Below are 72,089 nucleotides of genomic sequence, written 5' to 3' on the forward strand. Positions count from 1 at the left end.
GTAACTTTGTTGTGTTAAAATTACTATAACCTTTTTGGTTATGTTATGAACATAACCATCTCACTTAAATCAAACACACGCAAAGATACTCTATTATGACCCATTCTCAGACATGCACAGTAACTACGGAACAAATGATTTTAATAATGTAAAAGTAATCTTAAAAATGTGTTCAGGCTAGTTGATTTTAATTGTGTACCAGGAACATACAAAAAATTGTGTTCAAATGAGAACCACTTACTGCCCTGTCTGAACATGTGCAGGAAGAAACCGCCATTTTGTCCTTTCCTGGTTAGGATTTACACTTTTCCAAGGCCATTTTCAGCGCTGCAATTACCCACCCACTTTTCAGTACGTATGGAATTTACTGTTATTGGTGGTGAAGCTTGTGTCAGAAAGTTAAATAAGTTTCTGTTATAAGGATTTTTTAAACACATATTGTTTGTTTGTACAAGGTTATAGCCATAGATATCAAGACACAGCCAACACTTGGTTACTACTCAAATTTTTTGAGTTATGACTAGGGGTGTGAAGAGATCTCGTGGCACGAGATCTCGTCACACCCCTAGTTATGACAAATCTGCAGTTTTCCCAGAATGCCTTTGGGCGCTAAACCTTTATGCACTTAGTTTGCTGCTGCTGTCTTGGCCAGGACACACTTGTAAAAGAGATTTTTAATCTCAAAGAGGTTTTCTCCTGGTTAAATAAAAGTTAAATGAAATAATTAAATAAAACGCACCATGAGTGAAGTTGCTGTCTCAATTAAACACGTCCCGCCTATAGGGGGTAAAGTTACTGTTGTTAGTGTCAATGAATGTTGAGTGGTACATTTACATTGGTGAAACTTCACCTGCTGGTTCAGTGGATGACTATCAGTCATTGCTACGAATTGCACAAGTAAGTCCACCTTAGGTGAAATGGTTAAATAAAAAACCTTCATCAGTGAGTACTATTTGATGTTTTAAGGTAAGCAGTTACCTACGATATATCATCTTGTTTTACAGTGTACTTAATTTCAGCAAATAAACCTCTAATTTGGAATTACCTACTTAAAAATAATAAGTTGAGTCAACTTAAAAACATAAGTGGAATCTAGACAAATTCCTTTTGCGCAACTGCTAAAATTAATAAAATTAAGTAGGATCAACAAAACATTTTTTTTCAGTGCACCGTACAGCCCTGCGACTTAAATTGTATTAATTTAACTTTGTGATGTAACCAGTACAACTAAGGTGTTGCATTAACACAAACCTACCACATTAATAATGTTCATTTGTGTTAAGTGGCTTAAAATCAATCATATTAAGTTAACTTAATGTAGTGTCAGTAAATCCAACATAATGTTGTTGTGGTTACACAATGTAGTAATATCATGTAGTTTCAAAGTAAGATAAATAAGTTAGATTTACTTAATATGTGAGGTTCACGTTAATAGTGTTTTGCGTTTCCATTTTAAACAACACAGTTTCGTTCTGGTTGACAAAACCTGGTTAAGTAAAATCAACATTTCATTTCTTAGAGTGTACTTCTCTTGAGAACAGCAAAAGTGATGATTAAAAAAGCCAAATTTCTTTAGGGCTGTAGTCAACCAAAGAAAAACTTGGTCGATCAAAATCGCACCCAGGCACCAACCAATCGATTGGTCGTTCAAGTAGAAAAAAAAAAAAAAATTTATTAGTTAATTAATTTAAAAAAAAACAGCACCATGTCATTTATGAGCAGAAAGCAGAAAGCATGCAGGGCAGAGCAGAGACACCCAGGAGTGCCACTTCAATACAAACAGCCTGTAATTTTGTGATGAGTTGATGTGTTGTTTCTAAGCATTAGTGCTGTAAAATATCAGAAAACATCCCACTCTGCTAGCTCTGTGTGCTTCTCTACCTGTAATTCCTAGAGCTGCATTGCTCCTCGTCCCCTGCAGCACGTCTCTCTACCAGCCAGCTGCACACTATGTATCTGCCCCCTGACCAGCATCTTGGGGGAGGTGACTAACCGACCAGAGTGATCTTGGTTGGACGAAAGCTTTTCAGCCAAACAACTGACCAATCGAATTGAAGCTGTCAGCCCTAAATTTCTTATTAGAGTACTCAATTAATGAACAGAAGAATTGATAGAGTACTGGATTACAAACAAATTGATTACTGCAGCCCTAGTTGTGATAACCTGCTTTGTATCACTAATAAACATCATGATACATAGCAGGGCTTGGTTTCGAGTGAAATTCAGTTTTCTGTTCTAGTATTGCTACACAATGCAAAGGGTTTAGTAATTGTCATACTACAGGAGGCAAAGACCAGGAGAGGCAAGATGTTTCAATCTGGGCCTTGACACTAGCACACATGTTAGATTACACAGCATCAGTGACTGAACATTTCATTTTATTCTAAACACCTAAGCCCTTTTGTACAAGAGCAAGCCTTTCAGACAATTAAATATTTCTTCTCCACACTATTTAGGGCAGGATATGTAATAATGAGCATTCATTCATTTTGTAGGAGAGAACATGCCATCATGATACTCTGATTTCTGGCCAGCTCAAAAAATCTATTATTAGGCAACACTGATCCTTGGTGGCTAGAAAAGGTACTGCACTAACTTACTTTCAGATTTAAAGAAGCTTCACTGAGGCTGAATAAAACAAAAAACAAAAGTCTGGATGAACTATCGCAGTGAGTTCAATATTTCTGGCATGACATTGTACAAAGAAGTTTGAATAAATTATATTACTGCAAATTGCAATTCTTTTCCTCATTATTGTGATTGCAATTTAACCTGCAATTTTTCCTAAATTTCTCATCTAATAAATCATTTTATACAATACCCAACACAATTTTAGATAGATTGCACATAAAATGTTCTTTCCTTTAGGCCAGGGATGAAATAAGATGATACAGGAAATTGTGAATGACATAGTTTTATAAATCTACTTCATTCAAATTTGCAAAATGGCTGATTTGTTTTACTTGCAGCCTTTAAGCAAACATCATCACAACTAGGGCAAAATAATTTTGAAAAAAATATCTAAGTGTGATTTTTTTTTCAACTTATATTTCAAATGCAATGAGTTGTTGTATTGAAGGTATTTATCACTTTGCTTAATTTTTATCTTTTATTAGAAAAATATACAAAAAATGAGGAAAGAAAGATTTTTATAAAATATTCTAGAAAAAAAAGCGATGCTTGGATGTTTGCATGATCTGTAGACATTACATCTCTGCTGCATAAAATTGTGTTAAACTGGTATTTTGACACACATTTCAGGTTTTAAAAAGTATTGCAGCATCTGTTATTTAAAAATTGCAATTTAATTGAAAATTAATTGGTGAACCTGATAAAGAAGTCTAAAAAAAAAATTCTTAAAATTATGAACGGACCATGCAATAATCTCGATAATCATTGGTTAAAACAATGCCATGATGTGGGTATTACATTTCACACCATCTCTTTTTCAACAGCTTTTGCTCGCATCAGGATGATGATTAATTGAAGGAATGGAAAGAAACAAACTATATTTATACAAATATACTTTTTGAGTATTTCAAAAACTAACTTTACTTTAAATTGTGTATATTTCAGTGTAAGTATTGTACTTCATTACACTTCAAAACACCTCAAGAAGTACTGAGTAAAAAAAAAAAAAACACTCAAAGCCAAAACAAGGAGGTCCAGTTTTTCTGCCAATAACAAGAACAGGGCCAGTAGTTTGACTTTGACAACACACAACAGTTAGTATCACATAGAGAGAGAAATATTATGCATTTCATCCAAAATAGCCACTTTCACTTTATGTTAAGTCACAACTTATAATAATGAACGACCTGGTTGGAGATTTGTGTTCTCTTGCACATTAAGGAAAGATCATATTTCACTGTAAATGTTGGCTATCAAAAGTAGCAGCTCAGTACTTTGAGTAAAATTTAGATTACTTACTTTTTATTTGTACTTGAGTAAATGTATTGACTACTACTTTCACTTCTACTTAAGTACATTTTAACAAACAAAGTAACTACTTTTACTTGAGTACAATAGTCTGGTGCTTTTCCCACCTCTTGATAACTGTCATGTAGTTTGAGCATAATTTGGTCAATAATAGACGAGGTGTTTTTTTCCTCTACAGTACAGAGAGAATCGGCACAGGTGTGCTCAATAATGGCAGGAGTGATTTCAGGAGCTTAAAAGCCTATAATTCATGCTAACTCTGTGTTTTTCTTGCTGTGACAAGTTTAGCTGTCTGCTACATCTGTTGTGAACTGTCGTTTATAAAGAAAACTGACTTTAGCCTGTCTGTAATAACATGTTTTTACACATTAACAGTTAGTATTGGCCTATCAAACGTTTTCAGCGTTTTAACTCGTCATTAAAACCACTAACTAGTACTTTAATGACGTGGGCAAGTCTCTGCAGTTACAGAGCTAACATTAGCTTGAGCCTCCTTTCTCTAAAACGTACTTTATGAGCCAGACAGTAGAACAGCACTCACCTGTCTGGAATACACCTGCGTGTCGCTAAGGGACCATTATTCCTGGAAGAATACGTTAAATATCTTTCGTTAACAGACTGAACTCTTAAAATACAGTGGTCGGTCAAAAGCCTTTCTGGACGAAGTTTTTGAAGTACACGAGCGCAAGCGGGAATAGTAAGTAGGAGTCAAGATGGAGGAAGGAGCGAGGAGTGTCCCCTGGAAATCAAACGAAATTAATTTAATGTTTAAAGGTAGTCTATTTGGGGATTTTAACAGAAACATATCGAGAATTTTTGCAGGAAATTGTTTTATTTTCCTGTAAATGTGTGGATATATTTTTTTTCATATTTTGGATGTGTCTGTTTACATATATGTCTTTTAGCTGAAATTTTATTTTTATGAACACGTAATGTATAGCCTTAATATTTTTTAAAAACTTGAAAAAGTTCTGACAAATTTCTCTCCAATTCTTCAATTTTCCATTTTAGCAACATAACCAGAGATACTGTGATCAACATGGAAACTTCAACCTCCCTCTCTGAGCAAATATGTCCTTAACGTCATATTTAGGTTGACTTCAACTTCAACTTTATTGTCCCCCAGGGGGAATTTGCTATGCAGCCAGGCAAAAATCATTAAACATGATAAACACAAACTCGGACACAACACTGAAATGCAGGAACTAAAAAGAACATTAAAGGACAACTAAAGACAAAACAATCATTAAGGCATCTTCAGAAATCTTTAGGGTAAATAAAGTGTTCATAGATCATCTTTATAATGTAGTTGTGTAGGATTTGGTCAATGGTTGTCTGAATCCCCTGCCAAAGGGTAGAAGCTCAAATTCAGCATGAAGAGGATGTTGTACGATGTCCTGAACCTTAGATTTTACAAGTCTGTTTTGACAAATTAGGAGTGGGAAGTACAAATATTTGTGTTCAAATGTAGGGGGTAAAAGTAAAAAGAGGTCAAAAAAATAGATATTTGAGTAAAATACAAGTGCCTAAAAATCGATTTAAGTAATGAAGTTTTTGCACTCTTTTACTTCCCACCTCTGATAAAAATGGACATATAGTCAATAAGTTCACCATACAACTTTATTTCATGTCACTTGTGTTATAGTGATAAAAAAATAATTGCATTAATTTTGAATGATGGATGGTGCAACTGGAAACAGGAAAAAATAGTTTAACTTATGATGTCATCAGTGGAGCAAGATTGCCACCTAGTGCTATGTTGCATAACCCCTTATTCTTATAACTAACCCTTATTCTGTTTTAAAGGATACTAATAGCTTTGAGTTATATGGTTGTCCAATAACTGTAGTGATTGTAGTATTACTTCTCAGATTAGATGATGCAGAGTATAGTACGAACAGTGGAGATGTTGTGCCTCAGTTGTCTGATGCTGATGCTGATGTGCTTTAGTTATTTTGCTTTTCCCAAGTAAGAGATTTGTGTTATTTTATTACTATAGCCTACTTTTATTTTACACATAAGGTTGTTCAGTTGAGGAACCAATCTATATCAACAATGTTTTATAAAAGCATGACTGAATCAAGTCAATTAGATATGACGCTTTAATGTTCTGCTCATTCCTGACATTTGTTTTCTGTTGTGCATAATGATATAATTTATACCTTCGGTGCTTGAAGTAGTTAGTCAATTTGAGTTTAGCAGAACAGCATTTCAGGTTTTTTCCTACTGTTAAATAAAGTTACTGAAAAGTAAAGTTACTGGTGAAAAGTTTCTGAGCATAGAGCTAGCACTTCAGTTGAATTTAGTCTTGTCCTGTCTTAAGCCTTATCGTGCTTTTTAACCAATTAGTTAATTAGTCTATTTCTGTCTTTAGTTTGGTATCAGGCTTATTTTCATCAGTGTTAAACTGCCTTTCTCAAATGCAAACTTTTAATTTTTTGCAGTTTTTAGACTTGTTGAGTTCCTCTGTAGCATAAACATCTAACAACTCTAATATTGTATTTCCTATTCTCCTTGCTATGGCTGGGAAAGTAATTGCAAATTACATTAAAATATGGCCTGCTACAATTTCAAAAAAATGCACAGAAAGGGAGCAGTTTGGTGCTGGGAGGAGGGAGGGGAAAGGGATGGAGTTTTTCCAGATGAGGCGGCAGTGAGAGTGACTCCCCTTGCCAGAGAGTGACATAGAGTTCCGCAGCACTGCTGCCTCAGAGCGATCTTTTGAGGTGGCGGATTCTTCCCCTCCAGAGTCCCTTGAAGCAGGCTGTGATGGAGCGGGTGGTCCTGTGCATAGATATGGATACGCACTACCTGTTTGGCGTGTTACCAAAGCTGTAGCTCTCAGAGACAAGGAAGTGCAGGTGCAGGAGAGCATGGTAGTGGCCTCTGAATGGTAAAGTCAGTTAGAGGCGGTAACACTCTACCTTTTATATAGAGATTGTGACGCAGAGGCCTACCGATAGTAGGTTTCTAGGTCAAATAAGCACTGACTTCTCAGAAAAGATTTTTCAAGGCAGATGTCCGTTTGAGCTAATTAAAAGTCATAAAATGCAGATTTTTATCAGTTTGGTGCAAATGTCAGAAATAACACAAGCATTTATGTGTTTTATCATGGTTCAGTCAGATACTTCAGTGAACAGCTAAAAAAATGTAAAATTGTTCCCTACTTCTTTAACTTGAAAGGTGTCAAAATACCCATTCAATTCATCAATGTTTGCAGCAGCAGAGATTTTATGCACATTATGCAAACATTCAAGTGTTTTTTCTTTAGAATGGTTTACAAAAATCCTCCTTTTCTTGCTCTATGTATATTTTTCTTAATCAAAAAAGTGACATAAAAATGATGATCCCTTTAATAAAGCAATGGGTAAAAAGTTTGCAATATGAGCAAAAATAATTTCAGTTTGTTATTTTTTAATTGTTCTGCCCTAGTTCAGTCGATCTGATATTGATGAAACTTAGTGTTAGCTAATAGAAGTCATACCTCCACCCAGCCGCCTCCTTTAGCTGCACCCTCATATTGAGATTCATGCTACTTTGGATAACTGTTTCTGAAGTAATTTCATTGTTTTCATTATACATTCTCATAAATGTATCTATCCATATGGGGGTTCCTTGTTGGAAAGTCAAAGCATGCAGCTTGACTAACCCAAGGAGCTTCTTCTGAGCAGAGTCTTCTCTGTCAAGTAAAACTGTCTATCCATTTTGCAATAAAATGGTTAAATGTATGATGAGTTCATGACTGGGTGTAGGTTAAAATATAGTATGATTTTTTTGTTGTAATTTGTTGAAAAACTACACAAGATGAGGAACCTAATAATATCACGAATAAAATCGCAATTGCAATATTGGGGAAGAAAATCGCTATTAGATTATTTTGGTGAATTGTTCAGCCCTACTCCTTGCATTTAAGATGACTTTAATTGGCCATTATGATTGATTTTTACAAGTTACCTTTGTAAGCATAAAATAATCAGGATATCTCAGAGCCTTCATTAGACCCAATGCAGCGAGCCCCTGACTGTGATCCAATCAGCAATGATCCACTCCGTCATAGAGACCTGCAAGACATCACACCGAGCTCGTCCCTCCTGACGAGCTGAAGCAAGCTTTCACCACAAAACCACATCATCTACAGTAATCTGATCCATTTTTACTAAAGAATAGGAATTCTGCTAAAACATGACTACTCTGGGAAAATTACTTCAAATCTTCTTGGGATTTTTGAAAACTTTCGTGGAGTCTTTGACAAATTGTGTTGGGTATTTTCATCAATGATTTTCAGAATATTTTCAGAAATTTCTCACTGCTTTTTCAAAAATATTTTGTATCATTAATGTGAATCTGAAGTGCCTCTTCTGAAGTCGGTGTCTCTTCATATAAGTTAGTGCCTCAAGGTCTAAGGTGCAGATCCAAAGTAGGCAGGTAAACATGATCTAGCCAGATATGACTCAAGAATGAGTTGATGAATTCTGTAACATATGGCAGCTATTCCTGGACTACTATGATGACGTATATAATTAAAGAAATGTAACTTAGTGTCTACTGACACAATCCTTGGGTGGTGCAATGTCTTTTGATGTTATTGGAAATCTGTTCAATACTGCTACCAGGTGGCAGGAGAGTTTTAAATCTTTTGGCTTCAGCTCCAGGCAGCCGTTGTTCTTTCCATCTATACTGTCTGTGGAGCTCCAGCAGGGGAAAGTCAAGTTATCCTCATAGAAATAAAAAGGTTTGACAGATTCAGTACCCACAGTTAAATCATGAAATTCATAACCAAAGTAATAACAGCATTGATTTAAAAAGATAAAAATCCATAGATGTTAAACACCAGTTCAGACTGACTGTTACACAACTGTAGATGCATGGCTTTGGGTATAGTGTGCTTTAAGACAGTAAGCCTAGTTTATGTGTATTGCTCATTATATAACAAGTTATTTTTGTCTAAAATGTCCTCAACCTCTCCTGACTTCTTACAAAGATTCCATGAAAATAAAATCCAGATTTGTCCCTTTAATGATTTTGGGCTAATAGTCCACCCTTGCAGCAGTAGCTTGACTTTTATGTGCATGGAGCTAGTATAAACACACAAACAAACATTTATAGACAGACTGAAAGGAAAAGATGACAGAGTAATTTCATTTTTTATTTGCATTAAAACAAAGGGATGCTTTCTTTCAAACACTTGCATTGCCATTCATCATATCTCCTCCCACACTGTCATCCATTCACTTCCTTTACTATGGTGTGTGTTTAGCTTGTGTGGTCGCGTGCAGCCTAACGAAGTGTTGCATAACCTCCTGGCAGCTTAGCTGTGTTGGCTGCATCTCTAACACAGCAGGTATATGGGTGGATCGTTGAAGATCCTGCTATAGAAACATGCACCCGGATTCAATGCAAACAGTTTCTCGTTTCTGACACGTTTACAATCGCTGGTATTTCAGTGTGAGCTCAGTGGATGTTGACGCAGCTTTATCCGGAAGGGGTGTATGCACAGATAGACATCACGGGCTGCTTCTGCGTCTGCCGTCCGTGCCCCGCCCTCACTGACTCCCAGCAGCATCACCGGCAGCTGCTGTCACAAACCGGAGAACAGATTCACCGCTTAACGATCCTGACGGGAGGCGTCGTGTTTTTGGCTTTGACTGTACTCATTTGTAAGTAGCCTACAGACCCATTATTACATGCGAGCCCTTGGGTGACATAGTCCAGCCTGCTGGTTATAGCGCGTTGTTATTTTTTGCTCGTGCTGATAGAGGCTCGTCATTTATGTGAATAATACATCTCTGTTTCACTCCGAGGTTGTTTGAGGTTTTCCAAGGGCATCGGTGAGCGGCACGGTGCGGCAGCGATGAGCACATCTGACGGCTACACCGAGCAAGTGGGAGGGAACCTGTTCGTGCTGCTGTAGTCATTGAGTTCTCAGAGTTACATCCCGGGTTCAAGCTCTGTGCCTCAGCTCCTCGCTCGGTTCAGCGCCTGGCTTTAGGCTGCAACGTCATGAGTTGATCGCGTCTGACAGATGTTGCTGTGTTGCAGTTGCACAGGCGTACATATTCCTCTTGATCTCGCTGTTTCGGGTTTGATTCAGTGAAAAGCAGCTTTATGTCATAAATGTTCAGTCCTCGCTTTGTGCTCGCGCTGATCGCAACCTTCTTTTAGTCTTCGGGTTTCCATAAAATGATACCTGGATCTGCCGCATCAATGCTACCGTCTGCAGAAGCTGCGAAATTGTACCAGACAAATTACGTCCGCAACTCCCGTGTCATCGGACTCCTGTGGGCCATCTTCACTATCCTGTTCGGTATCGTGAACGTGACCATCTTCTCTCAGCCCTATTGGATTGGAGATGGTGTGGATACGCCACAGGCCGGCTACTTCGGCCTCTTCCACTACTGCGTCGGAGACGGACACTCCAGAGAGCTGGCCTGCCAGGGCAGCTTCACCGAGTTCTCCGCTATCCCCTCCGGTGCGTTCAAGGCCGCCTCCTTCTTCATTGGAATGTCCATGATGCTGGTTGTCACCTGCATCGGCTGCTTCAGTCTCTTCTTCCTCCTCAGCACATCCACCGTTTACAAGATCTGTGGCTGGATGCAAGCTGCATCAGGTAAGAACCTTTGAATAGCCTATCTGCTAAAGTTGAGGGGCATGCAGGCAGGGACTTTGACAAGAGATGAGAGGATATTGTCACTTTGACTGTAAAATGTAGAGGGAGCAGACTAACCATAGTCCTTAACCAATCAGTTAGACTTTTCCAAGGTTTTTTCACTCGAAAGGCATTCGATTTTATTTCCTCGGTATGGTACATTTTGCAGTCCCTTAATCCACTAAACAGGAAATGGTTCTGACTTTTAATAAGGAGCTGAATAGTTCATTCTCCCTGGGTGCAGCAAAAGTGTAGATAAGTGCCCTGTAGCTGTCAGCCAACACTGCTGAGCAGGCGCTGCTGTCCATGGTGCTGAAGTGATGCTGAGGAGATGATGGACGTAACTACCTAATTAACTGTCAGTATTTAGCAGCAAGCTACAGGTGTAGTCACTTCAGGTAAAAACTGAAGACCTGTACTTACCTGATACTTTCAGTCAGCAGAAACCCTGAGTTATGGGACGATTCCTCATGAGACTTAAGCAGATGCATTTTTAGTTCCATTCTGCTACTAAAAAGCCCTTTTTTTCACTAGGTTATGGTGTTGTGCCTTCAAATCCCATCCCATTTTTTATAACATAACGACAACAATAATCACTCAATCTCAGTGTCATACTAATCTATCACCATGCTTTTTCAAAAAAATAAAAACCATTTTTTTCCAATACAGCATGCTTGTGGAGGCAGCTTAGATCTCTAAAAATCATGTTTATTGTTTAAGTTTATTTTTTTGTAGAAATAATGCCCAGTGTACAGCATGCTTTCTAAAGTGTAGTGTTCTTTTTGTCAACTAAAACTATGACTGTAAGTGTTAGCTGGCTACCTTCTTTCTATGAGGAAGATGAGACCAAGACTAGTTAAAAATAGAACTTTGGTAACAAAAACTCTGATGAAAGTTTAGTTTAGTTTTTGTAACACAACTTTTCTGTAGCTCTTTTGCCTCTCAGCTGCAAAGAAAGCAGGGATCCCAGGTTTTATAGGGTGTGTGGGAAACACAGGTATGATTTGGCACCAGAGTCAGGCAAAGAGAATCATCTCTGACTAAACTACATGGTGAGGAATTTTTATTAACAAAAACTAGACTAAAATGTTTTTGAGTTATTGTCAATTATAAACAGACTAAAAATTGGTTAAAAATGACTAAAATGTGTCTAAAACTAAACATTTTTCTCTAATGACTAAGGTTAGAATTAAAAATAGCATAATACAATTCATAACTAGCATTGCCATGAGACAGTAATCTCAACTCGAGTTACTCATCATGTAAATTGCACGTTTTATTGTCCTTTTCAGCACACTTAGGTTAAGTCACTGCAGTGTCTCTCTGCATAAATAAATACATCACTGTGTCTTTGAATGTCTCATTTCACTTGAAAAATCTCGCACACAGCCCAGTTGAAAAGTCAGATCTCATCTGCATACTGTGCAATCAGACATTTCACTCATTTCCGTTTAAATCCATACCAAGTTCCCTTTTCTGTGGTCAAGTTCATGTCATAGTTTTAAATCTACCTGAAGTTTTTTCTTCTCTTTTAAAATAAGAGCAGGCCTAGTCCAGACAGGAAGCCAGTTATCCTTAGTTTGATATAAAGAGAGAAAAGAGGCATTCCAAGCATAAAAAATGTAAAAAATTAGGAAGGAAATATCTAAAAAGCCTTTATTATTATTGTAATGTCACTTAAAAAGTCATCATGTTCAAACCATGTAGGTCAACATCAGGGCTAACAGATATTCTAAAAGGTTGAAATATGTTTGCCTTTTGAAAGATTGGGCAATTATAATAAAGGCTTTGAAGTATTTCCTGCCTTTTTTTTTTTTTTTTACATTTTTCATGCTTGGAGTGCCTGGTTTCTTGTCATTATTTTGACCCCATACCCTTAGTCTAAGACTGTTCAAAAGTCTAACATGAAACACAAATCACAAATGCAAATAGGTGACTTCCAAAATGCAAAGAGGGGGAAAGAGAGAGAGAGAGATTAATTGTGATTTACCATAGAAATTCTGAGAATAATCTTTAAAAAAAAATCATCTGACAGCACTAGTTATATTTAAATTTTGATGTTCTATTTGGTGAAAGATGATGAACAAATTATTTTTAAAAAATATGCGCCCATTCACATGGCAATGTTGGTGTTACAATGTGTACAATGTGTGCCTTTAAGATGCAGCCAAATATGATACAAACTGTGCTTCCTGTCACCAGGTGTGTGTTATCGTCTGGTAGCTTTAGGACTGTTGAGGTTGTTTCAAATGCTGTGGAGGTCAATGGTCCAGCTGCTGGCAGCAATTTGTCACTGTTACTGTGGGCAAATGTCATCTAGTGTGCATGGAGGCCTTCATCATCTGAAAGGAGTCCGAGCGTTGCCAAACATCAGTCCGCTCAGCTGCACCACTGGCCATAGCAGCCGGCATCGTGTTTGCAACCAGGGCAAACGAGGGAGTTGGGTTGGGGGGGTATTTTGGAACAACTCCAGCCCACTGTGTTATGTTGGGCTACATTAATGCAACAGGCCTGTCTAATGAGGAGACCGCCGGGGCTTTGTGCTTCTGCAGTTAAGAGATGAAAGAGAAAAGCCAAGAGGAGAGACCCTGACCACAGAGAGCTGGCACAGGGAGGCCTAATGAGTGAGCTTTGGCTGCTTAGCACCGTCAAACTTCATCATGCTTAGCTGAAGGTTAAACTCATGCTGCGTTCACTTACTAGCCCTACAGAGGACAGGTGGCCCACTGGCATCTGTAATGGGCCCCTTACTGTCAGCTGATGTTTGGATAAGAAGGAACAAACCATCAATACACCTAGATAAACTGCACGCCACACACTATGGGTCTTTTTTTTCCCCCTTCTTGAAACCTTTCTGCTGCATAAATGTATGGTGGCACGGCGGGTCAGCCTGAGCTTGTTGTCACCCATCCCTGCTGTAAGGACATGAATGACACAATCAGTATTCAAAGCACTGCTCTCTGCCTCAGCAGACTTCGTCCAGTCTTTGTTTTCTCATTGTAAAGCTTTATTTTATGGCTTTTTGTCTCTGTGCAGATTTGCATGGTGTAGAAAAAATAGTAGATCACATTGGCCTATTCATGCATGCTAACTCAATATCAAGGTCATACTATATGTGTTGGCTGCTTATACATTACTTAAGTGATATACTGTGTGCCACTCTGGCTGCTGCTAGCTTTCACAATTCCCCTTGGGCTGAGGTCAGAAGGTTGCGAATAAACACCTAACAACACGTCACAAATTCACGCTGCTGCATGGAGCACCTCATGACAGGAAGCATGCACACATCTCCTGCCATCTTCCAGGAATAGCTTCCAGTTTTCCTGTGAAGCTCAGGTAAAAGGACTGAATGTCTGATGAGAGAGCATAAACTACCGGGACACATTAGATCTCTGGAAACGTCTACCTCAGCCAAACAAAGTGGAGCGCAGAGTGCCTCCACGCTGCCCTAGATGGACTTGTATCCTTCTTTCACTTTCCTCACTGGAGCTATTTCTGTATGCGCATCTGCTCAAGTCCACGCCAGCCAGATGTACTTTAAGTGTGTGTTTTTTCCGCTGAACTGGGCACAGCGAGAAACATGATGCACAAGCCTCCTATACCTTAGTCCTTTCTGCTGCTTTCACACATCTCAGCCCCTTTCACTTCCTCGGTTTGACCTCCAGCTCCTTCTCGCCTCCCTTTTTTTCTCTTCATTAATGTGTTCTGGCGAGTACATTATGTGCTGTCCATTTCTTTCTCCATCTTTATGTCCTGTAACTGCAGTTCTTCAGGGGTCTGCATGCCAATTAACTAAGAAGTCTGTGAGGTCAGAGATAATTACTGCAACGTTTTACACCCCAGTCTTCATATTCAGTTATGTCAGCCACAGCCTTTTTTAAAATATTATATTTCCCTCTCACTAAACATATGAGTCATACCTGTGAATAAGCAGGACATGAGCTTTGTAAAGTCAGCAGAACAAATATGCCTGTCTGAGGGTGGCCTATTTGGGAAGAAACATACTGGAATGTGTTCAAAGGGGCTGCATTTATGTAGGGACTTGATTTCTGTTTTTTTCCCATCTTTTGTTTATTTTTAATTTGGTGTGCTCTGTTGGTTAGGGCTTGTTTTTTTTCCCCTGGAATAATTAGGAAAGATAAGATTTGCTTTAAAATTCATGGGAAGGCAAAATTACAGCATTGCACTCTGAAACATCCTCCCCTTCCTCTTTGATGTCTTTGGTAGTTGATACCTCAGGGATGAATGTTTCACAATGTGCACAAGCTTGTGCCTTCTGCAGAGTTTGCATGACTTCGTCCAATTTGTCTAATGAGCTACTGTTGGCAAGAGAGAGCATGATCCAAAACTGACCATAGTGTCTGTTCTTTTGCCATTTTGACAGCTTTATAACAAACACAAGCTTTGTAACTAACAAAAATCTCTTTTTCAATGCATGAGGTTATCCTGCTTTATATATTTATAACGACTTTCATGGTGTTGGTCAAGATGCTATCAAACATCAGCAATGTTAGGAAAGAATCATTTACAATGGCTCAATTCCACTCAGCTGCTTCAGCTACCAGGTGCTGCTAACATCAAACGTAACAGCCAATGTTGATATTTTTTATAAAATCCTGGCTTATACCACAGGGACTTGTAAAAATATCTGTTAGAAAAAGTGCTAATGCTGTTGCGATGTGTGAGACAATCTCAGGGACTACTTTTTAAAATATGACTACATTTAAAGACATTTTAGTTCCTAAGATTAGCTTGATTTAGGTGCACTCAAAACCAGCCTTGTCCAATAGGGTTCCTTCATCCATCCATTCATTTTCTGTATTGCTTATCTCATTTTGGGGTCCCAGGGGGCTGGAGCCTATCCCAGCTGTTGTTGGGTGAAAGGGCTGGTTTAACTGTGTTTATTCAGGCCACCTTTTAGCAGCTTTTCCTGGGGATGCACAACATTGGATTTTTGCTGTTAACCAATATGCAGATACACTATAAGGACAAAAGTATTTGGCCACACCTTTTAATAATTGAATTCTGGAGTTTTAATCAGACCTGTTGCCACAAATGTATGAAATAAAGCACCTAATCATGCAGTCTCCGTTTGCATACATTTGTGATACAAAATAGATTTTTCTGAAGAGCTCAGTGATGGATGCCACCTTTGCTATAAGACAGTTCATTACATTTTATCCCCGCTGAATATTCCACAGTCAACTGTGAGTGATATCACTAGAAACTGGAAGTGTTTAGGAACAACAGCAACTTTGCCACAAAGCAGAAGACCATGTAAAATGTAGAGCAAGGTCAATGACTGCAAAGGTGCACGGTGCATAGAAGTAGCCGATGCATTGCTGATTCCATCACTGACGAGTTCTGAACTTCCTCTGGCATTAATGTAAACACAAAAACTGAGTTTCTAAGGATGAGCAGCTGCATGCTAGCCTCACATCAGCAAGCACATTTGGGTACTGGAATAGAGACTGTGAACCAGGCCTTCTCATCCAACCTCAGAGCCTTAGTGTAAGACCATATAAAAATTGAAAATGAAACAAAAATATTTTAAAAGTGCAAAATAATGGAATCTTATAATGTGACAAAGAGTGAGAGATTAGAGATAGAGAACGGCGGAGAGTATTTATAACAATTCTTAGAGTTTCTATAATTAATTGTATGTGTTTGTTGGTGTGTCTGTGTGAATGAGGATACTGCTGCTGAAAATACAACCTAGACACACTGGATGAAGATCAAACAAGAGGGATCAACACTTCAAAACTTCTCAACATTAAAACTTTATTGCCTGACAGCAGAGAGACAGGCAGCTGGAAAATAAGAGGGAAACAGAGATGACAATAAAGAGAAGCAACACTCGGGAAATAACATATTAGAGACAGGTGAAGGTGTGAAGACAGACGGTGGAGAGAAAACAAACAGAGCTCAGAGAAGACACACTGATCCCATGGGGTCACCTCTGTCTTTCCCTCCATGTATCATTATCAGTGTTTCTATCTCTCACTCTCATGGTCCATTAGCTCCATTGAGAGGCTTGTTCTGAGGGGGGCATTAAAGTCCAGCTGAATGCAGAGGTGGAAAGCTCTATGTGCAAGCAGCCATCATCACAAAGCTGTATGCTTTTCACTGCAGCAGACACAGACCCGTGTGTTCTAGCCCTCTACAGTCAATGCTGCAAATGAGCACTTTAGTTTGGGCACCTAGCAGACCTTTAAAAGCAGATTAGTGCTTGACCAAGGCTAAATCTGCTGCTTAGGTTACTCTGTTTGTTTCTCTGAGTGCGGCAGGCTTTGCATAGAAACATTAAATTACTTCGCTCCAAAAATAAAGACTTACTGAGTTTAGTCACAAAGCCATTATGCAAACTTGCATACTTAGAAATCAAATGACATAGACGTCTGTTTCAGTAATAATAATAATAATAATAATAATAATAATAATACATAACTAGAAAAACACTTGGAGAGTGCAGACCATGCAGACTGCCATTAGCCCTATCTCCCAATAGTAAAGAATCCTTTAAAAAATTCCTGTATCCAGACGGTGATCTGGATCACTCCCAAAGTCTAATCAGTTCTTTCTTATGCCATTTCTGACATTTCCTGAAAATGTAATCAAAATCTGTCTATATCCAGTATCCACCCAATACTGGATAATTTAAGGTAGTTGATAAGTGAAAATGTATATATAATGTGAGGCCTTTTACCACAGAGAGCCTTCTGACAGTATTTGATTAACAGTGAATAGATTAATTGCTTACAGCCTGTGAGAACAGTAAATGCATTTAATTAGTAATTGGTGCAGTAAATAGATCAATTAGTGCAAATGTGCATATGTGGTGAGGCTTTAACCACAGTCAGCTTTATTACAGTATATGAGATACAGTAAAGCAGTAAGAGACAGTGCAGGATAATTCACATTGAGCAGGGCTGAGATGCTTTTTAAATGAGAGTTTTATGACACTCTGTGACAGTTGAGTGGTCATCAGGATGACTCTGTGACAGTTGAGTGGTCATCAGGATGACTCTGACTGTTGAGTGGTCATCAGGATGACTCTGTGACTGTTCAGTGGTCATAAGTATGACTCTGCCACTGTTGAGTGGTCATCAAAGTAACTGTGACTGTTGAGTGGTCATCGGGGTAACTCTGTGACTGTTGAGTGGGCATCAGAGTAACTCTTTTACTGTTGAGTGGTCATCAGAGTAACTCTGTGACAGTTGAGTGGTCATCAAAGTAACTCTGTGACTGGAGAGTAGTCATCAAGGTTACTCTTTTTGATGCTTTTTAGCCCTATCAATCATAAGCATTAAGACTGTACCTTTTTAAAGCATGTTATATCAAAGAGTATCAGAGTATTAAAACTTTAGACAGCACAGCTGTGACCATCCCTACACAGAGCTTTATCGGTTTATTTAACCATGAGCATCTTTCTCACACTGCCAATCCTAAAAAAACAATATGTTGTTGCAAAATTAACATATAAATTAACACTGCTAAAGCATTGACTTTAATTTGATTAAGCACTGTAAAGCTTTGTTCATAATTGCCTCAATCTGGACACTATAAACAAAGAAAAACTTTCCCCAAGTGAGCTATACATTACAGCTTTTAACTCACTTGGTGTTTCCTCTTACTTGTGCAGTGTTTTCCATTTATCCTCAATTGACCCTCTGCATCATAACTGCTAGCTGTATTGAGGTTGAGTAAAAACATCCTGACTGCCTCAGTCACCTAGCTAGATTGTGTTTACTCCAAAGCATACATTAATGCTTTTTTGTTTGACTGTAATATGTTTGGAAAGACCAAGTTAATGCATTGAATTTGTTTATTCACATTATCAGAGGATTAAGGACTATGCCTAATGATCAACCCACCATCTATTCAGAAAATACCTTTGAGCTGTCAAGATTCTACTTCCTGTCTTTGAATATAAGGCAGCCTGAAATCCAAACTGCAGTCCCTGACAGGACCTTAATCTTACCTTGGACATATTTGTTATTTGACAGCAGTCTGTGCCAGTTTTAAGCCTGCCAGTTATCATCATCATGTTAGAAACAGTCTGATGTATCCAGTCAGTCATGTTTGCTGCAGCTATACGTGCAAAGCGAGGAGTAATGTCTCTCTGCAGCACATCAAGTCAGATCCCCAGTGGGGCAGATTTGTATAACCCAGATAGAGAAACAACAAGGATGAGGGCTGTCTGCTGTTATTACAGGAAGATGCATCAGTGCTATTAAGTCTAGAACTAACACCGACAAAGAAGATAATATTTTCTCTACTTTCCTGTGTCTATTGAAAATGAGGTTAGTATTCATGAAAGCAACATGACAATTTGAAAGATTTCAGTGGCAGAGTTCTTACAGATTTTTTTCATCAAATCTTTAAATTGGCTCTGGTCTTTGCCTGATATCCACACAGGTCCTCTGTTCATCAGATATGTGACCATATGAAAATTTCCCATCAAGATTATAATGGCCAAAATTATCATGGTTATCTAGAGAAGGGATTTTGCACTAGAATCCACATTTAAGCATTCGCATGTCCATATATAATAATTAGACAGGCTCAAAATCACTGCCAGGAAGTGCTCATTCATACAGAAGGACTATCTGGTATAATACTTTTGACTGCATGGGCAGGGGGTTACTCGGTGAACGACCTCACTCATGTTACAAAAGTGTTCCACATCGAACACAACCACAGCAATCAGTCAGTAATGAGCAAATGAATCCCAGCAGTGATTCACTGTACAACAAACAACATCTAAACATTGAAACCCATCTTAACACTCTGCCCAAGGGCATGGATTTGAAAATTCTGCCTACATATCCTCATATTTGACATGTCATTGGGCTGAGCTTAGATCAGCCGACTCCTCAGAGCTGGACTTACACTGAATGGTCAAATAACTCTAAAATTGAGACCAGTTCAGCCAGGATGGAGTTAACTTCACACTTTGGAATTTAAAATCAATTCTGAAATGTTTAACACTGAGATATCAACATTCCATTTTTTATGGTGTCATCTGTTCAGACTTATCCCTGGAAAATATGTCCACATTGCACCACAGGGAAGGTAGATAATGCATGGGTACTGTTGTATTTTGTGTTTTAAAATACAGAATGGAACAGAATGAAGATAGCAAGATCAGGTTTTGTTATGAACCTAGGAAGTTCTTGTTCTTGTTTGGTAAAAAAAATCATCATGTCTTGTGTTTTTAACAGATATAAATTGATGTTTTTCATTTATGTAAAGCGAGAAACTTGAACTTTTATTGTTTATAACACAGATTCAATGAATTAAAATTCAATTTGCTCTGATTTATTTTTCAGCCACAATGAGTATATAAGAACTCCAGTGTTTGAATACTCCTACTCATCCCTTTATAATACAGTATCATTTTTATGTGCCTAAATTTTTTCAACAAAAGGGCACCACCAGGCTCAGCTGGTAGAGTCTGTGCTGGTAAACAGAGGCTAGAGGCCTCATTGGTTGTTGTTTTGATTCCCTGGCACTGTTTGGTGCATGTTCCCCCCACTCTCTCTCCCCATATTTCCTGCATCCCTTTATCTGTCCTATCCAAATAAAGGTCCAAAAAAATAATTGTTACAAAAAATGTTAAATACTGATATGTCAAACTGAAATCATTTTACCGTTTTTATCTTTAAAAAACACTTTAAAAATGCTGCACAGAGCACTACTGTTACCATAGATATTAGAATATTAACTTGTAAAAATTAAACGTGAAAAATCAAATGTGCATTTAAAGATACTTATAATGTGTTGATACTTTTCAATACCACACGCCTTATACAGTACAATGTCTGTTTTTTGAGGTTTGAAAGTACATTTGTGAAAGAAATAACATAAAAGTTTTATACAGTCAAAACTGCAGTGAGCAAAGAGGAGGCGACCAGCGTCGATGTTCAAGTACAGAGGGAGAAAGAGTTCCACTGGTTACATACAAAGCACTGATTCAGAGAAAACAGAGATGTTATTTTCTGAATATTTCACAGCTGTTACACTAAAAATTAGCTTTGCAAACAGACACAAACAATCAGAATGGTGCAGGATTTTGTATGATCGCTGCTGAAGTAGCACTCCTTCAATCCAGTTATGTCTTTTGGTCCCTTAAAGGTTTTCTTTCCACCATGACCTTTTGCTTACTTTCAGTTCATCTCTGTAAACAAGCATATATTGCAGGCTGTCTTCCCAGTAATTGCAGTGATAGAAAATTACGATATATCCGTGACTGAAAACAGTTTAAATGATAAGTTAAACTTGCTCGGCATTACTATCTGTGGGGGATTTTACTGTGGTCATCACCATTTTCATCCCTGCTCTTGGTATGAAAGTTGTGCTGATGTAGTAAAGGAAATGGATGGGAGCTGGTCCAGGATCATTGCAGGGCTGATCTGTATTCTCACTGGGTCTTTTTAGGACAGAAATACACCTGATTTTGCTGACCTACAGCTTTTAGTGTGTCAGAGAAAGTGGATACAATAATACTTGTACATTGACTGCCCAGATGGGGATAATCTCCAGGGTACAGACTCCAGACTTAGTTAATCAGTGTCACTTTTTCACAGGTTTCCTGTCAGCTAAACAGATGATCTAATTTCAAATCAACCCCTTTACTATCCTGTGTTTTTGTAATTAAGAGATTTATCTAAAGCTACTTTAACCAATTGATTAAGGAACAATCCACCAGCTCATAGCTCATTGGACTGTAGGAAAGCAAAGCACATCATCACACATATTAAATCGCAAAACATGGGATTTGCATGCATTGTCATCGTGCTTTTTCTGTAATTAAATTCTGTGGTCAGGTCATATGAGTAGCTGCATGCTGTTGCTTCCTGTTTGTCAATTTAATGCCTATGTGTGCACACAGGAGAGTAAGTTTAATCTAAGAATCCTTTAATCATGCTTTTTGGACTTCAAACAAACAAATCAATGCTCATTAATTAGCCCACACCTTGTAAGTTTGGGTGTAGCTCTGTGGAATACAAATTCTTAATACCAGCCAAGTCATCATCATGACTCCTCTGTGTTTTGTGTGCCTGTAGCTCCTTCAGGACTGTAGATTTACCAAAATTAATCCCTGTGATCTCAGAAGTGGCCCAGCTCAGTCCAGCACTCAGACGATGGAGGCCGCTGATTTATTCCGTGGAGAGTGGAGAGGGAGGCACAGCAAGAACACTGCGACCCATGAGAACTTTAGAGGAGGCAGTACTGACATCAGTGCACATGTTAGTGTATGATGAGGCGGGAATCATAAAGTAAGTCATGAAACGATACAAATACAATACAAATAGCATATGATACTACACAATACCATACTAGTACCATACCAAAGGGTTGGGGGTGGCCAAAAATATCTCCACCTGCAACAGAAAGGAAAAGTCTGGGATCCACTGCAGTATGACTTGATGTGATACCGTACAATATGGTTTGATAAGATATGACATAATACAAGATAATATGATATGATATGGTGGGAAACCTTATGATATGACACCATGCCATACCATACAGTATGCTACAATACAGTTTGGTATAATATGATACAATAGAAAATTGTACAGTACGATAAAAACCATATACCATTTACTGTACGTATACAATGACAGACCACTTTATTAGGTACACCTGTTCAATCGCTTGTTAACAAATAGCCATTCAGCCAATCACATAGCAGAAACTGAATGCATTTAGGCATGTAGACGTGGTCAAGATGATTTGCTGAAGTTCAAACTGAGCATCAGAATGGGAAAGAAAGGGGATTTAAGTGACTTTAAATGTTGCATGGTTGTTCCTGTCAGATGGGCTGGTCTGAGTATTTCAGAAACTGCTGATCTACTGGGATTTTCACACGCAACCATCTCTAGGGTTTACAGAGAATGGTCTGAAATAGGGAAAATATCCAGTGAGTGGCAGGTGTGTGGATGAAAATGCCTTGTTGATGTCAGAGGTCAGAGGAGAGTGGGCGGAGGCAACAGTAACTCAAATAACCACTTGTTACAACCAAGGTATGCAGAATACCATCTCTGAATGCACAACAAGATGGGCTACAGCAGCAGAAGACCACACTGTGTGCGACTCCTGTCAGCTAAGAACAGGAAACTGAGGCAACAATTCGCACAGCCTCACCAAAATTGGATAATTGGTACTGACATGGTACTGACACTAACACATCCGACACCTACCAGACCAAATTACAACACGCACCAGCACCACATAAAAAGTATCGATTTAGCACTGGTATTAGAAAAAAACAAATGATACCCAATCCTAATTTGGAGTGATATGATACAATAAAAAAATTATATGATACCATACACCATATGGGCCACGATAATATAATCTAGCCCTTCCAGAAACACAGATTCTCCCCTTCAGTACATCTATTAGTCTCTCTATTATATAGAGATGTTCTCCTTTTCACACTTATGTAATCTGCTTTTACATATGCATTATAACATATACAATATATAAATATTTTCTTCTTACACACATACAGTATTCTCTTTCTCACAAACATATTCGCTCCTTTTCACATACACACACTCATCTTCTTAAACACATACATTCTTCTATCCCACATATATTCTTCTATCAAAAGTAGTATGCTGTTATGCAGAATTTGCTAATCTGAATCAAGCATTTAACAGAAAGAGTGCCGCACCAAAGGCACAAGTTTTAAAGCAGTCATTTTAAAAACAAGGAACTTTCTTAGTGTCAACTTTTGATCTGTTGTATTTGTACTGTATTTGATTACATTTAGGGTTCGCTGTTTTTAATTTACCTTAAAACAATGTCCCAGCTTTTCAAGGAATGCAGTGCATGAATTGAAAGATATAAATGAAAGTTTGTGAGAGGACAATACATCTGTGTGGCCAGAGAATAAATGTTTTGGAGTTTGTATGAGCTTGTACAGGCCCTCAACAATACAAAGTGCTCTTAAAGTGACTTGTCCACTGCAGTTTGGTGGCAGTTTCTCCTCCAGTACTGCTTCTCTTCACTTCTTTTCATTGCTGTTTGAAATGATCCCCCTGTCTTCTTCTCTTTTTATCCCTCGGCCAACTTTGTCTTTGGCCAATTACTTCCATTTACAGTTCCCTAATTAATGTCATAAGCCCACTGTGAGGAGTTTATTAAAAAGGGGTATTTTTATGTTAACTAAGAAATGTAAATATTTTGGGTAGTACTTGATTATATGCCTTGAAAATTAACATAAAACATAAAAGTGCAAATCATGAATTTCTGTCTGCTAAAGTAAGCGCAACAGAGTTCGTTTTACCCTGAAGCAGCACTGCAAGAAAATGGTTGGCTTGAGGGAGAATTTATGAGATCTGTATTTTATTTTCATGAATATTTAATTTTTCCTATTTTCCTGGAGAATCTTGTAACTACAGAATCATAAGCTGGTGTTCTGCAGCAGCCCCCCTCAGTCGGTCCCGGGTGTAAAACTCCTAATATAACTGTTGACAGAGGGACAACAGTCCTGCCTAAGCTGTGGCTGTTTGCCTCCATCATCCCCGGACGGGTAGCCCAGTCAGTATTTTCTCAGAGAATTCAAAGGGCTCTTTTGATCCCCATTGCCCTTGCCAATCTTTATCCTCTGTGGAGGTACAGGCTGCATCTAAACCTGTTACATAAGCCCCCCACCCCACCCTGACTCCCTCCTGTTCGGCTCACTGCGGTTTACGCTGCACTCCTCCCTCCATTTCTCTCCTTTTACCCTCTACCTCTGCAGACACACCCCTGCTGTAACCTAAGGTGTTTCTTTTATAATAGAGGAACATGCATCACTCTTTTGACAGCCTTACTTGAGCATTGACACTCAAGGATTTCACACACTGTCTCTGCTACTTCAAGTCCTTCTTCATCAGAAGTATTCACAGCCTGCTCTACTGGTTATTATAAACTTCAGTTTTTTAAAAACATTGGAACTTTTTCACTGAATGGTCTGTAGAGACATTAAGGGTGAGAGCATATATATACAACGTCTGAATGTGATACTGGCAAAAGTGCACAAGATTTAAGAGATCTTTCAAAGATCACAAATCTCTGTAGATAAATAGATAGATAGATAGATAGATAGATAGATAGATAGATAGATAGATAGATAGATAGATTGATAGATTGATTGATTGATTGATTTAAACTGTCCTCTGCAAGCTAACCCAACTGACAAAACAATCATTAGCATGCTATTTAAGGCAACTTAAACCTAACTAAATTTGTGGTTACTACAAGCGTTTGAAAAATGGTTTTCAAGGGGTTTTAGGTAAGCTAAATGGTCAAAGTTTAGTTGGTACTGGAAGCCAGTAGCACTGGCTGCCACTGGTATAGCAATTAGCTTGGATGTAGCTTTAGTATGGCAGCAGTAATATATCAGAACTGGACCACATTTTTAATGTTTTCACCCCTCTGCTGACCTGCTTCATAATGAGTTTGCAATCATTATGGGGTGGAGGGAGGAGTAGTGTGAGCTACTCTAGCAATTAGCTTATGTCGCTGCAGAAAAGCACCACATTTCTTTCTGAAAACAAGTGCAAAGAGCTACACCAGAAGCTTCCGTTTGCAGAGAAGATGTTTTGGCATGTCTCCCAATAGGCTTCTGCATGAATTTTAGCCACTGATAACCTCTGTGTTCAAACACTACGGCAGTGCTGGCCTGTATAGCTCAGGTTAGTACTGGAACTTGGCATGCCCGACTACCTCAGTTTGTCTTGTCGCTCTCATTGGCCTGTCATGAATGTGACAGACAGAACATTCGTCTAATCACCCTCTGAGAATTTTCTGAAAAGTCCTGCCCTACTCAAGTGCTTCATATGGGAGGTTTCCCAGATGAATGTGAAGCTATATTTTAAATGCATGTTTAAAAGGTGCAAATTCTTGCTGTCAAGTCTTTGAAAGTAGGTGTAACAAAGTCCAGCTGTTTTTTTTTTTTTTTTTTTTTTTTTTTTGATAGACTAAGCTGAACTTTTGGTACCTGTGTGTGGGAGACAATACCTTCGTTTCACTCTCTCCTGTTAGAGAAGGGTCTGTATTCAGCCTTGGATCATACATCAGACTTGTTCTGAAGCTGTTGTCAAAATGATATTTCTGAGGATCCCTTTCTAGTGGAGATTTTCCCCCATAAAAGTCAGCGTGTTCCCAGTTCACCTACAGGTGAACTATGACGTGGTATGCACTGGTAGGAGGATTATTTGCAGCAATGCAAGATGGACTTACAAACAATGGTTATTTAAAGACTTGTTTGGGCACAGAACAAAAATGATGTGATGAAACAAACCATTTCTTGCTGATTTTAATCCTTTGGATGGAGTTAGGAGGTAAGCTTTGGGCATTATGTGCTCAATGTGCAGAAAATTGCTGAAGATGTTGACAGAGCAGGAGACAGAGATGCCTGGAAGCTTCCTGCTCTCCTCAAGCCATCACCAACTTTTGCCAGCAACTGAAGCAGAAATAGATTTGGACTGTAGACAGCTCATCTCAGGATGTTCCTCATTTTTGAGGGGAGATAGTTGGAATCAGTTTTTAAAGTTTGTCTTGCTCCACTTTCCCCTGAATTTTTTGACGCTCTGGAAATATTTTTCAGAGACAAGACTTAAATGTGTGTCCAGCATGCACCCTTCTGCTTAAGCTGTGTGAAACTGTGCCACTTTACTCCTATGCATTTCTCATAGTTATACTCTGATAGCCCTATAAACTGACACATATAACATATTAAGATAAATTTAACACTGTTCCTGCATTGGCTTTTTCAACCCCAGAAACCATGAATCAGACTAAAGTGGTGACATATTTTCACTCCATTTTGTCCCACTAAATAGATCACACTTTTTAATTGCCCCATTTATTGGAATGCAATTATGGCACATCATTGTTACACTCTCCAGGCTGTCGTTTGGTACTCTTTTGCTCATCTTTGTAGCCAGAAAGAAGTATTAATTTCCCTATTAATTGTCCAGCATGAATGCCCCAACTTCATTAGAGTCTGGACTGGCTGTGGGAAAGATAAGATTAATTAGTCTCATTCTGCTCCCTGATTATTTTAATTCATCCAGATGACTGGAGTAGCTCTGTAGGTGAAGCAGAACAGATTTCCAGCAGTGCTGAGTGATTAGAAATATATGAGGAACATCTATATAATTATAAAGTCCTGCACAGATTTCTGAAAGAGAACTTAAGTCGCAATGTGAGCCCGTAGATACAGCTGCGAAATGCAAATGGAGGAACACCAGAATAACTTAGGAGCCTGCAGAGAGCAAAGCCTGCAGAGTTGAGGATCAAACCATGATGACAGGCTCCCTTGGTAGCAGAGCGAGATGAAAGGGTTTAGACTTTCACTGTCTCAAATTAGGAACTGAAATCCATTTGGATTGTGGCAGATAATCATGTGCAATCCTGGAAAATACAAGCCTGGCATCGCCTGACCTATTTAATGATGCAAACTATTCCATAAACTAGATAGCTAATTTTTGGATTCCATAAAGTTATCAAAGGGTGAAGACGAAAGACGCTACAAAAAAATCAATAAAACATGTGACTCATAGGTAGGCCTCTAGACTACATAGCTGTTTCTTACATCCAACTCATATTGCTTCAGTTCAACACAATATACAAGCATTTGGCAATGATTTACTGGCCAACACGCCACAATTTGTACATAACTTAGCATGTAACCAAGCTATGTTTATGCTTTTGGTTCACTGAACAGTTGACATTAGCATGTAAATTTAAACACAAAATCACATGTCATGTCATCAGTAATTGATTTAAAATAAACTTTAGGGATGTACCAGTGTCAAAATCTCACATTATGACAAAACCTTGGAAACAAGTCCACAGTATGGAATTTATTGCAGTAAAACAAAGGAAGATTTTGAAAAAAGATACATCAGCATAACAAAAATTGCCATTTTAATATATATATATATATATATATGTGCAAAAACTTCTATAGGTGTGTATTAGGCCTAAAATATATTCTTATACTTTGGCTCCAGTGTTTAATAAACTTAAACCTTCATTGTCTGCCCCTGAAAACAGCTGTAGGTCAATGATGATATTCTCTGATATACCTTGTGATGTGTTGAGCCCTCGCACAGCTGTGTGGAAGTGGGATTGTAAACACTTCTGTAAGAGTCTTTTGGTCTGGCCAGATTCTGGTCCTCACATCTTTACTAGGACTGTCAAAGTTAATGCGTTAATATCGTGTTAACTTAAATTACTTTCAAAGCCACTATTTTTTTTTTTTGTTGCACAATTAATGCATGCGCATTCTGTGTGACCCTTGACCCATCCCATAGTTTGCCAGACCAGGAAGTGGCACCATCGTGATGCAGTTCAAGCGAGTAGAAATGGATAATGGACAGAGACTTTTGAAGACTTATTCAGATCATACCAGATAAGATAGAAGTTATTTGCTCTTACTGTCGACATGAACTGAGTTACCAGGAGTTTGTAGAGTCTGAAATAGCCCATACCACTCGCTGGCTGAGCACACCGCCATGCAGAGAGCCGCACCCTTAGCCACGCTGAATTGTTTACAACGGAGATGCTCAGACAACACTGCAAGCAGGGATGGACTCGCTGTCTGGCATACCGGGCATTTCCCAGTGGGTCGACTCACTTTTGGGCTGGTATGATTTATTCATTTCCATTATGTACTGGCTCCATAGTGGCATTGCCCTTGTATATTGACTGTTGACAAGTCTGATCACCTCTCCTAAAGGTCTGTTTACCCCCTCTCCCATCCCCACTCAGCTCCTGCTTGAAAGTGAAAGTATTCGGAGAAAACAAACTGAACACACTAAAATGATCGACTGGGACTGTAAATAAATGCCAAACTAAAACAGTCAATCAAGATGCTTCAGAATAGTTGGCTGAACTCTCGGCTCTTGACCAAAATTACACCGACTCACCAAACAATCAATTGGACATTCCGGTTACAAAGAGAAAAAGAGAAAACCTCCTTTAATCTCAAAATCACTTTAAGCCAAAATTTCAGCAAGGCTTGGTCTCAGAGGTTGTCAAAATCCAATTTACATAAACTGACCAAAATCATGATAAATCACCTATTGAACTATTTATATTAAGTGATTATGGTAAGAAAAACATTTTTCTAGGGTTTCGATCAATGAAACTTACAGGCGATGTCGATGATGTGCCATAATTTTTCCGTGGGACTTTGGGGGGGCTCAGCTCTTTTCAGATACAAGTAAAGGGAAGGGGAAGGAAAATAAGATGGAAACCACTGGTCTAAATGATCTTTAATATCAGCATAGCAGGCTTTATGAAGCATTGTGATTTTTTTATCCTAATTATGTTGCACTAAAATAACAGCTGACTCGGAGACAATCAGCGTGCATCTGCATGTAACCATATAATCTCATGATTACAGTCCAATAACTGTTTAGCATCATATAGCCCACTAAATATCCTCAGATAACTGCTGTATTAATTCCTAACAATAACCATTAACACTCAGTGGTAAAAAAAAAAAAAAAAAAGTCTGCTAGTCAGGACTTCATGACCAGAAGACATCATCTTTTCCCTCTTTTGCTCTCTGTGTGTCTGTAACAAACACTGAAACTGACATGTACATTTTAATGAGATGATAAAGGGACTTAATACCTGAGGAAGAGACACTCATCAGCACCACTTTAAAACAAACATCCTGCATCTTTGTGTTACATTAAAATATGATGTTTCCAAGTTATCAAGAACATAATCGCTGTGACACAATCAGAAAATAACATTCTGCACCACTTTGTGTGCCTTTCTACCTCCGCGTCTCTCAGTCAGCGGTGCGCTCACACATGTGCCCTCGACCAACCAACCAGCTCTTATCTGACTAAGATCAGATGAGAGTTTATCAACTAACCAACTGAAAAACCAAATGGAAGGTGTCACCCCTACTAAACTGAATGATAATTTGTAGTAACCGGTCAGTCACACAGAACCAGTAAAAACTGGTGATTGGACCAGGGGTTGTGGGTGCTGGATATAGAAGAATTTGTAATCAATATTAATGCACATCTCCATTATGTTAAAGACTAAACAGTCCTCCTGTAGAACAAAGCAAATGACATGCTGTTGTTCTTCCAAGTCTCATCCAGTATGATGAATGCTTCATCAGATAATTTTGTATGTTTCAGCCCATTTAATACAAAAGCGCTGAATCACCAAATGATACTATGACGCAAGCCTCTGAGCAAGCAGTGTTTATGGAAACTCTTTGTGCATGGTGCATCCAGGCAGGAAGCCCTGACATCCTGTATTCTTTTTAAAAAAGCCGCAAAAATGCTCTTGTCAAACTGTTAAACCTTTAGGAGGAGACATTTGGTCCTTGAAACTTTAGGCTATTATACTGCTCCCACCTCTTTTCCCACAATGTGGTGTTTGGACGTGCTTGCTTTTCTCCAGTCTCAGTACCATGAGTCATCCGAGCACCCAGCCACACTGTCACACTGTGCCTCAGTGCTGGCAACAGTCTCACTCTGCCCGGAGCTTTACACGGTGAACAGCAACGTAGACAACAAGCATCAGCGACGTAGCATGTCTTCAGGGGTGGTGGATCGCATTACTTGCCAATGAAGAACAATCACAGGCTGGTGTTTTGTTCTATCTGGATGAGAGTAATAATGTTCCTGTCTTTTTCCACCTCTCCTATTCTGCTGCCTTCTGTAGGAGAGAGTCTGTAGAAGTTATCCTTTGAAATTAAGGACTAAGGCCTGTCACCTGTGGGAGTGTAACAATGTTAGCTTTTACATTAAAGCTAATGTCCATATGCATATTCATTAGAAGTCCCACAGGGATAAACATTCAAGCGTCTGTGCCAAATATCTTTTTTGAGCTGATTTAACCTTAAATGTCACTTTGCCTGCTGTGGGCTCACTCTCAGAGAGGCCGATTTCAGTAGACATACACTCTTTTATTCATCAGCGCCAGGATGTGTCACAATGAGAAGTGACAAATGATGTTCAGCGCTTTAGCCACTGTGCATATTTAACACAAACAGAGGCATTCTTACAGTATACACGTCTTTACACGTGTGTGAGTGGCTGAGCCTGGATGCTTAGAGCAGAGTGGGGTGTGTGAGTGTGCGCATCATTCAGCTTGTTAAAGCCCTTTGAATGAGTAGAAGAGAAATTAGGATGCAAAAAGGACTCTGGGAGTTGAAAATCTGGAATCCCTTTTCATGGCAGCTTGGATGTGCTGCAGATATGAGAGTGGTGAAAAAAGCGGGAAAAAAGGGAAATGTATTTCCATCTGACACCCAGTAAAATGAATGACATGCTGAGACACTGACAACACTGCACAACATGACAAGCCTCATAATCTGAATATTAATATGGACAACATGTCTCTGTCTGCTTCTGTTCTATAAAGTAAAGTCAAAGTAACCCCCCGATGGGTGACAACACAGCAGTATAACATATTTATGCTGTGTCCTGCAAAAATATATATATTTTGGTCCTTCCTCTTACCCAAAATAGATTTACACAATCATTTACACCAGGGGTGTCAAACTCAAGGCCCTGGAGCTAAATTCGGCCTGTGGTGCAGTTATACCCGGCCCACCAGATCTTATGATATTTTTATTATAACTGGCCCACCAGTATGAGGTCTGCAGGTTTCCTCCAGTATAAAAATATACATTTAAGTGAGTCATAAAAAATAGAAAAAGTAACCAGTAAAAATAATGTGATAAAAAGTCAGGAACGTGGTAAAGAAATTTGGGTTTTCTCTACACCTTGAATTTTGCATCTCACAGTTATGACCAGCAGTTATGGTTTTGACTTTCCATTTCATATTTTTACCTTTCACGTTCATCATTTTAAGTTTTAAATCATGTTTTTAACTTTTTAAAGTCATGTTTTTGACTTTTATTTTATGTTTTGACCTTTTTCAACTCCAAAGTTTGACTTTTATCTCATCTTTTTACCTTTTAAACTCATGATTTTTAATTTTATCTCAGTTTTTTGGCCTTTTAAAATCATGATTTTGACTTTTATCTCACGTTTTGACCTTTTTCCACTCCTAACTTTAACTTGTATCTCATTTTTTAACCTTAAAAACTCATGATTTTAATTTCATTACATATTTTGACATTTGAAACTCATGATTTCAATGTTTACCTTGTATTTAGACTGTTAAGAATTAATTTTATCTTAGTTTTTGACTTTTGGAATTCATGGTTTCAGGATTCATCTCATATTTTGCCTCATAAAAACATTATTTTTACTTTAAATGTCATGTTTTTACCTTTCAAATGTATAAGTTTGACTTATTATCTCCGATTTTGAGTTTTTAACTCATCATGTTCACCTTTGTCGCAAAATCATTTATCATCAGTGCCAAGTTTTTTTCCCCCATAATTCATTTCTGGTAAAAATAAGGTTGACATTTTATGGTTAAATATTGACCCTGTTACGCCCTCTGGTTAGACCCAAGTTCAGAATAAGGCCTCTGCTGTGATTGAGTTTGACACCCTTGATTTACACAAACATGCATGGACTCACACAATCATATTAGACAACTCCACAACAGATGTTTTATATCACAATGAAACAGTCATCCATAGCAGCCTCTGATCAGCACCACAGACAGCGGCATATTTGTCAATGCATATTTGTTTAATAGCTGGCCTCAGACCAGCTCAACCCTGTTTAGTTAAATTACCTAACACATGAAGATCAGTTTAACAGACAGCTTAGTTTGTGTATTGATCAGAAACCTAACAACCATGAAAAAGACATAGATGTTTCATGACATCATGGATGACTGTATCTGACTTCCTCTTGATCTTTACGGCATCTAAACTTGATCACACACAAAAGGTGCACGTTTTGAAACATAAGAGGGGTCACAATAATATTGCTCTAGATCCAAATCACATTCCACTCTGTTAAAAGGAGAAATCTTTACTCACTAGCTAGAAGCTTATTCTTCCAGCCTTGCGCTCAGCAAAGGCTGTAGTAATACTGTTTAAATCCAATTTCCTGGCTCTGCTGTTCCCTAATGACACTAGCAATTGAGCATTTCATAATAAAGACGGAAGCATGACATACTTCTTAACCAACTGTTTCTACTTTACAGAGCACTGTGGAACACTCACTAACCCCAAAGCCTGTATACCCAGGCTATTCAATTGGAGGCCCTGGGACTGGGTCAGGCCCCTAAGGTCATTTTTAGTGGCCCTTTAAAGATGATTCATATCATTTTTGTTATGAAATAATGTACTTTTATTGCATTTAAATTACCATCTGTAATGTTTATTTTCCCAAGTTGTTTGCATGTTTCTATCCTCTCATTCCTGCCAGACACATGCACAGCTTTCCATGCTGATGTCTCAGCGTCAGCACCTGTTGTCCTGATCTTGTGAGCACAAAAGCCCAACTGGCTCTGATTTTTGGGCGTTTCAGGCAAAGACATGCCACCTTTTTGGGGCTCGCATAGAACAGGAGAGATCTAAATCAGCATCAACTGCAAAGATTGTCAAGAAGTGTATGCTTGCATCTGTCAAGGAGGTTGTTACAGATGAGAAAATCCAATCCAAAACAGTTTGATTGACTGAAGCTATAAAAATTGCATGACATGAAGTATCTCAGGCCCTTCATATTGGATTGTTTATGAGAAACCAGCCCCCATACCAAACTAATTGAATGGCACTGCTGTATACCATTGGTTCAATGTCTGTGCAGGCCCAGTGCAGGCTATTGTACAGCTCAAGGTGTGATGTAATAATGCTGCCCCCAACTTATCAACAATACGTCAAAATCAACATGAAAACATGCTTTAGTAATGTCAGAGTGCTTAATTTGTCAACAGTATTATAATCTGCAATAGGTCTTTTTGCAGCTGCATAACCTCAGAACAGGTATGCATAATAACTCCCATAGCCTGACTCAAACTTAAGTACAACAGGGTTCAGAAGAACATGTAGAAACTCTTTTCACCTCCCAAACAGGCAGTACAAGCAAAACAACAAACAGACAGCAAAGTTCTCCACTCTGCTCACACAGGCATGAGCACATGCACACTCAGGCACATAATTATAGGCGAAATAAAGCCTACTTTTAACAAGGCTAGCTTACATTGTAGCAATGTCCTCACAGGATCCACTATTTCAATATTTCAGGCTTGCTCTGTAAGCTTCTTTTGTTTTGTACTGCTAAGAGTGTCCCTCCTTTTTTGTTCAGTATCAGCTATGAGGAAAGTACCCTTTTGATTCTGGTGTGTTAGCTCAAGACTTGCTACTGAACTTGATGGTGGTTTTGATGGCAGGAAATCTTCTGATATGGTGGTGCTATTAGCTTTTCCTTGAGCTGAAGTGTGATGGTCTATCCATCTAAGAACATGATGATGATGGGCCTTTGGCAGGTGGGAGGAAGAGTAATGTCTGCTTTATTAATGCTTGTGCTGGCAGCTGTCTGCCTCTGTAACAGTCTGGGCTGAGCCATCATCAATTCTGTGGATCAGTGTATCTTAAATATATCCCTATTATTTGCAGTGCTGTCTTCTGTGGCAATTTTTATGTTGTTGCAAGTATGGATTGGTTGACATACAGTCATGTGCATAAGTTTTAGGCATGTCAAGCTTGACACCTTTCGACAGGTGCGTGATGCTTTGTGCCAAGGTCAAGCTCGATGGCATCTACTTTGTCTGGGGTTTTTCATTCCCTGGTAACAAGGCAGGTGGTTTTTGGGACCTTGGGACATCCACAGCATGACCAGGGGCTCGTGGCAACCCTACTATCCACCTGGATGATACTCTAAGCCAGAGATGGGCACTCGAGTCTGCGACTTGGACTCGAGTTGCACTTAAGTCGCACACATCAGTGACTTGAGACTTATTATTATTTTATTTCAAATTAAACAGTTCATAAACAGTTAGCGTTTTGTGTTAGTATAAAATCATTACCATTAAAGAAATATATCTGACAAAAAACAAGAACATTTAATCTCCAGTGTCTCAGTGTCTGTTTCTATCAGTGAAGTCTGACTCATGTCTCTGTAGTGTTTCATATGTACACAGAGAGGAGCTTTATTAAGAGAAGAGCTTAAACTGATCATGGTGATGAGGGAAAAAGAGAAAACATGTGTTTCATCTTATAGCAGAGGTACATATGATATATAGCACATAGTCACAACAACAAAACTGTGGCTAGTGAAACACTGAGTGGCTAGTAGCCATTAGTCATAGTGGCTGCCTGGTGTGAAAAAAGTTAATGTCAAGCCCTGTTCATATGTGAGTGTACACATGCACACAGACAATACCCCACCCTACTGATGGTGATAATACAGTCCAGGATTTAAATTCCTCAGATAGAAAAATGCAGTGGTCTAAGCAGACTAGACGTCAGAGGCAGATCATAGAACGGTCATTACAACCATCGGAGACTTGAGACTTGCCTTGGACTCTTGACCAAAGACTTGAGATTTGACTTGGACTTGCAAAAAATGACTTGTGTGCATCTCTGCCCAAACATGTCTAAAAGTTCTGCACAGTACTGTATCTCAGCTATTCATTGTTTTTACAGGATGTATATTGACTATACAGAGTGGGCAGCTTTCAGTTGGCTACTCATACATATTTCACTGACTTGTCACAGTGCCACTTTAGGCAGTTCCCTAGTTTTTGTTTGTCCTGTTTTGTTTTCTCTTGCCTTTCCTCCTCTACTTGGGAATATTGCAAGGAGGTGCATTTGTCAACAGAGCTGCTAATAATATTAAATCAGTGCTTTTTTGCATCAAAGAACTAAAACCCAGCTGCTCAGAAAAATAAACGTGAACATAAATCTACATGATAACAACTATATAGACATAATCCAGGTTTAACACATTTATTTAGGCGCATTCTAACTTTAGAGGCGGGGTTTATGGCCTACCTCCGCCAGTCAACAGGGGAGCTCTAAATGTTTGGCTTCACTCCCAGGCGTCCGCTGCTCTGTTCATGTTGATATACAGGCTATACCTCAGATGCACTGCTCAGTAGGAGTGAATGCTTTTTCTTTGTCTGCAAACCAGATCCCCCAATCCAATCAGGCTGCTTCTTTTGAGGACACATTGGACTTTCAGTCACCTGCAATTCAGATAAATGGCACAAAGGGATTATATGAGGCAATGGGATTCTTTCTGTATCAATGGGATTAAGTTGTCTCTTTGGGGAAACAAGTCTTTGTGCTTCTGACAAATCTACTGCCATCCTACCATCTCTGCACCATCTGCCTGTCTGCCCCAGAATCTGGCCTACCTACAGCCTCTTACATAAACCTCTGTTGGCCAACAAGCATTTCTCAGTCCACTTTTCCACTCCCATGATCCCAGTGTTTGCAGAGATAGAGAGCAGAGGTGTGTGTATGTGAAAAAGACAAACGAGTAAATGCTGAGAATAGCTCCACCCAGGGGCTCCAGCATATGGTAGCCAGTGCTTGTGACGTTAGCGTGGCGCTGCATGGGTATTCACTGTCGGCCACGCGCAGGGCACGGCACCCTACATGGACCTTTTCTCTCGCCACCTTTCTCAGTGTGTATCTCTCTCTCTCTGCCTCGCCCTGCCTCAGAACCTGTCTGTCCTCTCTCTGAGCCCCTCCCCCACCCGTCCCTCTCAGGAGACAGCGGGGAGAGACGGAGAGAAGGGCAAAGCTGAAAGGGTCGGATAATGCCGTCAGTTAATATTTCGTCTCAGCTCCGACTGACAGCTGCATTCTGTCAGGTGTGCCGCTATTTCTGTAGTCAGTGTTCGGAGCACAGCGGCTCTTACTGCAGCAAGAGGTTCTGCTCCAATGCAGTGTGAGTAAGTGAAGCCAGCAGAAATATATTATAGGTTTCTTTGGTTACTCTTTACTGTAAATCTCTCCTGAAGGCACTTAAACGCAGTATAAAACCTAAATGAATGATTTAGATGTAATATCATCATTTGCATCAGCTATAAGGTGATCAAACTGTTTAGTGGCTGTGCAAAATATATCTTCCAATGCATATTTCATATAATTACAGAGGCAGTTTACTCAACTACCATTAATTATCTGCCTCCACTGATAGGCTCCTAACAAGAAGAGCTGTAATCTTTGACAAGTACATTCATAGATACATCTATCTGCCTGTGTGTAAATAGAGTTTAGTATTAAGTGTTGCTTTGTTGCAAATAATTGCTTGATAATGGGACTGAGAGGCAAGCAATTTCATATGAGCACTATGGCTGCAACTTACAAAATTCATATTACTCATTCATAAAATGAACAAAAATGGACAAGAACCAAATATATTTTCCACTATTGCAAGGCTGCATAAAAGATTACATCACAGTCGAGTGTCAAAGGCTGCCTCATTTTGAAGGCTTAGATAAATGCTGCTGACAAATTTTGCTTTTTTTACCCTGTCCAACAGTGAGTCCTTCCACAAATACTCCATGGCCCGGCGTATCCAGAGATTCATTGCAGGCCATTTTTCATAAACCTTTATTTGTAACCACAGTCTGATATTGCAGGTATTAATTGGCATACAGCATGCATTTACAGACTATGCATAAAAGACACAAAATACAGCAAAACTGTAGATTAGAGAGCAAAAGCAGAAGGTAATTGTCTAATCGGAACTAGAGATATTTAGCCTTTATCTTGACACAGTTTGGTAGTTTGGTATTCATGAAGATTAAGAATAGTAGAGTCATTGTTTGGTGATATTAATCAGGTATCAGGGTATTGTAAATCAGCAAATTATGGCACAGCGTAATCACTATTGCAGACATTGTACAGGACCATTTTAGTGAAGAGGCAGCTACACTGGAAGGTAGTAAAGTAGAGCCGTTGCTCCTTTGCATCAAAAGGAGCCAGTTAAGGTTGTTTGGGCATTTGCCTCCTAGTCACCTCCCTGTGGAGGTCCTCCAGCTTCATCCAACTTGGAGAAGACCCAGAACTTGCTGAAGGGATATCTGGCCAGAGAATGCCTCAGAGGAGCTGGAAAGTGTTGCTATGGAGAGGAAAGTCTGGGATGACTTGGTTAACCATGTTGCCAATGTGACCCAGCCCTGGATAAGTGGAAGAAAATGGATGGATGGATGATGGATACAATTCAGCTATTGAAGTTGTTAGGCCGAATGGGGGGAACTTTGAAATGTAACATTAAGGGCGGAGCCTTCTGATGATGTAAATAGCCACTGCAGCCTGTAGCCTTTGAGCCGAGTCACACATAAACTTTAAATCAACAATTTTTTTTTAACAGGAAGTCAAAAAGTCCTCACATAGAAGAGAAAATTAATATATTCCATATTGTTATAGCTCCTCAATTTAATTATCTTTCCATGATTATGCCATTGAAAATTCCTGAATCAATTTACAAACAATATGATAAGCTGGTAAAAGACCTCTTATGATAGAAAGAAACCTCGAATTAAATTTACTAAACTGTGCACAGGTAGGGACAGAGGAGGGCTCGGTTTGCCAGACATCAAGGCATACAATTTATCCTTTGAAATGTTCAGATTAGCCAAGCACTGAACTAAAACGGACCCTGATCTAGACTGGATAACTATTGAGAGGTATATTGCAGCACCATACTGCCCTATCACAGTTCTATCCCAACAGATCGAAAGCAAGAATCAAACCCAGTAATGTCCTACTCACAGAACGTTTGGACATCAATACATAAAGCTTGTAAAATGTCACATTTTGACCAGTTATACTCCCCCCCTGAACAATCCTAAAATACGCATTGGGAAAAGAATAGTGTACTGGAGAGACTGGTAATATGGTGGGACAAACACTATCAGTGACTTGTATGATAAAGGGATTTTTATATCCTATCAGGATCTTCAAAAGACATATGGACTTGTTAGTAAAACAAACTTTTGGAAATACTTACACATAAGGCATTGTGTACATAGTATGCTTAAGACCAATGAACAACAAAGTGACATTTTATGCCATTATCTGAAATTACCTCACAAAAGTCATAAAGCTTCTGTGTTTTATAAGATGTTTATACACCTCACAGGAGACAGCTGTAACAGTCTCAGATTAATATGGCAGAGGGACCTATCAGTCAATCTGGATGAGGATGAGTGGTTAGATATTATATCAAATGCAGGAAGAAACATTAAAGAAGCAAGAGGAAAACTTATTCAATATAAAATAATGCACAGATATCATTGGACACCAACTAGACTTCAAAAAATGGGAATTACTGATGACAACAGATGTTGGCGGTGCAAAAAAGAATTGGGTACATATTTACACATGATCTGGCAGTGTGCTTTGGTGCACTTGTTATGGATAAAGGTTTTTGATATTCTAGGAGGTTGGCTTGGTGTTACACTGCCCATACATCCAAAGCTCTGTCTTCTCGGGGACAGGAAAATGGTGCTGAGGGTGCCTAATGATAAGTTCAGTATTCTTAAGATTGAGTTTAACACAGCTGCAAGACTCGTATTACAGAATTGGAAAAAAAACCATGATGCCCCAAAGCAAAGGAATGGACTGATGAAATGGTAAAGATTTCATCCTATGAACACATGCTTGGAGGACTGAATGCTGGGGGGAAGACTGCTGAGATATGGGGTCATTTTTGGCAACATGTGGAACTAAAATTACAGTAGATGACAAAATAGTCATACATGTCCTGGGCTTCATTTTCTTTTTGTGAATGGATGTCACCTTTTTTATGTCTTGTGCAATACATGTATCAGAATGCTGCATTGTTTTGAGTTGTTTAAAGTTGCTCAAAAATTTAACAAAAATTTGAATTACAAAAAAAATATATTCCGTATTGAGGAGCATTCAGTTTTTCCACTCTGTTCTTACTGAAATGAGCTGCACATGTGTACACGCATGCACAAACAGGACTCTGACAGTGCATATTAATAAATCGTGCAAGTACAGGACATAACAGAGTAAATATGCTAGATTATAATATGCTAGATTATAGCAATTGGCTAATTTCCATTAACCTTGCAAAACAGATGGATTGGCCAGACGCCATGTCTGTCATCAAGCAAATCCATCTTGAAAATCTTCAATCTGCACAGTTTGTGCCAGCCCTGAAAATGGGTCTGGCCAATCTGTGTTGTTTGGGGGAAAAAGGCAGTAGCTACTGGCAGAGTTTTGTAGCACAGTGAGCTGATAGCAGTGGCTGCCAGCAGTATAGCCATTTGCTTGGATTTAGCTATAATATTGTGGCAGTTTTAACAGAAGTGGACCACATTTCTTTTTGAAATAAAGAGCAAAGAGCCTTGCTGAAAGCTTCTCTCAGCAGATAAGATGTTTTTGCAGGTCTCCCAATAGGCTTGGCATGACTTATAACTCCCAGTAGGTGGCTGTTCACTTCTGCAGTGCTAGCCTGTATAGCTGAGGTTAGCACTAGAGCTGTGAATGTCTTCTACCTCATTTTGTCTTGTCGTTCTGATTGGCCCATCATGAATGTGACAAACAGAATTTCTTCAAAGATTTTCTTTTAAAGATGTCTGCTCTTCCCAAACACTTTGTATGAATGTGATGAAGGTGAAATTTAACCATGCAATGAGTGTATAAAATAAGTGGCATTTCTGGCATTTCAGGTTAAATGAAATATCCATCTGTAGTCACATGATCAAGGCTACAACAGCAGTGCTTGAACTTGAACTGATGATCCTCTGGTTTCTGGGCCTCTAAAGACCGAAATACTACCTCGTCATATAAACTAAATAAGGCAATAAAGATGGACTGGTTCTTTTCTCCCTCCAACTAGTGGCACAGCATTTTAAGCACCCATCTTTCTGAGCATAAAATCAGCATCAGCCATTGTCACAGCATGCAGTGTGCAACAGTTCAAATTTTGGAACACCACTGTGTGTATCATAGTTAGCTCTTCCATAAAGACCAATCAAAATCGGTGTGTTTCAACAACAACTGATTGGTTCAAAAGAAACTAATCCAACCCATCTTTTCCAAGGTAAAATTTTGAGCTCTAGAGCTGCTGCTGCCTTGGTAACCTAGCCTGGCAACAATAAGCACGAGTAAGAAGCCCTCTGGAAGATAGGCCCTTTAAATACATTGCTATGGCATAAAAAACACATAAATGTATACATTTGCAAAGCTAAAATTAAAGCTGTGCAATCTTTCATTTGATTAAACTAGCTAGTATGATTAATATAATTGATTAAGAGTGACTCATCAGTGTTTTTATAAACCTTACACACAGTTCCTTACTATTGCATATCAGGGAACCAGCCTGCATCAGCTGTTAGACCAAACTGCCCTACTGTAACCTTCAGTATAGCATGCCTTTTGATTAAAATATCAGATTTTGTTGAATGCATCATGCATGTTCAAAACATTTGCCAAATCATCCATGCTGTCATAAATGCAAAAACAGAGTTAAACATTTGATGTCATGCTCCGTGTGAACTGTCACTGCTGTTACAAACACAGGCATACTCCGGCTGTACTCAGTGAATTTGGATTAAGCTCCCCATTATGTAAGGGGATGCAGTGATGGCTCTGTTGAAGTGCGTTGTTGTGTGGTTATGGATTAGTTGTCACCAGGCTGACTGTTACTGTGCATGGAGGGGACATGTGCTCCTCCTCAAACCACAAGCTGTTTCTGGAAAACAGGAGCGGCATATGTGGCACCCTCTGTTGGTTTAATCCTTGCTGGTGCATTCCCTCTGAGAAGAATATGTGCAGAGGCAGGCTTTGGGGTAGATATTTCAGTAGCGGCTGTGACAGATATTTTACTGCTCGGCTCTCTCTTGTTCTCTTTTGGTCTCGCTCCCCTGATGATATCAGCTTTTGTCGGTGTACACCTCTTTTATTTGTCTTCTTCCTGCTCCTCAGTCTCTTTCTCCTCCTGAGTCTCAATGTAATATTCATGATGCAGCTGAATGGAGCCCAAGGCATGCAGGAAAGACACCCAGAAGGATCTGGAAAAGCTTTTGTTACCTTTGTAGTAAACGCATCATGAGGGAGAGAGAAGAGTAATGTGCAGAAAATGTTATTTGGTCCTCTAAGTCAGTCCCTCTGTCTAGTGAAAGCTGTTACATAAAGCCCATTATACACACAACATCCATGCAGATCCTTTCTTTTTTTCCAAAGTGAAAATGGCATTGATGCCCCTACACATCTACTTATGATTGGCTTTTTGCCAAATTCCCAGAGCACCCAGAGGATGCATGAACAGCTTCACCCTCAGGTCACCAGATAACATGACAGCTGACTGATGAGTCTCGCTTTTCAGCACCATGTCAGAATATGCAGCTCTCTCCATGGCCAGTTTTATAGCAATGCTGTATTAGAAGGTTTATCTTGATATTTATTGACTTTTACAGGCTGTTTTTTGCTCTCACTGGGCAGCATCCTCTTCATTTTTTTATTTATGGCATTTTTATTCATGATATTTATGATCAAAATACAAATAGAAATGATATGAATCAAAGGGAAAAATACGAAACAAGTTCTCTTAGTTCTGAAATATTATTTAAGCTTTACTCAGCTTTGTAGTAACTTTGAGCTTTTAGTTGTCCAATACATTTACTGTTTGTATTTGTTCCCATTGTGCTCAAAGTTAAGTTTTACACCACATCAGGCAGCTGTATTCAACAGCAGAAAAGATCTAATAAAAACCACCTACTGTAAAAAAAAAATTTCAGTTCGTCTCTCATGCAAATGCGTATGAGATTTCTAAAATTGATAAACAATATGCTAGGCTTTGGAATTCAAGAGACACTCACCTCTGAGAAAAATAAAAAAAAATAAAAAAATAAAAAATCTGTATATTTAAAAAAGATAGAAAACTGTATGGAAACAGTTAATTATCACACAGTAAAATTATACTATACAATAAGTTACAAAGATATGATACAGTTTGATTCTTTATGAAATAATACATGAGATACAACACGATAAACAATATAAATGATGATGATACAGTGTGAAACAATATATGTGACAATATGACAGGATGTTATATGTAAGACAGCTTTTAAAACTGTACAACAATATATGATATGAAATAAGATATGATGCAATCAGATGTGATACAATTCGATACGATATGAAATGACATGATACAATACAGCACAAATTTGTGGCCCACAGTTATCATGCTTTATTAAAATTGTGATAACTGGTGTACTGTGAGATAACTTCAGGGTGTTTAATACCCCCAAAAAAGGTAAAGTGCAAGACTAATGAATATTATCTACTGTTTTTTTTTTATTATTATTATTATTTTTTTTTTTATCAAATCATCATTTTTTAAGTTTTTACCTTCTTGGTTGACAATCTCTCACTTTCTTCTTCATTGTATTCTTTTTTTCTGAGTCATATTGGTGTGAAAATCTGTCAAGGGCACTGTTTTTAACTAAAATATTTAAATTTGACACCAGTAATTTGATAATTGTGTCATAAGTCAGCAGGTCAATGTACTGCATAGTGACGTATCAATATTTTGTCCCTCCCCTAGAAGTGACAATTTTTTGAGTTGGTGCTTTTTTTTTTTGTTTGTTTGTTTTTCTGCTATACAGCCTAAACCAAACCTTAGCTATCATGCAGCATCACCTGTTTGTCAAACAACCCGTGTTTGTGACTCTGATTTTTATCAGTGAGCCACTTCAAAGTGAAGATGGTTTGAGTCAACAGCACTGCTGGATTTCAAGAGAAAGCCAGCCCCAGTCAACCGCTGTGTTTTCTGGTTTGTCAATACGTTTGACATTAGAGAATTGTTAACAGAGAAGTGAAGAGGCAGACGGACCGATTCAGGTAAAAGTGGGCCCTTTCTCCGTCTGCTCTCTCACTCATCACGGTGTTTGTGGAGCCCTCAGTGACACTCACTCAGGAGCTGAATCATGTACTCGAGGACGTTTGACAGACTGAGCTGTTCGGCTGTGTAAAGCTCTCTGGTGGGCTGAGTGACGCGGGATCTTGTGAGGCCATATCACAACCTGTCAGGGCTGAGTTAAGTCCTGCTTTAGCAAAAAGAAACAGGATCTTAATTCAGAGGTGCTGCCTTCAGAAGGCATTAGTTCAGGTTCTGGTCATTCAGTAAACCTCTTATTACAGGAGAACATCATAGAGATGCACTTCTTGTTTTCTCCCTCAGCTAAAGAGCAATGTAAAGGAATATCCCTCTGCCAGAAAAACTCTGAAACCTCTGCATTAGAAGAGTTCATTGCAGTGCCCCTCTGTCCCGAGTCCTTGCTCTTTCAGCCTTGGTGTGCACATGAATTTGTTTTGACATTAAGAGCCATGGGGAGGGGTAGAGTCTTTGCTCTGTGAGGTATGCTGCTCGTCTGCAGCAGATATTGCTCTGTAATCTTCCTCTCACTCACTGAAACCTCTCTCAACTTCCCCCTGATGTCTTCAAGCACTTTTGCACACTGCAGCACTACACTGTAACCAACTGCAGTGTGTTTAATGTGTGGGCAGCTAGTGTATGCATATAACAAGAGAGGGATAGAGTAATCTCTTTTGGTTGCAAGACAATAGAGAAAGTCAAAATAAAGACAGTAACACTCAAGTTGTATGCATAAAAAGCAGCAAACAAGACCCTCAAAATGCAGATTGCGTGCATGCATTGCAAACTAACAAACAGCAATCAGGGATGCAACATTGCAGGCAAGTGTTTTGGGGATAAAGAAGTGGGGAGAATGTTTTATTATTAATGGGCAATGCTCTCTGGATAAATGTGCAGTCAGCTTCTTTTTTCCAGGTCTTCTGCTACGCTGCAACACCACCAACTCTGAGCCGAGCAGAACTTCATCCAAATTGAACATGAGAGAGATTTTTCCCCCCTTGAGCAAAAGCTGAGAATGAGGAGTGCTTAGTTAATATCCAAAAGAGAGGGTTGGAAAATGGGCTTTGGTTTTTCTTGTGCTTTCTTTCTTGCAGCAGCATCACCCCAGAGAAGAATTCTTTTTAAAGTGAAGATGAGAGAGATCAAAACTGGAGATGAGAGCAATTTTACCCTCGGGTGGGAGCTGGGAATAATATTAGTGCTATTTAAATTCTAAGAGGCAGAGAGACATTGAATTTGTGTAGCAAAACAAGCAAAGACTGTGAATGGGGGGAAATACAAAGCAGTTTTTGAGGACACGTTATATCACTGGAGCCGTTACTACACTGTTTCTGCTGTTGAGTCTGGCTATGACTCTTGGTGTTGTTTACTACATTTTTACTGCTTACCCACTGGCAATCATGGTGTCTGAGCACTTTTTATTCCTGCCTGTAAGGGTAGAAATTAAAATTCATGTGACAAATGCACTAGAAAAATAAACTAGAGACTTTTAAAGCACTGGAAACAATCATTCTTCCCCCAAAAACTCATTATCTGTGACCTCATTTGCAACCCTACTCTTCCACAAACTCATTATTGCTCATCCATGTTCCTGAATAATGTTACACACTTTCTTTCTCTTCCTTTCCTCTCTTTAGGTGTGTGTCTGGTGTTGGGCTGTATGATCTATCCTGATGGTTGGGACAGCGATGAGGTGAGGCGAATGTGTGGAGAGCAGACAGACAAATACAGCCTGGGAGCGTGCTCGGTGCGTTGGGCCTACATCCTGGCGATCATGGGCATCCTGGACGCTCTCATCCTCTCTTTCCTGGCTTTTGTCCTGGGGAACCGGCAGGACGGACTCATGACAGAAGAGCTGCTGGCTGAGAGCAAGGGTGAGAATGACATCTAATCTGATAAAGATGTGATACTTGGTTGATTGATTGGGAATACCTCTCTGCTGTTGTGCACTGTGTTCATAGTCAGAGCTGGGTTCAGAGCAGCAAGCAGATAGGTAGGAGCCTCCCGTTGGATAATTACTGCATGGATGGTTATGTTTCAGCTGGCAACAGGTTATTTAACCCTAAATGATGCAGTGTGTAGCTTCTCATTTCTTAAACAACATGTCAGAAGACACATCCTGTGGTCATGGAGAAGATGTTAGTCCGTTTCAGAAGGGTCAAATTATTGGCATGCATCAAGCAAAGAAAACATCTAAGGAGATTGCTGAAACTACTAAGAACTGTCTAACATATTATTAAAACTGGAAGTGGGGAACCAACATCTTCAAGGAAGAAATGTCAGAAAAAATCTTGAATGATCATGATTGTCGATCACTTAAGCTTTTGGTAAAATCAAGTGGTAAAAAAAAACAACAGTAGAACTCAGGACTATGTTTAGTAGTGAAAGTAAGAGCCTTTCCACATGCACAATGCAAAGGGAACTAAAGGGATTGGAACTAAACAGTGTTGTAGCTTTAAGAAAACTACTTATCTATGAGGCTAATTGGAAAAAAATGGCTTCAATTTGCTAGGGAGCATAAAGATAGGACTCTGGAGCAATGGAAGAAGGCCATGAGGTCGGATGAGTCCAGATTTACCCTGTTCCAGAGTGATGGGTGCATCAGGGTAAGAAGAGAGGCAGATGAAGTGATACACTTATCATGCCTTGTGCCTACTGTACAAGCCTGTGGGGGCAGTGCTATGATCTGGGGTTGCTGCAGTTGGTCAGGTCTAGGTTCAGCAACGTTATGTGCCCAAAGAATGAAGTCAGCTGACTACCTGAATCTACTGAATGACCAGGTTATTCCATCAATGGATTTCTTCTTCTCTGATGGCACGACAGTATTCCAAGATGGCAATGCCAGGATTCAACGGGCTCAAGTTGTAAAAGAGTGGTTCAGGAAGCATGAAACATCATTTTCACACATGGATCGGCCACCACAGAGTCCAGACCTTAAGCCCACTGAGAATCTTTGGGATGTGCTGGAGAAGACTTTGCACAGCTGTGCAACTCTCCCATCATCAATATAAGATCTTGGCGAACAATTAATGCAACTCTGGACAGAAATAAATGTAGTGACATTGCAGAAGATTATCAAAACAATGCCACAAGGAACGCATGCCGTAATCAAAGCTCAAGGTGGTCCAACGAAATATCAGAGTGTATGCCTTTTTTTTTGTTTGTTTGTTTGTTTTGGACGGACAGTATATTATCTTTATTCTAATTTAATTTAATTTAATTTAATTTGCACAAATATATGATTACATAAAATTGAAATATAAACATATAAAAAAATGTGTCAGGAGAGGACAAGAAGCCAATCAGACTTATACAAGGGACCTCACCTGTCTATGAGACAAAAAGAGAACAATCAAGATTTCAGAAGAACACAAACAATGCATGCATACACCTACATATGTCCATCCATCTGTATATAAAAAAAAGAAAAGGAAAATCAACATTGTTGACAGAATCCAAAAGTACTGGGGCAGAAAAACTCAAACAGGTCTTCACTGATTCATGTAGAGCTGTTCATCTTATATCACTGTAACCATTTAAGGGAAAGGTTCAGCTTAAAGTAAGTAGTAAAAGTAGTAAAGTTAATATTTCCTTTAAGAGTAGCCTCCTCATGTATCACGATCATACTAAAAATAGAACGTTTGCACTCATTAAGGTGGGGATAAATCACTCTCTGGTCTGGCAAACACATTAAATGAGCTGATTTCATAAAGGCATCACTTTCAGCGTGCCTAAAGCCAAAACTGCTGACGTAAGGAGCTTTTGATGCAGGCTCAAAGAAAAAAAACAACCTAGATTTAGGAAGCTTAAAATGAATTTGCACAAGTGCGTCACTGCGTCAGAGATATGTGTTTGATGTACGACACTAACCAGCTGCCATCTATGAACAGCATGCAGTCCTAATTTAACCCCCAATGAGCCCTATATGAATTAAAAGTTTATACAATGTTGATTTTCAGTTTATTAACATATGACTATTTTAAAGTGCATCCTGTTCTATAATTACTGCCATCTTTATTTTAAACATGCCAGTGCAAAACTTGTGCAAGCAATAAAATGTCAGGAGATAAAATGCTATAAGGAATGGACAAATAAAGATGCTTTTTAATGTTGCACACTCACTGGCCACTACATTAGGTATAGCTCTCCAACTGCTCATTAATACAAATATACAGCCAATCACGTGGCTGCAACTGATGAATTAAGGCATGAAGACATAGTCAATAAAACATGCTTGAGTTCAAACCAAGCATCAGAATAGTGAGGGAAAGTGACTGAAGTGACTTTGAGCATGCTATAGTTGCTGGTGGTCTGCCAGACCAAATTCTGACCATCTAAAAGTTGCAGCACAAGTCAAAACTCATCAAACCAGGCAATGTTTATCCAATCTTCCACTGTCTATTTTTGGTGAGCTCATGTGATTTGTAGCCTCAGCTTCCTGTTCTTAGCTTACAGGACTGACCCCTGTCATGGTCTTCTGCTGCTGTAGCCCATCTGCTTCTTCTTCTCTGTCATTCTCCTCTGACCTATGCCATTAACAAGGACTTTTGGCCCAGAGAACTGCCTTTACTTGATATTGTCTCCTTTTCCCATGATTCTCTGCAAATCCTACAGATGGTTGTGTGTGAAAATCCCAGTAGATCTGCAGTTTGCTTGTCTGGCACCAACGTCCATGTCACATGTAGTCACATACAGTGCTTAAAAAATTTATTAGACCACCTGTCATATTTGTCTCAGAGACCATCCAGCATCATGAAGTGCTTTAATACAGACTCTTTCATTTTCAGTGAGCTCTCCATATTTTACCATTTTGAACTGGAATGAGGAATTTCAAACTGAATTCACCTTTTTATACCCAATTTGAGCCTGCTCACTGGGCTTCTCTGAGAAGTCAGAAATTAATCAAGCATAACATTCAACCACTAAAACTAATTTTTTCTGTTCAGGAATGCAAGTAAATAACTATATTTTGGCATATTAATCATAAATAATAATGTGCTTTACTATTTTCTCCTTTTTTTTGTAAATCAATAACTTTGAAAATTCATGGATAACAATAATAATGATATTTTAGCATTAAAAATATCATTTGGGTTAAAGAGCTTCTACATATTGGTGTATTAACCATTGCAGAAACATAAAAAATGATTTTGGTAATTACCAGTGCTGTTAATTTAGGGCAGCTGTGGCATAAACCTTACTTTGGGTGGTGGTCTAATAAAGTTGTTAAGCACTGTAGATCACCTTTCTTCCTCATTCTGATGCTTGGTTTGACACTCAGCAGATCGACTTGACTATTTCTGTATGCACAAAAGTGCTGGTTGCCACTGTGTGATTGGTAGATTAGATATTTGCATTGATGAGAAGTTGAGCAGGTGTACCTAATGAAGTGGCCAGTGAGTGGAGACCCCAAGTAAGGTACAAAACACACATCAAATTTTATCTAATAACCAGCTTTTGCCACTGTAATGATATAAAGACAATGAAAGTGTCTGACAGAATCACTGCAACAATCAAACTTCACGTCCCAACTAAACATCTGGCATAAACAGCAGAGGATATGATGTTTTAATCATAGAGAAGCCCTCATCTTTACACTAGTGTCCATGCATAATGATGCATCCCTACCATGGGTCTACAGTAATTTACCATTAAAGGGTGCAGGTTCAGTCATGTGTCCTAGTGGGAAATGGGCTTTGCATGTTCATGCTCTGTAGTCTGTAATGGAACCAGACAAGCATGGATGGCCAATAATCCTTTAAACAAAAGCCAGAGGAGAGAATGAGAGTAAGAGAAAAAAGAGCAGGTCTTATATTTTGAATGGGATTTATAAGAAATGCCTACGTTATCATAAAATAATTACACTTTAACATCATCATGGCCTTATATTTTACTCTCTGTGGATGTAATTGTCGCTGTCCGTTACTTATTAATCCCCACAGGAAGCTTGTAAATTTTCACTGCAACTCTGCTGACCTTCATATTGCAAATATGTGGTAAAATACAAGGTGAGAGATCAGTGGACATGTCATAAAAGAGAAAACTTGAATGGGTTTATCATCACTTTCACAGGTCAATAAACAGCCTCAGTGTGTGGCCTGATGATGCCTTTCCTCAGTTCGGGGCTAAGAATGCATAATGTATGAATAATTCATCACAGCTGTATAGACTTTTAATATTTAGCTCATCTCTAGTGCCATCTAGTGTTGATAAAGTGCTGCACAACCAGTCACCATGTAGGATGCTTGTGTTTGGGAATGTGTGAACACTGGAGTCTATTAATAGCATGACCTTGAAATTTGTTGTTGCGTATTTTTATGTTTTTCTTTCTGTGTTTTCTTGCAGAGGGAGGAAACGCCTAACGAAATCTTTAGGTAAGGACTAAAAATACGTCAGCTATTTCCATGTTGATTTAGAAGACGACAATTATGTAATCCGTTGTGCACAATGTGATTGTTCTTTAATATCTGACTGCCATCTGCAGTTTAACAGTGAAACTAAATGTAAACAGCATTTTAGTCGTGGTTAGATTCTCTCTAACGGTTACAGAACAGATCTCAACATAAATTAAAGAAGTAGAAGCCAAAAAGCATCATTTACACACAATTTTGCATTTGTTTTAAAGATTTTTTTCTGTTAACTATAGCCAGTTTTCTTATTTTGGATGACAGGAGCACTCACTCTTTGGTAGCATGCAAAAGAAACTTTCTGTAAAACGTGCCTCTAAAATCTTCCAGAGCAGGGCAGCACGATGTTAGTTAAAAGGACGCAGCAGTGTAATGTTTAAAGCATAGCTAGTAATTAGACATGTTCACTGTAGAAATGAAGAGTGGACAAGAGCATACACAGTATGAAGCAGCTTCACTTCATACACAAGGATTGAACCAGTCGCAGAATGATGGCAGGATTAAAATTAGGATGCACGATTATTCAGCATGATATTGTTACTGGCAGATCCGAACATTCTGGGTGATATTTACAACTGATATACTGGTTATAAATTTCAACCTTTAGGTTGTTTGCAGATGGTTGATTTTTGCAGTTTTAGGCATGTAGGGTGCATTCATCATAGGGCCTGTTGTGCCACAATCCGGGGCTGGAGAGGGCGGAGGTAGTCAAGCTTGACACACATCAACATGTGTATTGGCAGCCAAGGTCAAGCTTGGCAGCATGTCTTTTCGCGCAGGCTTTTTCACCCCTGGCAATACACGCTGTGGACCGTCCGCAGTTTTTAGGCCCTTGGACACCCACAGCATGACCAGGGGACTCAAATTTGGCTACTTTGTGGGCTAATTTTTAGGTGACACAATGGAAGAGAATCCAGTCATTTTTTTGGAATAAAACATCTTTCACACCCTATTAGTCAATAAAATTGATATAAAATAAGGTATTTAATCTGTGTGTGGCCTGGTACCACATGACCACATGGGTTGAGGACTGCTGCCCTAGGCCGTGCTTACACGCTGCATCCACCCCTTACGCCGCCCTAAAGTAGTGGATTATGTTATTTTTCAACAGACTATTTTCCCATGCCCCCAGTAATATGTAAATACATACAGAGAACAGCCACGGTTGTGTCAGTCTTTCCCACCCAATGCTGCCAACAGGCGGCTTACTTGCCACATCTGCACCTTATTTCAGTCTCAGTGTTTGGCCCAAACATGCCTACAAGTTCTGCAGAGTACTGCTTATTTATAGACTTGTAGGAGGAGGCATGCAGGACTAAATTAATGTGATATCGATCATTTCCATGCCAGGTAAACTGGCTATCTCATAGGAAAAATCTCTTTTTTCAAAAAGTGCAAGGATCATTTCCAATATATATTGAAATTTTCTAATGACAATTGCAGCATGCAGGTCCGTTTAGAGCTTTACTGCTCCAACTTTCCTCCATTTCCATTGATTCTTAACAAGTGGTCTTTACCTCCTTGCCCCCTCATCTGTCATGTCATTGTCATAACAAGACTGCAAACAACCCATATTGGTTTAAAATATCAGCATATTTTAAGGGCTGAAGTTCGTTTATTTTTTCATCCTTGAACTTTAGAGTCTTTTCTACTGACTGAAGTTTTAGGTCTGAGCTACATTTCTATCTCTCCCTAATGGCATTGGCTAAAATGAATTAGTAAACAGCATTATCAGATATCAGCAAAAAAATCCAATACCATGCATCCTTGATTACACTAAGTAATGCTGTGTTTGCACATCAGCTCGTCCACCTGCTACAGTTGCATACTTGTTTACTTGTATCTGCTTTTAGATACACATAATCCCTCTGTCTTTTTCTGTCTTTTTTTCCAGGTTCCTAAACCCTATGTGTCTGTCATCATGATGTACCTGTCCCTCTACACGAGCTTGGAGGAGCGAGGCATCCATGCCTTTGGAGGAGAATAATACTATGGAACCAGCCAGCCTGCCTTTTACATCTCCCTGCCATAACCCTGCTTTAACCTTCCCTTCAAGTCCAGCCATCTTGCTTGCAGTCCCTTCATCATCTCCAGCACTAGACAGAGCCTGACGCACTTTTATCCCCCTGTGTGTCTACAGAGCTAACCCTTGCACTACATGTCATACACTGTACCGGGGCAGAGACTGTTATCCTACAGAGAAGAACACGGACTACCCACTACCTACCAGAGAAGGCACAGGGTTGACATTGCATACCTGCAGTACGAGCACACACAAACTCACAAACACACTTTAACACACACATACAGTACATTCAGACAAGACAAACTCTGTAATTACAACTATTAAGCTATGTTAACACTTAGACGTGTGTACCACCATCAGAATGTGTGTCATGTATGTTTTATTTGTGAAAAGAAGAAGAAACCTCTCATTTTAAGATTATATCGGGTTTATGTAAATCTATTGTGTTTCATATGTAGCGTTTGACAATGAAATGAAAGTCATAGTTTCTTCTTTGCCCATACAACCCTTTGTTCCTCTTCATTTACAAGAAAAAATATATTTAACACTGTTTTATAAGAATACTATCATCCAAAAGAGGATAAAAAAAACTTGTATTAAAAAGTATGTACAGTAAATATTAAAGATGTTCTAGGAATTTTAACTAAACCCATTCAATGCCCTGCTAGCTAACTTTGCACAGCGCTTCAGTTTGAGAAGAAATCAATATTTTCTAGTCTGTGGTATCTATCTACACTGTGACGGGGGCTATTAGGACTGTGTGCTGCAGGACTCGTAGCTGCTGTATGAATGTGTGAGCGAGTGTGAGTTTCTGCACATATGTGAGCGTTGGTCTGAATGTGTTGCCTGCAATAGTTTGTTGGGCTAGAGAACAGATATGCCAGCCTCACATACACACAATTGTCCTGTTGTGTCGCTAAAACAGTCTCTGTGTTTGTTTCTTTGACTTCCTTTCTCCCTTTGTTTTGTTGGGACTTACAGGGTAGCATGATGAAGTGTTATTTATAATGGATGAAGATTTGTTGGATCAGTAAGGCCTGTCCCAGCGTCACCTGTGGATATTTCCTGTGTAAATAGATATTCTATAGATACAAAACAGTTTAAAATATGAAGGAGAGTAACTTAGAGCAACTAAAGAGATTCCTATAAGAATATATGAACACTTAATAAAGATTTTCACTGTAAAATGACCGCTGTCACGTTGTGTTTGTTTTGGAGAAAGTTATTTTTGTTGATGGGCTACCAGAAAAAGACTTTTATCTTTAATAATCCTCTTTCTTTAAATTTTACTGGGTTTTAAGGAATGTTAATGTATTCATCCTGAAACCTGTGTTTTTAAGGACTGAAATTTTAGGTCTACACTACATTTTAATATCGGTATCTATGTCGCCTGAAATTTATTTATGCAAGAGAACGACTGCATATCCTGCATCCCTAATTAATACCAAAACACCAATTGTTTATCACCTTTAAGAGGAGCATCACAACTTAACTCATCACATCTAAGTATTTTAGTATGTCCCGTGGCCAGACGGGACTTCTAAATCATATAAAAATGCACTACAGGTGCAGCAGACACCCATTCTTCTACTATGAATCATTCATTTTTAATTCCAAAAAAGGCCCTGGCATATGAAACAGACTAGCAGCTGTTTTTCATAACTGATAACATAAAAGCGTGTGCAAAAAAACTTCTTACAGACTGGACTAGAAAGGAGAAATGTGAGACACAGTACAAGTAATATATAATAAAATCACTACAGTAGCTGATGTATGCTGATTAAGACTGAACACAGTCTGAGGAGATTCAGGCACTAGGAGCTTCCTCTTATTCCCACTACACCTACAGTTGCCAATTCTTATCTTCAGGTCAGAAATAGTCATTACACACACAACAATGAATTCAAACTGCACTGCAGCAGTGAAGGGATATGTTTACACTGGTGTAGCTCATTCCATTCACTTCTATCCAACAACAGCACCACTGTGAATGTCTGTTGTTTGAGTCAGCAGATGTGCAGCTTCCCACACCATAGGCAGTAATGCAACCCCATACCATCAGAGATGAAGGGTGTTGAACCGTGCACTGACAACAAGCTTGATGGTCCCTTCTTTCTTTAGTCTGCACATGGCGTCCATGGTTTCCAAAAAGAATTTCACATTTTGATTCATTGCCACAGAACAGTTTTCCATTTTGCCTCAGTCCATTTTAAATGAGCTCTGGCCCAGAGAAGACAGCAGCCTTTCTGGATTGTGGTCACATGTGGCCTCCTCTTTGCAAAATACAACTTTAATCTGCATTTGTGGATGGCATTGCCAACTGTCTTGACAAACAATGATTTCTGGAAATTCTCCTGAGCCCATGCAGTAATTTCTAGTTCAGAATCTTGCCTGTTTTTAATACCGTGTCCCCTGAGGGCCGAACTAGCATCACATATTGACCTGCAGCCTCGTACCTCTTGCACAGAGATTTCTCCAGAATCTGGAAAAGCAATTTCTGGATTCCTAAATTATGATGTATTCTCTTTTTCTTTGAACAAAATTTAAAATAAACTTAAAAGCTCCAGATGGACAATAAAACCCCTCTCTGAAGCCTTGAGTAAAATCTTTATTGCAGGTGCTTAACATGAAAAATATACGGAAGCCCCTTTGTGCTGGTTAAAAAATACAAATTAAATTAAATAGGTAAAATAAAAAACAGCTAGGCATTTAAAAAGAAATAGGTCATAATCATGAGTTTGTCACATTTGAAAAAGAAGCAGATCCTCATAATGAGACATAAAAGTGCAAACACTTAAAACTAATGATTATGAGTAACCAGGATATCTTATAATAATGGCCCTTTGTCTCATAATTTTGGGTTTAAACTGATAATTAAGTTACTATCTCATAATTTGACTTTGTATCTTGGCATTTTATCTTATTTAATACTTTCAGTCAAATAATAGAGCCTGTTTTGAAGTATATTTACTGATGCTTTAATTTTGAAGTAATGAAACAAGCCGCAGGGAGTAGCTCAGTTTTACTGCTGCTGCCCACAATCATCTACAAACAGAGAAAGTTGCAGGGATTCTGCCAACATGCACCAGGTAAGCTCTCTGAATCTGATACTAAATGAATTAAAATAGGCTAATATTAACTTTTCACAGTGGGCGAGAGTTAGGTGGGTATTGAAAAGTTGCAAGAAAAAAGGTGGAGATGAAGAAAACAAGGAAGTGCTACAGCTTTCTTAAAATTAACTTTTCTGCAACATTTTTATATGTAGTGTATTTCTTCAGGAAGAGAATGAGTCAAATGGCACATAGAGAACTTGTGGATCTGATAAGACTTTATTAGAGTCTTTAGACATCTGAAAACTTACAGGTAACTGTCCCTCCTTTATGGGATGCGTGATCAATCAAGGACACATCAGTTGAAGAGATGATTCACTTACACGGCATAATTTTTCCTGACATCCACAAATGATTAGTTCATGTCAAAACAGGGTTCATAATAAAACAGTTACTGGACATCTTTGTTTTTCTTTTACCATGCACAGTATAAGTTTTTAATTCTGCTTCCTCATAAACCCATTGGATCTTCTAATACCTCCATGACAATAGTTCATGTAGATCAGGTGAAAAACCAACGGCCTTCTAAATTCTTATAGATGATGTCACTCAGCAGATTTCCATATGGTTGTTGGAAAAGACCTGATCGACCCCCACAGCCAGAAGAGAGATGGGCAATCACAGCAAAACTGCTACATGAACTACTTAGTTGCTTTATTCACTTCAAGGTTAAGTACAAAATAAAATGGAACTTGCTAATGCTACATGAGTGGTTAACATTAGAATAGTAAAACAGGATACTTCAGAACAGTGCTTGCTTGCAATTGTGTGTAAAGTAACAATAGACTTAAGTGTCTTGCATGGTCAAAGTCCATCCATGTGATGTCCTATTTCAAGGCAGAGCCCAAATGACAAATCACAATAAAAGATCATAGAGTATTAAATCCAAAAATTGTCCAGAATCCATCAATGAGTCTGTGTTGATTCCTCAGTGAAACAGTCTCACACAATTTGCAACCAAAGTCCAGTCCACTTTTTTCATCCAGACACAGTCCACTTTAAAAACCAGTTATCCTCTGCAGCTCAGAGCCGAGCCGTCATCTTCCTCCTCGGAGTCTGGAACAGGAAATTGATCACATAGATCAGTCACAAGGTGGACAAGCTCATATTTTCTAAAAGCCAGTTCAGACCTAAGATTCACAACACAATGAGACCACTTTCAAAACATCACTGGCAATAGTTGCAGCTTTCTGAGCCGGGCCATCACAGCTTGAATCAGGCAGTCTAATGTTGCCTGTGATTCAGTTTGTCGAGCTGCAGGCAGCTGGGTGGATAGATGTGAAATGGGAGATTGAGATCTTGTTTAGATATAGGCTATAAAAAACAATAATTGCTCATCATAGAATATTCTTTTGGAAATTATAACATCTGTTTGTTTTGTTGTTTTCTTTTCTCATATAAACTTAAGCCCATAAACACTCCTGCCTCCTCTATCAGCTGTGCACATGGCAGGATGCTATATGAGGTAATACAAGAGAAATTCAAGGCTGTAAGAGCACGAATTTGCCAGAGAAAAAATTATCCTCTGCAAAGATGCTACAAGATATTTCATCATCTTTTGCTATGATTACTTTAACACTTGAAATGCCAGAATTACAAACCACTAGAAAGAATGAGGGAGCAAATTTTAACACCAAAATGCACATTTTAAAATTTTTGTATGGATATTTTTACCATTAATAACATCAATCCATGATCGTTCCTTCTATAAAACATTTTCAGTAGATAATTCATTAACATAAGTCCAAATAAGGAAATAACTGCTTGTATCTGATTTGTTCATAAAACATTTAGTAGCATTTAATTTTTAAGTAAAATTAATAATGCCTAAGAATCATAAAGCTACAATTTAAAGAAATTATTTTTGGGGTGGGATTGATATCTTGATCACTGGAAAGTCTGTGGTTGTCTTTTCCGGTAAACGTTGCAGTGCAGTTACTACCAAGTCTGATCATGTTTTCTCATATTTTCAATCTACACTGAGCTATATGCTGTTTTAAGAGGTTTTTTTTTTTTTTTTTTTTTTTTTTGCTTGTACATACATTAAATAAATAAAAACAGGAAAAGTCAGGGACCAGCAGCATTGTAACATTTAATTAAGCAAAGTTAGATATAAGATACATGGTCTCTCAAGTGTTAGGCATAATGGAGAGAAACCTCATGTTGCTCTTTGCCCTGGGCTCTCTCCTGTGACTAAGACCACCCCTGCAGCTAGCAAAGATCAAAATGTAGATCCAAGTTTCTAATATCCTATAAAATCATGACTTAATGCTCACCTGCAGGTGCTTGTTCTGGATTGAGAACCGGTTTGGACAGCTTTGTCCTCTGATGGCTTAAGGTTCAGATCCAGTGGCTGGTTGTCTGCATCCTTGCTCAGCATCCAGAGGTTGATGGAGGGCAAAGGGGTCTTCATGTCAGAAGTAGACTGGATGACAGGAGAAGAAAGTTGTGGGCCAGGGGTTCATTCCTGAAGGCAGTCTATGGATAGAGGCAAGTACAGAGTCATTAACGGCTGACATTTCTTGTGTCTTCATATCCTAGGTGCAGCTTACTCCCATGGTGCTAGCTATAGACCATATTCCATTGATGTCACTGTAAAACGTGCTGGAAAGCTAAATGTTACTGTAGGCCAATTCTGAATTAAGCTAATGTGTAAGCAAATGTTTTTTACTTGACTTATGGCCTGAGGTTTTCCCAGATTTATAGTTTCCACTATCTTTATACTTTCTTAGCAATCAGGAGGTGAAATAATTAAAAATAAAAGTCAGATTCTTAAGATTTATTTGTCACATCTTAAAAACATGAATAACATTTCAAATTTCCCACCCAGAGTGTGATGTCACTGCAATGTCACCATAGTGGGAATATGGCCCGTTGGTACTGGCAGCTGCAAATGCAGTTCAGCTTTTCTTGTTTTTCAACCTGTCAGCAAAGTGATATTGCATCAACAAAGTATTTTGCCCTTAATCAAGTGACCCGTGTTCAAATCCGATCTTTGTCTGCTTTCCCACTTCATCCATCAAGTGGGGCCAAAAAAGGCAGTACTTCAAGCTCACCTGCAAGCACTTGTTGCTATCGAGAACAGATGTGAGCACCTCTGGCCTCCAACAGCTTCAGGTATGTATCCGGCAGCAAGCTGATGACCCCGTCTGAATCCAGGCTCAGCATCCATTTGGTGATGGAGGGCATCAGGGTCTTCTTATTGGACGAACTCTGGATGAGATGGGGAAAAATATTAAGTTACAGAGAAGAGTTTAAACTCTGAATGCAGAATGTGACTAAAATGTGACTTAAACTTAAGATGAAATCAATTCATCTCAAGACTAAATCTAAACTCGAACAAAATTAAAACTGAACAAAGAGATGGGGCAAAACAAAGATGTTTCAAAAGTGTATCAGTACAGGACATGCATGCAAGCCTTTTATTTTACTCTGTCATCTCATGATAACTTAAATTGGTTCTTTTGTAGAGATTTCAAGACACTAACATTTTATCATGGCTAAACCAGCACTGTTATCCCAAGGTCATCAGATAAAAAGATTACCACCAAGATCTAAAAGATGTGAGATAAAATATGTTCACTTTGGGCTTCTTTAAGTAATAGCCCCATCCTATTTGTTGAGAACTGATTTTGACAACAGTGAAAAACAACAACCAGTTGAAGGTATCTTGACAATCTAGTTATCAAGTTATCAATACTTGTGTGAAACGTGACATTAGTGCATTGAAAAGGACAGCCATTTCTCTAACCTTCAGCTGTAGTCCCTGGTACTACCCTGGCTAGACTTCTCACGTGGATAGAGGAACCAAAGATCATCTCCTAGAGGGACAGCACCAGCAGCAGCACGTCCCTGAAAATGTTGCCAAAATGTCCAATGCTGCAGAACTGGACATTTCAGCAATTTGTTATGAAAAGCAAAGACAAGCAAATACACAAACAAATGCAGACATGATCAGTGCAGTACACAAACAAACAGGACAATGGCATCTGGCCTCATCATCATACAGGCCATTGCAGTTGTTGACATCTTCATCTTCATCCAGTTATCCTCAAATTTCAGGGTGACTGTGCCAGAGTGACAGTAAGGTCTGATGCTGTGCTGGTTGTCAGGCCTCTTCCTGTGTTGAGTTGTTGTTCTGTTTAAAGCACCTTGTAAATGTCTCTGTTGCTGTGCAGTAGTTTCCGTTAGAGAAAGCTGTAACCGTTGTTCCATTGCTTCCTTGAAAGAACTTAAATTAACTTTCTTGTTGTGCCAATGATCTGAGCGTGCTTTCAGAAAATTGTTGTTTTGTTCCATAGTTGGTCCATTGTTTCCTTGAAAGTTCTTTAAGAACATAATTGTTGTTGCAATGTTTCTCTGGTTGCCGTCATTGTTGAGCTGTTTTTCCGTTGCTCTTCCATTGTGTCCTTGAAAGTATTTTGTCCACATTGTTGATGTTGTTTTGATGATTTCCTGGTAGAAAATTTTCTTTTATTGGTCTGTTGTGGGTTCAAATATCCTTGAAAATGGTAAACAGGTCTTGTCCTTTACAAACATTGTCGTACTAATGTTTTTCTGTTTCTTTCGTTGGGTGTGACTTTTGTTGTACAAAACAACCCTGGTAATTCCCTTTTTTTCATTTGCTGTTGTACCATACACTTTTTGGACTTTTGTGTTGTTGAAAAGCATGTTGTGTATGAGGTTATTTGACCACTCTGATTTTTGGAGTTTTCTTTAAATTCATTTTTCTGAGCAAATTTTTTTGTATTGAGTGCATTTTGTGATATTGAGTGTAGTTGAATTGTATCACCATTGTGTATTGTTTCATTTGTTGAACATAGCTTGTGGTTTAGTTTTTGGTTGAATTTTAAAGATTTTGATATGAGGTTTTTTCTTTTGGTTTTGTTTTAGATATTTTGAGCAGTTGTATTGAGAACCCATTTTTATTGTATTGTTTGAACTCAGTGCTTGTTTTTATTTGTGTTGTTTAGTTTGTTTTTGTTGTATTAAACAGTTTACTGTTATCATTTGGTTTGTGTTTTATAACACTTTTGTGACTGTGATTGTTTTGTTTTTGAACACACTGTAAATTTTGTTTCATTTGAATTCAGTGCTTGTTGTGATTTTTGTATTGTATTGAATATTTTGCTTTTTTCGACTCAATTCAAGTCGTTTGTTGAACTTTGTTGCATTTATTATTTTTTATTGTGCAGCTGGGTTTTTTCCATTTAAAGCATATTTGGAATTTTGTGATTTTATATATTGTGGTTTTTGGCAGTCAAACAAGCAGAATTAAGTAAATTTAAAAAACTTGACTCACCTGATGAAGGCGACCTACCTTATGAAGGATGGAGGTGTTGCTGAAAGCCAAAGAATCCATGTGAAGGGTGTAAGCAGACTCCAAGGCCAAAGAAACCCACTGTGGCATGAAGGCAGAGCCAGAGGGCAGAGGAATCCTGTTGCAAGGGGGAAGCAGACCCATAGGACAAAGGAAAACCCTGAGGGGTACAAGTAGACGCTCAAGCCAAAGAAACCCCGTTGTAAGGGGGAAGAAGACCCAAAGGCCATAGGAATCCCTTGTTAAGGGGGAAGCTGACCTGCAGGCCAAAGGAACCCTGTGCAGGGTGGAGGCAGACCCACAGGCCAGAGGAACCATCTGCCTGAACACAGCACTAGGCCAGCCGACAGAGGCCCTCTGATGGCGGGTCACAGTGCCAATCGATCAGGTTGTGAACAGTTATTCACAGAAAAACAGAAAAACAAAATGCAAAAATTACTAACTGTAATTTTTATCATCAGTACAAGAATGTAAAATAATATCATTATAACTTCTTATGTTTTAGTTAACATTAGCAGACATAAACAACAACAACATTGCCAGCAGAACTTCATGATTTCTAGTTAACATTAGCACAGTCAAGTAAAAGGGACATTGCCAGAACCACTTTGTGTTCTACTTAACATTAGCAGAGATAAATAACAAGGACACTCTCAGCATAAAGGATTATAATTTCATGATCATTAGCAAGGGGAAAAAGGAAAAACTTACAAATTCAACTCAAGGTTCACCAATCTCCAAAGACCAGGCCAATGGGCAGTTCAGTGTTCAGTGTTGATGGACAGGTCCAGGTGGGTGCAGGGATCACTGCTGCCTCCTTTCAGATGTACGTGTTGGCAACTTCTTCTTTTACAAAGGTTCGGTTGTCAGGCATTTTTTGTATAAAAAGAACTTTTCAGCATTTTTTGCGCATTTATTTGTGTTACACACAAACTGAAAAGATGTGTTTATTGGATCACTCTGATTTTTTTGAGTTTTCTTTTATTTCCTTTCATGAGCAATTTTTTTTGTATTGAGTGCATTTTGTGATATTGAGTGTAGTTGAATTGTATCACCGTTGTGTATTGTTTTCGTTTTTTGAACATAGCTCATGGTTTGGTTTTTGGTTGAATTTTAAAGATTTTGATATGAGGTTTTTTCTTTTGGTTTTGTTTTAGATATTTTGAGCAGCTGTATTGAGAACCCATTTTTATTGTATTGTTTGAACTCAGTGCTTGTTTTTATTTGTGTTGTTTTGGTTTAGTTTGTTTTTGTTGTATTAAACAGTTTGCTGTTATCATTTGGTTTGTGTTTTGTAACACTTTTGTGACTGTGATTGTTTTATTTGTTTTTGAACACACTGTAAATTTTGTTTCATTTGAATTCAGTGCTTGTTGTGATTTTTGTATTGTATTGAATATTTTGTGTTTTTTGACTCATATCAAGTCGTTTGTTGAACTTTGTTGCATTTATTATTTTTTATTGTGCAGCTGGGTTTTTTCCCATTTAAAGCATATTTGGAATTTTGTGATTTTATATATTGTGGTTTTTGGCGGTCAAACAAGCAGAATTAAGTAAATAAAAAACTTGACTAACCTGATGAAGGCAACCTACCTTATGAAGGATGGAGGTGTTGCTGAAAGCCAAAGAATCCTAGTGAAGGGTGTAAGCAGACCCCAAGGCCAAAGAAACCCACTGTGGCATGAAGGCAGAGCCAGAGGGCAGAGGAATCCCTTTGCAAGGGGGAAGCAGACCCGTAGGTCAAAGGAAAACCCTGAGGGGTACAAGTAGACCCTCAAGCCAAAGAAACCCCGTTGTAAGGGGGAAGAAGACCCAAAGGCCATAGGAATCCCTTGTTAAGGGGGAAGCTGACCTGTAGGCCAAAGGAACCCTGTGCAGGGTGGAGGCAGACCCGCAGGCCAGAGGAACCATCTGCCTGAACACCAGCACTAGGCCAGCCAACAGAGGCCCTCTGATGGCGGGTCACAGTGCCAATCGATCAGGTTGTGAACAGTTATTCACAGAAAAACAAAACGCCAGCATTACTGGTAGTCATTTTTATTATCAGTTGCAGAATGAAAAATCAAAACATTATAAAGTCATATGTTTTAATTAACATAGGCAGAGTCAAGTTATAGGGACATTGCCAGCATTAATTGACATTTTGAGTTAACATTAGCAGAGTCAAATATCAAAAACTTTGCAAGGACTTCATGTTTGTTGTTAACATTAGCAAGGTAAAATAAAAACAACATTGCCAGCAGATCTTCCTGTGTTTCAGTTAACATTAGCAGAGATAAATAACAACATTGCCAGAAGAAATTCCTGTGTTTTAGTTAATATTAGCAGAGCTAGATAAAAACAACTTTGCCAGTAGAACTTCATGTGTTTTAGGTAACATTAGCACAGTCAAGTAAAAGGGACATTGCCAGAAGAACTTTGTGTTTTACTTAACATTAGCAGAGCTAAATAATAACAACATTGCCAGTAGAACTTCATGTGTTTTAGTTAATGTTAGCAAAGTCAAAAAACAACAACATTGCCAGCAGAACTTGTAGTGGCAATCTACTGACCAAGAAGGCCACTGGAGGGAACTTGAAGTCATTTCCAACTCATGGTGGTTAAAGAGGAGGAGATCCGCCGTGATTTAAGATTAACACTTTATTAATGATTCATTGTCTTAAAATCACCTACAAAAGTGTGTAGTACACTACTTTAAAAACGAGCTCGGCATCAAGAACACAAAAGAAAACACAGTAAGACTCTGACAAACACTAACATAACCACACACGGTTGAAAAACTGTGTGGCTTCCCCTAATTCATGATTCCCTGCACCCGTTTACCTGTGACTCCCTTTTCTTGGCGTGTGGCTGTGATTTCCACCTATGCCCAGGTGCGTGCAGTGACGTAACGACAGCCGCAATGTTTACATGCAAATCACAAAATACTAAGAAACTTCAAATTGGCGACAACACACCGGCCCCTAATTGTTAATGTCAATCAACAATTCTATATAACAGACAAAATGGAGCCAATGTCCGGTTCACAGCTCAACTTTATGTCAGTCTGTCTGTCAAGTTCAGTCATAATAGTAAGGATTGTGTCCATATGAGGTATACGCCAGTCCTTATTCAGCTTCCTGAAGAAGACAGATCTTTGTGACCGGCCTCTCCAGAACACTGCACTTCGTCTTGACTCGAACAGACTGCACCAGTCCCAGAGAGTCAGGAAAGGTCTGCAGCACCTTTCCCAACAACCAGGATCCCCGTGGGGCTGTAGAGTCTGCCACGATGACGATATCTCCTTTGACGAAGCTTCTTTTGTCCTTTGACCACCGTTGCCGTTCCTGTAGCAGTGGTAGATACTCCCGAATCCATCTGCGCCAAAAGAGATCTGCAAGAAACTGAACTTGCCTCCATCGTCGTTTTATGTACAAGTCGTTTTTATCAAAGACCCCTGGAGGTAGAGCAGGTTTGCCTCTCAGTAACAGAATGTGATTTGGGGTCAAAGGTTCAAGATCGTTTGGATCATCTGAAATCCTTGTCAAAGGACGATCATTTAGAATGGCTTCCACCTCACACAACAAGGTCTGCAGTCCTTCATCATCCACATTTTGCTGACGAAGGACAGAACACAGCACGTTTCTGACCATGCGAATGAGTCTTTCCCATGACCCACCATGATGTGATGCAGCTGGGGTGTTAAAACTCCATTTAACTCTGACAGCAAGCAGAGAATCTTGAATTTTCTTGTGATCTAGGGCAGACAGAGCTTCTCTCAATTCGCGCTCTGCTCCCACAAAGTTCGTACCATTATCTGATCTGATTTGGGACACCTGGCCTCTTCTGGAAATGAACCTACGCAGTGCATGAATGCATGAGCTGGTGTCTAAGGAGTATGACATTTCCAAATGAACTGCCCGGCTGGACATGCATGTGAAGATGACTCCATAGCGTTTAACTAAGCTACGGCCACGCTTCACCTCAAAAGGGCCGAAATAGTCAACACCTGCATTTGTAAATGGTGGGAGATCAGGCTGCAATCTCTCTTGTGGCAAGTCAGCCATCTTTTGTTCACCAAGCTTTCCCCTGTATCGTCTGCACATGACACAGGAGGAGAGGATCCTTCTAGCGGCAGCATTTGCACTAGTGATCCAATATCTCTGATGAAGTCTGGAAAGCAGGTGATTTCTTCCACAATGTCCCAATTGTTCATGGATGTGGCGTAAAATGAGAGTAGAGACATGCTGGTCTTTTGCAAGAATGACTGGGTGTCTCATATCATCTGGCATTGCTGCTTTGTTAAGCCTTCCTCCGACTCTCAAGAGCCCCTTTTCCAGTACTGGATCAAGTCTGTAGATGTGACTACTCTTCTTCACTCCAGATGCGCCTCCTTTTGAAGCAGTTATCTCATCACTGAACTTTTCTAGTTGACAGTATGCAATGATTGCCTTTTCAGCAGCGTCAACATCTTCAAGTGATAAGATTTGGCTACCTAATGTAGCTCTGAGTTGCTGCATTTTCTTCTCCACAATGATCTTTCGTTGAGCTTCGCCAAGACCACTATTTGTCACAGAAGCCTCCATTTCTTTTCTCTTCTGAACTAACCACTGCAACACTTTTCTCACACGGAGAACCCACGCAACTGAGACCTTTAACTTTCTCCATGAAGAGAAATATAAGATCAACTGGTCTGTTGCTTTCTTCTCTCTTTTGTTCATCATTTTCTGTGCAGTTGGTGCTCTTATGACATCCGCAAAATTGACTTTTGCCTCTCCTTTGATCTCTGGGTCATCACTGCTAAGAGAAGCAGAGTCTACAATATTAACAGGCCATTCTGTCTCATTCTTGAGGAGAAAGTCAGGACCATGAAACCATCTGTTGTGGCTGAGAAGGTATTCGATTTTCACACCACGAGATGCCTCATCAGCTGGGTTCTGCTTTGTACCAACATATCTCCATTGCGAGACATCAGTGGCTTCTCGTATTACAGATACCCTATTGGCGACAAAGGTGTGAAACCGCTTTGTTTCGTTCCTGATATACTTTAACACTGTTGTGCTGTCTGTCCAGAAGGTTGAACTGTCAATCTTAAGTTGCAACTCATCTTTAAGCATCCTGTCAACTCTCACTGATAACAGGGCAGCTGTAAGCTCCATCCTTGGGATTGTAACACCTTTTAAAGGAGCAACTCGTGCCTTTCCCAAAATGAATGCCACATGAGTCCTTTTGTCATCATTTTGCAGCCTCAAATAGGAGACTGTGCCGTAACCATCAGAACTGGCATCAGAGAAGTGATGTAGCTGGGCACTTATGGGCTGTCCGAAGTCTTTGGGCTTTATACACCTTGGCACACTGAATTTGCTGAGGCCTTTTAGACCTTCCAACCACCTAAACCACTGCTGCTGGTAGTTTTGGGGAATATGATCATCCCAGCTGAGATTCAGCCTACAGAGGTTTTGCAGCATCAACTTGATGGGTAAGGTAAAAGGAGCTAAGAAACCGATTGGGTCATAAACAGAACTCACCATCGACAAAATGCCCCGTCTTGTGGATGGTCTTTCCTGGACTGCCATCTTAAACCTGAAGGTATCAGTCTCTGCACACCACTGCAGTCCAAGAGCTCTCTCGACAGGAAGGTTATCTCTATCAAAGTCCAGCTCTTTCACTTCTTTAGCTCTTTTATCAGTATCAACTGATTCAAGCACTGCCCTACTGTTACTGATCCACTTCACCAGCTGAAAGCCGCCCAGTTGGCAAACAGAGGTCAGGTCTTTCACCAAGGCCATGGCTTCTGCTTCTACAGGCAGAGACTTCAAGCAATCATCTACGTAAAAATTGTGCTTGATGGTGTCAGTCACATGTGCTGGAAATGATGCTTTATTGTCCTCTGCCGTTTTCCTTAGAGCAAAACTAGCACAGCTGGGTGATGATACTGCACCAAACAAATGAACTGTCATTCTATACTCAGTAAGACGTTGTGTCAGATCACCATTTGGCCACCACAGAAAGCGAAGGAAGTCTGTATCTTCTTTTGCCACTTTGACTTGGTGATACATTGCTTGTATATCAGCCATCAATGCAATCGGCTCTTGGCGAAACCTTGTGAGAACTCCCAACAAAGAATTTGTCAAATCAGGTCCCTGAAGAAGCTGACTGTTAAGTGACATCCCCTTGAAACTTGCACCACAGTCAAATACCACTCTCAAAGTACCCTTCTTTGGATGGCGTATACCATGATGTGGGATGTACCAGACTTTGCCTTCCTCTCCTTTTAGTTCATGTTCTGGTACTCGTTCTGCATAGCCCTTATTTACAACATCACTCAGGAAATTCACATATTCCTCTTTAAATGCAGCATTTTTCTTTAATTTCCTTTTCAGACACAAAACCCTTTGCTCAGCAGCATGTCGATTGTTTGGCATGATGACGCTGTCCTCTCTGAAAGGTAGTTTCAAGCTGTAATGCCCATTGTTGAGTTGTACTGAACTGTTCACAATTTCCATGAATTTGATATCTTCTCTGGACATTTCTGGCTTTTCCTCTGCCTTTTCATTGAAGTCATGGTTGTACTGCTTTACTCTCAGTTCCTCTATGTTAGCAATGGATATTCGGTTGGCTGTTATAGTGGGACAGCTGCTGCCAATATCATTGCCTCCTCTTAGTGGCCCATTGATGACCCATCCCAGTAGGGTTCGAACAGCGTAAGGACCTTCACCGTTGCTGTTTACCACTTCCCATGGTTCCATTACCTTTGGAACATTGGTCCCAATTAACAACTTAACTTCAGCATTAATGACAGGAATTTCCACAGAACTTAGATGTGGCCAAGCACTTAGCTCTTCCTGTCTTGGAATGTTTTCCTGTGTCACAGGCATCTTGGGCTGGGTGTAAACATCAGGCAGTTTAAAGAAGTCATCACTGTTAAGTGCAGCTACTTCCAGACCTGGGATGATATGACTGTCCACAAACTTCTCCTGATTTATTGTTCTTACCAGGATTTTAGCACTTCTGCCTCTCACTTTTAACTCCCTCATGAGTCGCTCAGAGCAGAAGGTGGCTGTGCTTCCAGGATCTAAGAAGGCATAGGTTTGAAGCACTTTGCTACCTTTAATGGCCTTAATCTGTACAGGTACAATTGCTAAGACACCATCCTGCTCTCCGGCCCCTATATGCCCACAGGTCTTGGGAGAAACTACGTCGCTGTCTTTAACTGAGTCACGGTATGTGTTCTCTGACTTGGTGTCTTTCCCTTTGGAATGAATGTGGAGGATGGTGGGATGTTTCAAATTACACAACGTGCAGGACATACGATGACGACAGTCTTTGCTCACGTGTCCAGCAGAAAGGCATCCAAAACAAAGACCTTTCTCCTTTAACAGATCAAGTTTTTCTCTGTGAAGCATTGTCTCCATCTTGGGGCAGACCTCTAATCTGTGAGCCTCTTCACACAACAGGCAAGATGCTTTTGTTGGCTTATTAGGTAAGGTTTTCTCTGTTTGAATTTGATTCCTGTTTCCAGATTTAACAGCTGCCACAGATGTTGCAAAACTGCTTCCTTTTCTTTTAATATGAGTTTGGGAGACCTTGTTACCACTCCTGTGCTTTGGAGGTGAACTTGGTTCATCCTGAATGCTTCCAAAGAGGGGGTTAGAAGCAATTGACACTTGTCTCTCCATAAAATTCACAATATCATTGAAACATGCTTGACGACAGTGCCTCTCCTGCAGCTCATAAGCAGTGTTCCTCCATTTTTCTCTCATCTTGTACGGTAATTTCAGGATTATAGCACGCATGTTGGATGGCATGTTCATCTCCGACATGTAATTAACATCCTCCATGGCATTACAACAGACACGTAAGAACAAGGCAAATTCTTGCAAAGCCTTGATGTCCTCTGATTTGACAGGTGACCATTCGAGCACCTTTTTCATGTACGCGGTTGCTATTCTTTGCTCATTTCCAAAGTGTTCCTGCATTAGTGCCTTTGCTCTTTGGTAACCCCTGTCAGGTGACATATGTTGACAACTCTTGACCAGCTCCCGAGGCTGTCCCTTTGTATACTGCTCCAAAAAGTACAAACGATCAACACTGCTGGCAGTCTTTGTCTCCACCCCATGCTCAAAAGCTCTAATAAATGCATTGTACTCAAGTGGGTCTCCATCAAAGGTTGGTATATCTCTTGGTGGTAATGATAAAGAAGACTGCTGTTGCACTAAAAGAGCTGTTATATCATTTTGCTGCTGCATGATGGTAAGAAGACTGCCTTGGTCAATATGAGCTTGCAGTGGGCTGCCACATTGAGTAGGTTCCTGTGTTAAATGCATAGTGAGTTCCTGTTTGGGATAGGTGCCATGATAACTTTGCTGTAAAACTTGATGTGAATGAGGTTTATGGCTTAAAGCATGAGCTTTTAGTCCAATCTTTGGGTTATTTTCTTTGGGTCGTGCTCCCGTTGTCAGGACAGCTTTACTGCTGCCTCCTGTAGGTGGATGATTACAGTAGTCATTTGAATCCTTTCGCTGTGCCTCCATTTGCACTGTAGCTTTGCTGCCTCCTATAGGTGGAACATTGAACTGATGGTTTGATTTTTTTATACTGTGTCTCCAATGACATTGCAGCTTTGGCGCCTCCTGTTGGTGGAAGATTGAACTGATGCTGAAGATTTAGACTTTGTGGAACAAATTCCGTGGCAGAGGGTCTGAGAGATGATTGATATTTTGAGCCTTCCAGGTATGAATTCATTCCATCTGAGTTTGCTCTGCAGCTCTGTACATCAGAACCTCTGTACTTGAGTACTGTAACTTTTGCAGTGTGGGCAGCAATTTGACTTTGCAATTCAAGGGATTCCTTTTTCCTCCTGATCTGCTCCTCCTGAGCCTCCAGCTCATGTTTTTCCTTGAGAGCAGCCGCTTTAGCCAGAAGAGCAGCTCTTTCAGCCTCTGCTTTAAGGCATGCAGAGGAGATGGATGACCTTGATGATCTATGGCTAGAGCGACCAGCAGATATGCATGTTTCATTGCCAACATTAGAGATGCTGTCCCCTGGACCAATATCATCAGTGATCACGGTGTAAGGAGCTGCATTTACCACATTGTCATCATCCACTTCATCAACACCAGCATATTTACATAGTTCTTTTCTTTTATCAACCAACCACTCTTCAATCTTTTGTTGCATTTCTTTATTGCTTTGCATTTGGGTTTCAAACCATTCATTTTGTTTCAGCATTTCATCATTAGGTAAAAATGATTTCAGCATTTCATGCAGCTCATTTATCTCCACATTCAATCTCAGCATCATGTTAAATTTTGACTCCACTTCAGAAACGTTTCTGTCTGAAAGCACCAGTAGCTCGACTTCCTTTATCATCTTATATAATCTTTTTATTTTGGAATTCCTTTCTTTTTGATCAGAAATTATTTTTGTTTCCAGGGCTTTAGCAGTAAGTTTAACTGACCTCTTCTCTTTTTCATTTTGATTGACAGGTAGATTCCTTTTCACGTCACTCATTTTGACTTGTGAAACAGGCCGGAACTTAATTTAGAATTGTAGCAGGATTTACCTTTATCCCGTCTATGAGAAGGCCAATCTCTTCCACAGTTTAAAACAATTCCAAATCAGTCCTACCGTGATCCTTCAGCATTTTCAACCAGGTTGTCACTTGCCAGTGTTCAGTTAGAGAGGAGGAGTGAAGGAGTGGAGCTGGAGCGGGGTCAGAGCGCAGCGCTGTCATTCATCCGCGTCGGAGCGTCAGTCCATTGAAGCGTAGTTTTTCAACTTGTGTAGTGGCAATCTACTGACCAAGAAGGCCACTGGAGGGAACTTGAAGTCATTTCCAACTCATGGTGGTTAAAGAGGAGGAGATCCGGTTCATTGTCTTAAAATCACCTACAAAAGTGTGTAGTACACTACTTTAAAAACGAGCTCGGCATCAAGAACACAAAAGAAAACACGGTAAGACTCTGACAAACACTAACATAACCACACACGGTTGAAAAACTGTGTGGCTTCCCCTAATTCACGATTCCCTGCACCCGTTTACCTGTGACTCCCTTTTAGTGGCGTGTGGCTGTGATTTCCACCTATGCCCAGGTGCGTGCAGTGACGTAACGACAGCCGCAATGTTTACATGCAAATCACAAAATACTAAGAAACTTCAAATTGACGACAACAGAACTTCATGTTTTTTAGTTAACATTAGCAGAGCTAAGTAAAACACAACGTGGCCAGTAGAAGTTCATGTGTTTTAGGTAACGTTAGCACAGTCAAGTAAAAGGGACATTGCCAGAAGAACTTTGTGTTTTACTTAACATTAGCAGAGATAAATAAGAACAACTTTGCCAGTAGAACTTCATGTGTTTCAGTTAACGTTAGCAGAGATAAATAACAACATTGCCAGCAGAAATTCCTGTGCTTTAGTTAACATTAGCAGAGTCAAATAACAAGGACACTGTCAGCATAAAGGATTATAATTTCATGATCATTGGCAAAGTGAAAAAGGAAAGACTTACAAATTCAACTCAAGGTTCACCAACCTCCAAAGACCAGGCCAATGGGCAGTTCAGTGTTCAGGGTTGATGGACAGGTCCAGGTGGGTGCAGGGATCACTGCTGCCTCCTTTCAGATGTACGTGTTGGCAACTTCTTCTTTTACAAAGGTTCGGTTGTCAGGCATTTTTTGTATAAAAAGAACTTTTCAGCATTTTTTGCGCATTTATTTGTGTTACACACAAACTGAAAAGATGTGTTTATTGGATCACTCTGATTTTTTTGAGTTTTCTTTTATTTCCTCTCATGAGCAATTTTTTTTGTATTGAGTGCATTTTGTGATATTGAGTGTAGTTGAATTGTATCACCATTGTGTATTGTTTCATTTGTTGAACATAGCTCGTGGTTTAGTTTTTGGTTGAATTTTAAAGATTTTGATATGAGGTTTTTTCTTTTGGTTTTGTTTTAGATATTTTGAGCAGTTGTATTGAGAACCCATTTTTATTGTAATGTTTGAACTCAGTGCTTGTTTTTATTTGCATTGTTTTGGTTTAGTTTGTTTTTGTTGTATTAAACAGTTTGCTGTTATCATTTGGTTTGTGTTTTGTAACACTTTTGTGACTGTGATTGTTTTGTTTTTGAACACACTGTAAATTTTGTTTCATTTGAATTCAATGTTTGTTGTGACTTTTGTATTGTATTGAATATTTTGCTTTTTTGACTCATGACAAGCCATTTCTTGAACTGTTCTTTGCGTTTTATTTATTTTTTTGTGCAGCTTTTTAAATTTAAGGCGTGTTGTGAATATTCTTTCATTTGTGTTTTTTTACTGATCCATCAAGCAAAATTAAGTAAAAAAAAAAAAAAAAAAAAAAAAAAAAAGAACAAAGAAAACTTGACTCACCTGAGGTAAGGTCAGAAGTCGTGGACACTCATTAAGAGTGCAGTTGTGACATACCTGTGAATCCTGGTATAGATTCCTTCTTGAGATGATGCCCCTGTCCATGTTAGGGTTAAATTTGAAGAGTGTATGCTTTGCCCTTGATGACTGGAGGCCCTGAGAGACAATGGGAAATGTTAAATGTTGATTGATTAAAAAAGAAAGCCCTTGCACATATGTAAAACTCACAAATGGAGTCTATTGTGTTTACAAAAGTTTTGCATCACAGCACTGTAAGTAAAAAAAGCATGTCGGAAAGATAGATGCATCTTTTCAGTTCAATCTGGTTTTATGGTTTTGGGAATCCACCTCAGTTAACTGTGTTCCATGGTTAAAACCCACAGAGTGGACACAACATGTTTAAATTTAAGTTTCAGTTAGAGGGAGAGAGAGGGCGAGAGCTGCAACAGCTGCTCTAAACCAGTGGTTGTCTGCTGGTCTAG

General features: G+C 39.2%; 1 protein-coding gene across 1 annotated transcript; it reads left to right on the forward strand.

Moving 5' to 3' along the window:
• Positions 1 to 9,522: 9,522 nt before the first annotated feature.
• On the forward strand, positions 9,523 to 52,958 carry LOC121515337 (LHFPL tetraspan subfamily member 3 protein-like). Its single transcript, XM_041796042.1, has 4 exons — positions 9,523 to 10,546; positions 45,012 to 45,248; positions 49,720 to 49,748; positions 51,676 to 52,958. Exons 1-3 carry the CDS (start codon positions 10,120 to 10,122, stop codon positions 49,734 to 49,736), a joined length of 681 nt encoding a protein of 226 aa, XP_041651976.1. The 5' UTR covers positions 9,523 to 10,119; the 3' UTR covers positions 49,737 to 49,748; positions 51,676 to 52,958.
• Positions 52,959 to 72,089: the final 19,131 nt, after the last annotated feature.

This window comes from Cheilinus undulatus, linkage group 9 (assembly GCF_018320785.1).
Source record: "Cheilinus undulatus linkage group 9, ASM1832078v1, whole genome shotgun sequence".
Taxonomy (NCBI): Eukaryota; Metazoa; Chordata; class Actinopteri; order Labriformes; family Labridae; genus Cheilinus; species Cheilinus undulatus.

Coding starts and splice junctions, on each gene's coding strand:
- LOC121515337 (XM_041796042.1), top strand. CDS start 10,120: ATGATACCTGGATCTGCCGCATCAATGCTACCGTCTGCAGAAGCTGCG. Junction 10,547..45,011: donor CTGGATGCAAGCTGCATCAG/GTAAGAACCTTT, acceptor TCCTCTCTTTAG/GTGTGTGTCTGGTGTTGGGC.